The sequence below is a fragment of the Pelobates fuscus genome, chromosome 13 (genome assembly GCF_036172605.1).
Source record: "Pelobates fuscus isolate aPelFus1 chromosome 13, aPelFus1.pri, whole genome shotgun sequence".
Taxonomy (NCBI): Eukaryota; Metazoa; Chordata; class Amphibia; order Anura; family Pelobatidae; genus Pelobates; species Pelobates fuscus.
In genome coordinates this window covers 16,104,805-16,176,893 of record NC_086329.1, presented here as the reverse complement: position 1 = coordinate 16,176,893, position 72,089 = coordinate 16,104,805, and positions in this window count along the sequence as shown.

Sequence of the window (72,089 nt, the reverse complement as noted above, 5' to 3'; positions counted from 1 at the left end):
AACCAAATAAAATAAAAATAAATACTTAAAAACCATGATGTAGTAGATGCACTCAAAAAGAAGACATACAAGCACTTAATTGTGCATTTTCCATTGTGGAATATCTAAAAAAAATAGCTTGCAATAGCTTCAAATCACATCCTTCTAACACAGGGGTGCCCAAAAGGTAGATCCCCAGATATTTTAAAACTACAGTGTCCATGATAAATGAACAAGAAATAGTTGGCCAGATAATGGTTTGTCCAAGAGGACATACAAGGGGGTAACCCTAATAAAGTGAGTAGAAAAAAAGAGAGAGGAGAGTCTGTCACTCAAGATAGTAGATATAACTGTGCGTAGTAGAGTAGGTAAGGCAGTTAAAAATAGTACTTTATTAATACGAAGATAGATAAGAAGTGAGCACAAACATATAAATAATCATATAACCCTAACCATAGCTAACAGTCTAATGCCGTATATGAGACCGTAGTCAATGGAAGGGAAAGAAAAATGAGGGTGAGGGAGAAGGGAGTAATACAACTAGGCTATACAAAGTTCTAAATGCCTAGAAAGGTGGGTAGGAAAACTGTATCCTAGATGGAGAGACAGTAGTAACCTGAAAGTATCCGCGCAAAGAATGTATCCAAAGAGATATATGTATCAATCTAGAGCTACTAATGAAGCACTGGCAGTGTTCAATAGGCTCACGAGATTGAGAATATAACAATGTATGGCAGGTGCAATAGTAAACATGCAACAGATTCTGTAAAGCGGCAGACAGGTTAATATGATCCTAAGATCAGTCACTCTAGTTAGGGATAGTCAGTTTAAACGTAGCTTGCAGGAATTTACAATCTGCAAGAGAAAGTCACAGTTGTATGCAAATATACAGACAAGAGAATCCCACCAGCAATTCTGCTCATGTAATACTGGGGACGGGGGCTAAAATCTTCAGTACCCGTAGCCCCTAATTAGACACAATAACCTAACAGTAGTAAAAGGTTAAGAATGAGTAATAGGTGGAATAGTGCCTTAATGGGCTCTAGGTATAGAGGAAAGAGTGTGGAAAGGAGATAATAGAGTAAGGTAGCTCTAAATCAACAAATGGTTGTAAAGGGATTCTACACGTCAAAAACTGACGATCTTAATCAATACCATGGTAAGTATCCGGCTTATCGCTCAGGCTGAGAACGGCTGTCAGCCGTCAGCAACGAAACAGGTCCCAGGGAGGCTGTATGATAGCGCCAGTAATACCCAAGGGACAGTAGTAGAGAAAGATATAATTTCTCAATTCTGAATAGTTCTACGTGGAGAGAGAAGCCGGGAACGTATCACTACCATGTAAGTAATACCCTATGTAACGCCCGACGCGCGTTTCGCCTGGATTAAAGGCTCATCGTGCCAGTGCTTCATTAAAGGCTCATCCAAACTCTTAATTATCTCATATTATGTTACTATTCATTGTTCCATGTGCCTCTTTATCTTAAAATAAAAATCTTAACGGCCAGTATAGTTATCTTAACAAAGTGGTATGGGAGCAGTGGTCCTGCAGTTTTAACCCTTCAATGTAAAACATTTTCATTATCCTAAAATGTCAATGTCCTGGCTTATCATGGCAGCATCACTTATGGGTAGCTTCGCCCCTAACCAAATCAGGACAGGATCAACCAATAAAAAAAGAGAGGAAATAGACTGGAGGCATAAAAGGTCCCTCCTCCTTCCATACCTCAGTCTTTTTTCCTGTCCTTAAACAGACAGACAGGTTAAATTCAAAACAACAATTTTCTTTTTTTGGCAACCTTCCCAAGTATACCATGAGTCTCCCAGGCACAATTCAGCCTGTCTGTGCCTGAAGGACCCAGTTAAACAGCATGCATGAGCAGGAATAACTGGGTCAGATTCAAACTAGTGATTTGAATCTACTTTAAGAATTGAGGTACAACATGCTGAGGACTAGGCTCCATTGTACTTCAGAAGCCTCAAATTATTCCCCTTAAAAAATATATGGTATAAAATATACACCCAACTGGTGGAGCGCTATACAAATGTAAAATAGTAGAAGGGTCCACTTACCCCATTAATTTAGTGTAATAATACACTTGGGAATATGCACTTGGAGACACATATAAAGAGAAAAAAAACTAAGAAATATATAGTGCATATGGTCTTTAGCAGTAATGGGTGATAAGAGTGAATAACTAGAACCACTCACATGGTCTGGAGCCTATGTGGTATTGGCTCTGTAAAATAAACCTTGTTGCTTTTTGGGCAGCAACACACCACTTCTTCAATAATGTTCCTCTGTTTTGGAACCTTTTCCTTTAGAGTCTTAGGGTCTCAGGCTTAACTGCCTCCTCTCTCCCAGCTGTTATACTCCAGGAGAGTCAAGAACAACCCAATTGAACTTCCTGAATCAGTTCAACCACTATCGCAACAACTGGCTACAAGTGATCAAAATTATCACCACAGATGCGAGCAGGATGGGGTGATCAAACAGAATAAATTTGGATTCAAGGCACTTGGAATCTCTCAGAACGGTGCCTTCACTCAAACCTGCGGGAATTGAGGACCATATACATTGCTTTACGGAAACTCCACAGAGCCCTCCAGAGTCCTTGGCTTTCTTTACAGACAGACAACAGAGCAGTGGCTGCATATATTGATCACAAAGGAGGTACAAGAAGCAAACTTCTCTTACAAGAAATAACTCTGCTGATGTCCTGGGCGCAAGTTCATATCAAGGGAATGAAAGCAATCTACCTCCTGGGGAAAGAAAATATTCTGGCAGATTTCCTCAGCAGAACTCGCATATTACCAGGCGAATGAAGTTTGAACCCCAGAGTTTTTCGGGTTCTGACGAAGAGGTGTGGCATACCCCAGGTGGACCTGATGGCCAACAGATGGAATGCTCAGGTGACAAGCTACTTTTCCCTATCCAAGGACCCTTTAGCATTGGGTCAAGATGCCCTTTCTCATCCTTGGGACATCGACCTGGGGTATGTATTCCCTCCCCTGCCTCTGATTCCCCAGATATTAGGAAAAATCGGGAAAGAAGGTGATTGCCATTATTCCAATCTGGCCTATGAGACCCTGTTTTTTCCTTCTTCTGAAAATGTCCCTAACCAATCCTTGGTTGCTTCCAATCTCCCCGGACCTTCTAATCCAAGGTCCAGCAACTCACCCCAACCCATCCAGCTGGAACCTGGGGGCCTGGCTGTTGAAAGGAGATCCCTCCTTAACCAGGGCCTGTCCAAAGCAGTTATTGAAATGCTCCTGAAGGCAAGGAAACAGTCTACGTCTTCCTGCTACTACAGAATTTGGGAAACCTTTCAAAAATAGGCACTGGCGAAGTCCATTCTCAACACCCTACTCATCTCCATATTCTGGAATTTCTACAGACAGGCCTGGACAGAGGTCTCAGTCTAAGCACATTGAAGGTGCAGTCCTCCGCTCTGTCTGCCCTTTGTAATACCTCATGGGCATCTCACCCTCTCATCTCAAGGTTCTATAAGGCGACAAAAACTTACGCCCTCCAACCAGGTACTAAGCTCCTCCATGGGATTACTATTGGTCCTGAATGCTCTAACTGAATGTCCCTGTGCACCACTGCAGGACATCTCTATTCAACGCCTCACCCATAAAACGGTGTTCCTTGTGGCGATCTCCACAGCCAAGAGAATTTTGGAACTCCAGGCATTCTCTAGTGATGAGTCACACACTCTTGTATTTTATGATCGAGTGGTCCTGAGACCTAGTGAACACTTCCTTCCTAAAGTTGTATCTAAAATTTTAACTACTCCTAGAGGTGGTTCTCCCTTCCTTCTGTAATTCCCCGTCTTCTCTCGAGGAAGAGCGATACCATGAACTCGATATAAGAGAGCTTATAATCAAGTACATATTGGTTACTTCTGTCTTCAGAAAAACCAACAAATTGTTTGTCCTTCCTTCTGGCCTTTGTAAGGGTGAAGCGGCCTCTTCTTCTACCTTACAGAGATGGATAGCTTCTGTCATAACAGACTCCTACCTGGGGTACATGCTGACTCCTCCAGCCAGAATCAGCACTCACTCCACCAGGTCCCTGGCTACGTCTTGGGCTAATTGGGCAGAGGTTTCTCTGGATGACATCTGCAGGGCAGCTACTTGGTCCACTCCTACAACCTTCATTAAGCACTACAAACTGGACCTTCATTATATGACTACTTCCTTTGGCAGAGGAGTCTTGTCGGCTGTTAATGCTCATAATAAAACTTAAGTTTCCTTTGCAGCAGAGTCAATTCTATTTAATTTCCACTCCCTTCCAAGGTTTTTTTGCTTGGGTATTACCCATAAGTGATGCTGCCATGATTAGCCAGGAATATTGAAAATTAAATTACATACTTACCTAGTAATTTTCTTTTCCTGGCTATTTATCATGGCAGCATCAGTCACCCACCCTTCTTTCTTTTGAACTGGACTGAGGTATAGGAGGAGGAGGGAACTTTTATGCCTCCAGTCTATTTCCTCTCTTTTTTATTGGTTGATCCTGTCCTGATCTGGTTAGGGGCAGAGCTACCCATAAGTGATGCTGCCATGATAAATAGCCTGGAAAAGAAAATTACTAGGTAAGTATGTAATTTAATTTTCCATAATTTACCTTCACACTTCTTCTAGTGCTGTCATACTGATAGTGACTAGAGGCGCTTCTGCTTTAAAAATTGAATAAAATTCAATGTCATCTAATGCAATTAATTCAATCAATGATGTAACGGCAGCCCCAGGCATAAAAGAGGTTAACAGCCATTTAGTAGATCTTCCCCTTCCAGAGACACAGGCTCAGCTACTGTAGACACCAATCCACCGAACCGGAGAAGCATATGAATGCTCTCAAACATACAAATGTTGTAAACAGCTGAATAGGAAAAACCATACGAATAGGTTTACACTCCTAGCAGTCAAACTGGAACAGCATACAATAAATCCCCCCCAAGAACAAGACAAGGCTCCATTTTGGGGGTCAAGCAGGAACAGACAGAGCTGTGGGTTTATTGTTCTGATATACACATTAGTACCACCCACAGGGTTTTGGAAAACAACCAATAAACACGTACAATACATTCAGACACTCCCACACAAAATCCTCCCCTCTGCCTGTGATACAATTACCTTACACAATGGGTAATGTAATTATCACAATTATTCATAACTTTAAAAGTATGCATCACATTCACATAAAACTTACATTTTCAGAATCCGCATACTCGAAATACAAACATATGTCAAAATCATCCAACTTGGTCCATTGGTTCAAAAGATAGATCGAAGTCCTTTGTGACCAAATGAAGCATGGCTTTTCTGCCCAAAACCAGTTCCACAGAGTCTTCTATCCTGGAGATAATTGAGAAGTATCCAATTATCCCCAAGGACAGAGGCAAAACTCCATTAGCCACATGGTAGCAAAATACAGTAAAATACACAAGGTTACATTTATTACATAAAATACAGACATGCAACATATCCCCAGATGGCTTAGGACTGAGCGCACATTATTACTGAATGGCGCTCAGACAACACACATACAGTTCAATTGCCATGGAGCCAAAGTCTTTTATTACTCGAATAGGCTCCATGGCATAGCTATCTGGGTTAAATGAGTTCATTCAGTAAATCCGAGAATCTACCGAACACCAGGGCAGAAATACAGGAATAGACCTTTCTGCATAGGAAAATAAAGTATTTAAATGCCGGTTCATAGTCAAAAGGCAGCAGGCAACCAGGCTCCTCCAATGCACAGTGGCGAGATTGGTCTTGTCACATCTCTCCCCTTTACCAAACAGACTAACAGGGTATCTGACCTCCTGCCGGTCAGTGCCCTGGTTAGTCCAGCAGCCCACCCACAAAACAGAAACAGCAGTACAGCCCACCCACAATAAATGGTTACTACACCTGAGTAAGGGAGAACCTTGTCCATGTCCAGGTGCCTCACCACGGCTGTGTGGGGGACTGGTAGGCTGCCTTGGTGGGTTGCTGAGTGGGCAGTAGTGCCAGCACTACCACAGAAGTAGCCTGGTGGGAGCCTGTTTGCTGGAGGGGGTGACCGACTGTCTCCTTGGATACACAGCTGTGCTGCTAGAGGGGGAGACCGATCGTCTCCTCTTTGGACAAAGCATCATGCTGCTGTGGGGGGAGACCGACTGTCCCCCCTTTGGACAAATCACCAGGCTGCTGTGGGGGGAGACAGACTATCTCCCCTTTGGCTAAACAGCCCTGTTGCTGGGGGACAGGACCGACTGTCCCTACACCCTGTGCTGTAAGTGCAGATACCACGGTCCCATCTGCGTGGTTGTGGGGCTTACTGTCTCCCCCTGGTGCGTTAAGCTGCCGCTGGGGAGAGGGGGTAACAAGCTCCTCTCCCATACATACTTCCAGCCACGGGGGACGGGAGCCTGACTGTCTCCGCTCCCAATACAGAGTCCTGCTGCTGGGGAAAGGAGACTATTCCCTGTACCACACACTGCTGTTGGGGAGCAGGACCGACCGTCTCTGCCCCCAGTAGCTCAGTCAGCCACATATCCAGAACAGGTGTGCAGAGTCCAGGCATAGAGACAAGGAGAACAGGACACCAGGAACATCCAAAAGTAACAAAAGAAGTGTGGAGCCAGAGGTACGGCTACTGACTGGGAAGTAGGAGACACAGGTTCAAACCCAGCCAGACCCAAGAACATAATATTAGCTTATGGCACGATTACAATCGTGACAATATCCCAGAATAGAACAATTAATATAATGAGTTTCAAAAATTATAAGAAAAAAATAACATGCCACACAAAATGGATATAGATAGATTTAAACAAGGAGGTCATTTCATGAGTGGAATGTCTTATAGGAAATCATTAAACAAGATGCATGCATGTGATAAAGTATAATTTTATTATTTTTAGAAATCAATATTGTGATCCCCACCTTTATAATGTAGTGCAATTTTAAGCTCTAGTTTATACCTACTTAAAAATCATTTATTGTTTGTTCTGTCCGAATAATCTGATTGTTTTGAGCGATTATATTCCAAAATAGAATGGCTTACACATTTAGTGACCGCATGGCAACAGAACGCTGGTGATCAAACTGAACAGGAGGTTCTATGCTGGCATAATCAACTTGTGCCCTAATTGCAAAAATGTCATTGGTCATTATGAAGGTAAGAAGCTCATTAGAGATTGGAGGTTATCTAGAGATACTCTAGAGGAAATTAGATTTTACCAAGAGCAGTAAATAGATACATTAAGGTTAAAGAGATAACTTTATTTTTAATTAATTTGGGCATTATTAATAAAAGTTAGTTGCTCAAGTTATTATTGTTATTATTAATATTATTGCCATTTGCATAGCGCCAACAGATGCCGTAGCGCTTTACAATATTATGAGAGGGGGGGATTTAACTATAAATAGGACAATTACAAATAAACTTACCGGGAACAATAGGTTGAAGAGGACCCTGCTCAATCGAGCTTACAGTCTATAGGAGGTGGGGTGTAAAACACATTAGGACAGGAATTTGCAGTCAAATAAGGTGGGCTGCCCTTTAAGAGAGGGCAAGAGACAGGTATGTGAGGTAGAGGTTACTCTGGGAGGCCATAAGCTTTCCTAGAGAGATGAGTTTTAAGGCACTTCTTAAAAGATGCACGACTAGAGGAGAGTCTGATGACGGTAGGCAGGCTATTCCATAGGAAGGGAGCCGCCCGCGAGAAGTTAAACATGTGATTTCTATTTTTTTTGGAGGTAAGGTATAAAACGTGGGGGCTTTCAAGTTGTTGAAATAAAGGTGAATAAAAATGTAACTTGATGGGTTTAAACCTTCTCGAAGTGTAAATCACTCTGATCCTATGATAGAAGTATTACAATTTCTAGATCTTCCTTCATGTGGATTCATTCTATTAACACTGAAGTACATACAAACCAAAATTACAAGTATAAATGGCGCTGACAAAAAAAAAACTAAAACCTACTTAGCAGCACCTTTTCAGTGTATTTAGCTCTAAAAACAAATATTGCAGATGAAAATTGTGCCAAAAAATATTCTAAATACTGTGCAAATATTTCATAAAAACAGTGCTTCAATTCAAAGTGCAATAGCTCATCACATAAATGTGTAAGCAGCCAATTAAAGTGCATATGGTGCCAAATACACTGAGAAAGTATTAAAATATTATACTTGCAATATGCAGAGTTCATCATGAAAGATAAAACAAGAGATGTATAATGTAATATTGTTAAACACCAAATATTTATAGAGAGAACCAGATATGTACATAGCACTCACAAACGTGGAGCAGGAAAAAGACTGCTCACGCTATTTGCACCTTGAATATATATCCCAGCCTTATGCAGGAAAACGATGGACAACCGAACTCCAATGCGAACAAACTGTATTCTTAAAATCAATAACACTCGTCACAGGATACTCCGTCTCACCCTTCCCACAGATGTACTTGCTCAAAGCCCTCAATACTACCAGTAGCCGGCACTTCTGGCTTCCCGGGTTGTAGCTTTGTACCGGTGGGCGGAGTTTGATGATGTCCTCAGTGTAGCGTAATGACATACTCCTGCAATTACGCATGGCATGATGAGGTGTTTCGGCACTATTGGCTTCCTGTGTTCTGATTTATTGATTTTCTGTTATTTATTTTAAGAATAAATACATTTTTAGTGATGCTGGATGTCCTCATGCAGAGCGCGAAGACATCCAGCAACATTTAGTTGACTATAGGTCTGCTAAGGACCTGGAAGTCTCTCTAGTGGCTGTCTAGAAGACAGCCGCTAGAGGTGGAGTTAACCCTGAAAGGTAATTATTGCAGTTTAGAAAAAACTGCAAGCAATATTTACAATTTTAGGATCAAGGGGCCTGGGGAACTGCACCCAGACCACTTCAATAAACTGAACTGGTCTATGTGCCTATAAAGTCCATTTAATGCTGTTTTAGGGTTAGGTATAGTGTGGGGTTAAGGTTAGCTAGGGTAGGTGTACAGTTAGCATTAGTGTAAGCATAAGGTTAGGGGTAGGTAGCTGATAGAGGGTTAGCATTAACTACTAATAATGAATTTAAATCCTAGACAGTGAAGCATTTAACAATCATGGCTGATGCATGAATCTATTTTTAGATTCTATTTATTACCATTGCACTGAACAGAAAATTATTATCAGTAAAAATGTGTCTCCAATTTTTGTATTTTATTAATACCTAATATTATATTAGTTATACATATGATATTAGTAGAAAGTCTTATCGGTCTATAAAAAAAAAAAAAAAGATATACGGTACTATGTATGGGGGCATTTAATGGGTGTCAGGGTACCTGAAGTCTCTACCCTTGAGAAAGGTAGAGACTTAGTCGTTTATCCGTCTAGACGAGCCGTTTCTCCCGTTCCTCGCGGTCCATCCGGTCACTTAAACGCTGGCCGCGAGGGATCCGCTTCCTTTTCTAACATGACGCTCGGTACGTGACGTCTTGACGCATCCCGAGCGACCTGTCACTCTATTGGCTTTATCGAATCAGTACTCATCGGAGGCGTGTCTACTCCCCGGAGTCAGGGTATTTAAGCTTGCTTCTCTCTTCAGCTCATTGCCCTGTCGTGGTTCTAGCTTGTCTAGTCACTCAGTGCTCTTGTATTCTAGTATTCTCTTTGCTTCTGACCCGGCTTGTTGTACTATTCTGCTTATCTCTGTTATCCCTCTGACCCGGCTTGTCTCTCGCTTACCTGTCTTCTCGTTCCCTCGACCTCGGCTTGTCTCTGACCATTCTCTATTATTCTCTGTATGTTAGTCCGGCCATTCTAAGGTCCGGTATACGTACCTTTCTACTGTTTGTACTCTGCGTGTTGGATCCCTGTCCCGATCCTGACATTACGACAGGGCCAATGGATCCTGCAGGTACAAACAGTCAGCTTGGTTCTCCCGACCCCAGGTTTGATGCCATGGAACACAGGATGGATCAGATGGCTCTAGCACTACAGGCGCTATTGTCTCGTGCTAGTAACCCACCAGAGGAGACACGTACTCCTTCGATTTCTCCTGTAAGTTCAGGTCTAGAAGTAGCCACTGTAGGTGCTTCTTCTCGTATTACCCCACCAGTACGTTATGGCGGTTCTCCTGAGAAGTGTCGTGGCTTTTTGAACCAGATCAGCATTCATTTCGAATTACAACCCCGCTCCTATCCTACAGATAGAGCGAAGGTTGGATTTATTGTTACGTTACTCATTGAGAAGGCTCTGAGATGGGCTAATCCTTTATGGGAGAATGATAATCCGTTAGTCTATAATTATAATGCCTTTGTAGCTGCTTTTAAAAGAACTTTTGACCCCCCTGGTAGAAAGGTCAATGCAGCTAGATTACTGTTGCGCCTTAGACAGGAAAATCGAACACTTGTGGATTATGCACTAGAGTTCAGGTCCTTGGCGGCAGAAGTTAAGTGGAACGAACAGGCTTATATAGATGTATTTTTGAATGGGTTATCAGATGTAATCCTTGACGAGGTCGCTACTAGAGAGCTCCCTGAGAATTTGGAGGATTTAATTTCTTTTATCTCTCGCATTGATGAACGCTTAAGAGAGAGGCAGAACACTCGAGATAGGACTCGTAGACCCTCCTTTAAACTAGCTCCTGCATTTCAAAATTCTGAGATCGAAACCTTACGTTTCCCAGAGCCTATGCAGATAGGTAATACTCACCTCACAGAGGAGGAGAGACAGTACAGGAGAAGGGAGGGTTTATGTATGTACTGTGGAGTCAGAGGTCACTTGTGCCTAAATTGTCCCAATCGTTCGGGAAACGCTCGCACCTAAGTTTCTCTAGAGGACAGGCCTTGGGTGTATCTATTTTGTCCTCTGTTCACAATTATAAAGATCACAGGCTTCTGTTACCCGTTTCTTTGACTTGGGAGAAGGGAGTAGTAAAAACCATGGCTTTGATCGATTCTGGAGCTGCTGAGAGCTTTATCGACCAAGTTTTTGTTACCAAGCATGCTATCCCATCCCAGTTAAGGGAGACACCTCTGGCCGTTGAGGCCATAGATGGTAGACCTTTACTTGAGCCTGTTATTTTCCGTGAGACCATACCTGTTAATTTAACTGTTGGTATCTTGCATGAGGAAGACCTACCCCTATTGATTATTTCCTCTCCTTCTATTCCCATAGTCCTGGGGTACTCCTGGTTAAAGAGACATAACCCTATCATTGATTGGGAGTTAGGGGAGATAGCTTCATGGGGTCAGAATTGTCAAGAGAGATGTTTGCGGAGGGTCTCGCCTCTTTGCCTAGCTAACATGTCGGCTAACTCCTCCAATCCTACAGAGACACAAATACCGCCTCAGTACCTGGATTTAAAGGCAGTATTTGATAAAAAGAGAGCCGATACCTTACCTCCACACAGGTCCTTTGATTGCAAGATTAACCTACTCCCTGGTACTATGCCTCCCAGGGGACATGTATACCCGTTATCTACTAAAGAGAATTAAGTTCTAGAGGAGTATATTCACGAGAATTTAGACAAGGGATTCATTAGGAGATCCTCCTCTCCTGCCGGGGCTGGATTTTTTTTTGTTAAAAAGAAGGATGGTACACTTAGACCTTGTATTGATTATCGAGGTTTGAACAAGATAACCATTAGGAATGCTTATCCCATTCCTTTGATTACCGAACTCTTTGATCGTTTAAAGGGTTCTAACATTTTCACCAAGTTAGATCTCAGAGGGGCATATAACTTGGTGAGAGTCCAGCAGGGACACGAGTGGATGACGGCGTTCAATACTCGATATGGTCACTATGAATATACAGTAATGCCTTTTGGGTTATGTAATGCACCGGCTGTATTCCAGGATCTGATAAATGAGGTTCTTAGGGAATTTCAGCATGAGTGTGTTATTGTATACCTGGATGATATACTCATACATTCTAGAGAGATTGAGACTCACCACGAACAAGTCAGAAGGGTTTTGCACAAACTTCTTCAACATGGCCTGTACTGCAAATTGGAGAAATGTAGCTTCGATCAATCCCAAGTAAACTTCCTTGGTTATGTGATCTCTGGGGAAGGATTTAAGATGGACCCGGATAAACTCCAGTCCATTCTAGATTGGCCTTTACCAAAGGGTCTCAAGGCCGTTCAGAGATTTATTGGATTCTCCAATTATTATAGGCGCTTTATTAAGGGATATTCTTCTATTATTGCGCCTATCACCAATATGACCAAACAGGGGGCTGATACTAAGAATTGGTCTACGGAAGCTCTCCTTGCTTTCAAAACTCTCAAAGAGCTTTTTGCTTCCGCTCCAATTTTAGTTCACCCTAATACTACTCTTCCTTTCCTACTTGAGGTAGACGCCTCAGAGACTGGTATAGGTGCTATCCTATCCCAAAGGTTAGGTGTGGATAAACCGTTACATCCATGTGGATTTTTTTCTAAAAAATTATCTGGTGCTGAGAGCAGATATGACATTGGTGACAGAGAACTACTAGCTGTTATCAAGGCTTTAAAAGAATGGAGACATTTATTGGAAGGGACATTACATCCTGTTACTATTTTTTCAATTTGACAATTTTTATTTTGTTAGGGGTACAGAAAGGAAAAGGGGATAGGGAAAATTGCAGATAAGCCAGTGTACATCACCTCTGTACATCGCATTGTTCTAGCATACGTTTTCCTTTTTAAAAAAGTATATTGATTTTCGTCTTGTCAATGCCCTGAACATACAAACATGAAACGGGAAGCGGGGGGGGGGGGGGGGGGGGTGTACAGAAAGAAGATAGGGAGGGGAGGAGGGGGGTCCACACCAAGCTTTTTACATCAAGTTCCACATTCACAGATATTGAGATCTCTAGTTGTGCCATATACCTACATACATTTTCCTATATTCATAAGTCTACCTATTCCATCTGTTGTCTCTAACGTGTTGTTTTGGTACCCATTTGTCTATCGTTATCTGGTGATTAACCCTGGGAGCTTAGCAAGTCTAGTGGCTTGGTCATGGGGGGTCTCCCGTACTTCTCGCTTTCCAGAGCCTCCAAGCTTCAGCTGCTGTGTCTGTCAAGGGGAGGATCCCTCTATAGCAGGTTTCATACAGGTGTTGTGTATCAATGTCTTTGCAGACCTCTGCCACTTGTGGCAGACTCTGAGATTTCCAAAGCCTAGCTATTGCCCTCTGGGCTGTTAAAAGAATGTGGAAGGTTAGTTTCTGTACCTCTTTAGGTGTATTGGTTGGCATGTGTAGTAGAAGGCTCGTCCTGGGTTGGAAGGGAAGCTTGGTGCGCGTAGTGTCTCGGATCAGGCGGTTTATGTCTCGCCAGAAGCTGGTAACTCGTTCGCATTGCCACCAGATGTGAAGTACCGTACCCTCTCCCTTTCCACACCTCCAGCACTCCGGAGATGAACCTGGGTACAGCTGATGTAAGCGAACGGGTACCATGTACCACCTATATAGGGTCTTCCTATATTGCTCCAGTAAGGTTTCTGACTTAATTAGTTTTTTGGTCGTCACTATAGCACGCTCCCAATGGTCTTTACTTATGTGACACTGTAGGTCTTTTGCCCAGTGCTTGGCTGGGTTGGAATCTGCAAAGTGTTGTGTGGGTTGGATAAGTTGATAACACCAAGATAGTGGCTTAAATGTTGGTGCCCATGACCCACTAGTGGTCGTCTGTTCCCATTTTGTCATACCGAGAGGGTGTTCGCCCTGGATGGGAGTTTTCTCTGCGTGTTTATGCATGAATGAGCTTAATTGCATGTGAGAGAATTGGGAGGCCACTGGTATATGGAATTCGTCCTGTAGATCTGGAAAAGTTTTTAGTTTATTATGCGCGAGTAGTTGGTGTAGGTGTGTGACCCCGTTAGCTATCCATGGCTTGGCATTAAAGGTTGGGATGCAGTATGTGATAGTATTGAGCGGGGTGGCTGGTGACAGGGGGGTATGGGTTACTAGCTTATGTCTAAGTTTGTCCCAGGCCTTGACTGCTATTTTCAGCTGCGATGGCATCTGTGGAATCGCCGGTCTAAATTTTTTAGGAAGCCACAGTATGGTGGGTACATCAAAGGGCATTATGGCTTGTTTTTCCATTTGCACCCATTGCGGTAACACCGTTTTTGTAAAGTGGGGAAGGACTGCCGCCAATAGTGCTGCTTGGTAGTATGACTTGATGTCCGGTAAGGCAAGGCCGCCCTGTCTCACCGGTGTTCGTAGCAATGTTCCCTGCACTCGGGCTTTTTGGCCCCCCCATACAAATCTGTTGACGTCTTTTTGCGTGTCTCTTAGGTAGGACATGGGTACCTGAATTGGTAAGTTTCGAAACAAGTATTGAAGCCTAGGGAGTATAGACATCTTGACGGTTGCTACTCTCTCGGTCCAGGTCAGAAACAGGGTGCTCCATTTTTTCATTAGTTGGCGGCAGTCCCCCCACACCCTGACATAGTTAGCCGGAAATGTTTCTGTAGGGTTTTTTGTGAAGGTCAGTCCTAAATATTTTATTGTATCTGTTCTCCATTCAAAATTATGGTCTTTTTTGAGTGTGGTGAGTGTTTGGTGGCTGAGCCGCACTCCCAGTGCCTGTGTTTTACTGGCATTAAGGGAGTAGTAGGACAACGTCCCGTATTCCCTTATGAGGTCTAAGATAAGTGGGAGCGACTGCTCTGGTTTGGTAACACAGAGTAGGATGTCATCTGCAAATGCACTGATTTTAATTTCCCTGCCATGTAGCTCAATTCCCTGGATACCCTCTCTTTGTCTGATCTGGGCCAGTAGTGGTTCCAGGGCCAGGACATACAATAGCGGCGATAAAGGGCATCCCTGTCTCGTACCATTTGTTAGGGGGAACGGGTCTGAGAGAAAGCCTGCCTGTAGTACCCGGGCGGTGGGGCCAGCATATAAGGCAAAGATCTGTTTGATAAATACTGCGGGGATGTCATATTTTAGGAGCGTATGTTCAAGAAATGCCCAGTTCAGTCTGTCAAACGCCTTTTCGGCGTCAAGGGCTAGTAAGAGCCCGCCCTGACCCGATCCCCTCATCCTCTCTAGCACCAAGGAGAGTTTTCTGGTATTGTCTCTGCCCTGCCTACTTTTAACAAAGCCCGTTTGGTCGTCTCCTATGATAGTTGGAAGGATGCGTGCCAGTCTGTTGGCCAGTACCTTAGCATATATCTTTGCATCGGTATTAAGGAGGGAGATGGGTCGGAAATTTTTACAATTGTCCGTAGGCTTGTCAGGCTTCGGGAGTGTCACTACCGTGGCTACCAGCATTTCAGGGGGAAGGGATCCTGTCTCTGTCGCTTTGTGGTATACTTTTAGCAGGTGTGGGGTTAGTAAGTCCACAAATGTCTTATAATAGATGTTTGAGAGTCCGTCTGCGCCCGGGGATTTTCCCGGGGGTAGGCTCTTAATTACTTCTCGGATCTCCTGCATAGTAATCGGTTCGAGCAAGGCTCTCTTGGAGTTTTGGTCAAGCTTGGGGAGGTCTATACCACATAAGTAGTCGCAGAGAGCTTGTGTGTCTGGGGCTTTAGCGGCGCCGCTTGAGTCTAGATTGTATAGTTGTTTGTAGAAGTGCGCAAATTCCTGTACTATGTCCATGGGGTTCATGAGTTTATCTCCTGCGTGCCCTATAAGGTATGGAATTCTATTAGCGGCCTGCTTGGTCCTGAGTCTGGTGGCTAAGTATTTGGATGCTTTACCACTGTGGTGGTATGTGGTAGCCTTTAGTCTGTGTAGAAAGTATTTAGTCTTTTGGGCATTAAGCTTGGTAAGGTCCTGGTATAGGTCTCTTAATTTGTCCGCTAGGGCTGACGTGGGTGTCTTTTTGTTCTGGGCCGTGACTATCGCTATTTGTTTGTGGCAGTCTAGGAGGGTGGTCTGGTGGTTTCTTTTTATATACGCAGATTGTTTAATGAACTGTCCTCTCATCACCGCTTTATGTGCGGACCACACAGTGAAGTCCGAGACTTCGCCCGTTGTGTTAGTGAGGAAGTATTCTCTGAGTTCCGTTTTCATACGCTCAACGAATGGTGTATCTAGGAGGAGAGACTCGTTTAGTCTCCATGTGCCCCTGCCACGGGTTTGGTGTGTGTCTTCCAAGTCAAGATATATTGGGCTATGGTCGGACCATGTTATCTCCCCTATTTTACAGTCGGTCAGTTGTGGTAGGGTCTTGTTATCTATGAAAAATGTATCTATACGTGTGTAAGTGTTGTGGACCCTAGAGTGGAAAGAGTAATCCCGGTCAGTGGGGTGTAGTATTCTCCAGCTATCGTATATGTTATACAAGGCCAAGGTGTTGGTGATAGTTTTGCAAAGGGCTTGGGTCCCTTTTTTGTGTTTTCCCCGCGGGGAGGCTGTAGTGTCGAGGGTTGGGGACTGAATGAAATTGAAGTCTCCACCTAGTATGAGTCCCCCTTGTTTGTATGTATCTAGTTTGGACAGAAAAGATTTGAGGTACGAGGCTTGGTTATCATTCGGGAAGTACGTTGTCCCTATGGTGTATTGTGTATTGTTGAGAAGCCCTACCACTATAATATACCTTCCCTTAGGGTCTATGTAACTTATCTGTGGGGTAAAGACAACGTCTTTGTGTATTAAAATGGAAACCCCTTTCGTTTTTGCTTCCGACAGGGCATGATACTGTATAGGGTATAGTTTTGTGAAGAGTGAAGGTACAGTGGGATGCCTAAAGTGCGTTTCTTGAAGGCATGCTATGTCGACTGAGTTTTTCTTAAGATCCTGTAGAAGTAGTCTACGTTTTCCAGGGGAATTAAGTCCCCTAACATTATAAGAGACTATTCTCATTCTGGTGTAGTTTCGTTTACTGGTATTGGTACCCGTGTATGTAGGCTTTCAAATACTTTCTTATAGTGAACTGATTGGCGTGTGGTCTTTCCTGGTGGTTCAGCGCGGATACTTATTTTAGAAAGAAGTGGTGTGGAGGCAAGAGGGGGATGAGGGAGGGTCAACCTTTGGCAATTATCTTGGGATCGGTTTCCATCTGTAGGAGGGAAAGGGGTAGGAGAGGGCATAGCCCTGACAGGCTCCTTTGGGTCGAGCCTTGTTGCGGCGCCCGGGGGTCGCCCGCATTCTAGGGGGATCGTGGTGTTGGGACTCTCCATTTAGGAGGATGTCACTCGAACAAGCACGCATCGGGGCACCATAAGTGCTGGTACCATTAACAGTTGATGTATATATATTTTTTTTTTTTTTTCATTTTGTTTTATTCATTTATTTATTTATTTATTTTTATTATTATTTTATTTTTTATTTTTTTGTCTGTGTTGGGTTTTAGAGTCTCCAGTGCCCCGACTCCCCAACCTATTGTAATTGGGCAGTGTCAGAATCTAACCGAGAGTACATCTCGTTGGTTACTGTTAGAGTTGGCGTGGGAGGAGGTCGGGGGGCCTCGGCAGTCTTTCCTACATGCGTTAAGTGTATGACAGTAAAATAACAAAACACAAAATACCAAATAACATATTAACCTGTACAACAAAATAGTTGGTAACTTGGATATACGTCTTACTTATACCGCTTCGGTATGAAGTCTCTTTATCTGGACGCCCAGTCCTGAGCAAGGCGAGGGACTTTCGCTGGACCCGTTTTCGTTATCTCTGCCAGCTGGATACCCCAGTCTTCCAGCAGCTGTACGCCTTGTGTCGCTGACGTGATGGAGTGGAGGGAATCTTGGTGATGCACCAGCAGCTTAGCCGGGTAACCCCATCTGTAGCTCAGTCCCTGTGTGCGTAGCGACAGCGTAATTTGTGACACAGATTTGCGGAACTGCAGAGTTTCTGCGGAGAGGTCAGAGAATATTTTTACGTTGTTGAATTTTTCAGGCATCCCTTTGTTTCTGCTTGCCTTGATTATCCGTTCCTTGGCATGGAAGAAATGCACTCTTGCGATGACGTCCCTCGCTACGGTGGTAGGTAAGTGGCTAGGCCTTCGGAGACGGTGTGCCCTGTCTAGTAGTAGTTGATCTGGATGCATTTCAGGGGTCATCAGCTGGAACATATCTTGCAGATAATTATCTAGATCAGTATTCGTTACTGACTCCGGTATTCCCCTAAATCGGAGGTTATTCCTTCTGGATCTGTCCTCTAGGTCTGCCAGCTTGAGTTTCTGGGCTGTGATAGTGTCTTCTAGTTCTTGCATTTTGTCAGCCACGCTGTTGTGGGCCACGGAGAAGTCGTCCATTTTGGACTCTAGATGTGCAGTACGGTTCCCTATGTCCTGCAGGTCTTTCCTGAGCTCAGCTGTCAGTGTGAGCATTTGAGCCCTGAGGCTCCTCTGGACTGAATCTGTAAGTTCAGCCATCATGCTCCTCATGGTTGCCACTGTGAGGGGCTGGTCGTCAGTATTTCCTCCTGGGGAGGCTGGGGAAACGGGTGAGCCCTCCCGCGATCGCGGCGGGCCGCCATCTTGCTCATGGCTTTCCCGCGCTTTTACCGGTGCGGTTTTTGACAGGAAAAAGGACGCTTTGTCCGCTTTCGCGGGTTTGCTTTTCAGCCTCTGGGACATGGTGAGTACTTGCGGTTGTGCTTGCGGTGAAGAATGCTCGGTAGTCCGGTTTTTTATTGCCCCGTGCAGCTCGATCGGCGGGAGCTACTCCGACATGCGACTGTGCAGCTCGCGCGCCAAACCACGCCCCTCATCCTGTTACTATTTTAACGGATCACAAGAACTTGTCCTATATTGGAGAGGCCAAGCGATTGTCTTCCAGGCAAGCTCGTTGGTCGTTATTCCTCACCCATTTCAATTACGTTCTTACTTATAGGCCTGGTTCAAAGAATTCTAAAGCCGATGCTCTATCTCGCCAATATGAACCTTCGGCTTCATCTGAACCGGTTCTGTCCTCTATAGTACCCCAATGCAATATTATTGCTAACACAAGTCTCAAAATCCATTCTCCGTTGCTTGCCCAGATCTTGAAGTTACAACATCTGGCACCTGGACAGACTCCTGAGGGAAGAAACTTTGTCCCTCCTGAACTCCAACTGGAGCTCTTACAGTGTTTCCACGAAAGTAAGGTGGCTGGTCATCCTGGCATTCGCAAGACATATTCCCTGATCTCCAAGGATTTCTGGTGGCCTTCCTTACGAAAGGATATTAAGGAGTTCATCGGAGCATGTGAGACTTGTACCAGGACTAAACAGCCTCATACATTTCCTTGTGGTTTGTTGCACCCCTTGGACATTCCTGAGAAACCATGGTCCTGTTTGGCCATGGACTTTATTGTGGATTTACCTGCTTCCAAGAGACAGACTGTTATTCTCACGGTGGTTGATAGATTCACTAAGATGGCTCATTTCGTGCCGTTACCTAAACTCCCAACTTCTCCTGAATTGGCGGAGATTTTCGCGAGAGAGGTTTTTCGCTTACATGGGATACCTTCTGAAATTGTTTCTGATAGAGGCTCTCAATTTGTCTCACGATTCTGGAGATCCTTCTGTTCTCAATTAGGTATCAAATTGAACTTTTCCTCTGCATATCACCCTCAGTCTAACGGAGCCGCTGAACGTACTAATCAAAAGATTGAACAATATCTGCGCTGCTTTGTTTCCGAACACCAGGATGATTGGGTCGGTTTGATTCCTTGGGCAGAGTTCGCACACAATAATCTCGTTTGTGATTCTACTCGTTCTAGCCCCTTCTTCATGAACTATGGCTTTCATCCTTCCATTTTTCCTTCGGTCTCTTCTTCCCAAGGAGTACCGTCGGTTGATGATCATGTCGCCAATCTGAAGAAGTTGTGGGATCAGACTCGTCAAATTCTCCTGCATAATTCTATGTTGTTCAAAAAACACGCTGATAAGCACAGAAGGGCGGCTCCAGTTTTTATCCCTGGGGATAGAGTATGGCTGAGTACTAAGAACATTCGTTTAAAAGTTCCCTCTATGAAATTTGCGCCTCGTTACATAGGTCCTTACAGGGTTTTGACTCGTATCAACCCGGTTGCGTATCGCCTAGCTCTGCCATCGGCCTTACGTATCCCCAACTCCTTTCATGTGTCTTTGCTGAAACCACTAATTTGCAACAGATTTTCCTCTACGGTTTCCTCACCTCGTTCGGTTCAGGTGGACGGTCAGGAGGAATACGAGGTCAACTCCATTATCAATTCCCGATTCTCCCGGGGGAGGTTACAATATCTGGTCAACTGGAAGGGATATGGTCCTGAGGAGAGGAGTTGGGTACCTCAGGAGGACGTTCATGCTCCTCGCCTCCGCAGGGCGTTTCACTCCCGCTTCCCATCTCGTCCCGGTTCCTTCCGCCCGGTGGGCGTATCTGAGAGGGGGGGTACTGTCAGGGTACCTGAAGTCTCTACCCTTGAGAAAGGTAGAGACTTAGTCGTTTATCCGTCTAGACGAGCCGTTTCTCCTGTTCCTCGCGGTCCATCCGGTCACTTAAACGCTGGCCGCGAGGGATCCGCTTCCTTTTCTAACATGACGCTCGGTACGTGACGTCTTGACGCATCCCGAGCGACCTGTCACTCTATTGGCTTTATCGAATCAGTACTCATCGGAGGCGTGTCTACTCCCCGGAGTCAGGGTATTTAAGCTTGCTTCTCTCTTCAGCTCATTGCCCTGTCGTGGTTCTAGCTTGTCTAGTCACTCAGTGCTCTTGTATTCTAGTATTCTCTTTGCTTCTGACCCGGCTTGTTGTACTATTCTGCTTATCTCTGTTATCCCTCTGACCCGGCTTGTCTCTCGCTTACCTGTCTTCTCGTTCCCTCGACCTCGGCTTGTCTCTGACCATTCTCTATTATTCTCTGTACGTTAGTCCGGCCATTCTAAGGTCCGGTATACGTACCTTTCTACTGTTTGTACTCTGCGTGTTGGATCCCTGTCCCGATCCTGACAATGGGAAACCCTTTGTTTTGGGTTAGAAGCTGTACAATTGCCTCCGTTCTTGAAGGGTTGACATATCTCAGTAAAAAAAAAAAAATATGAACAAAAGTATACACTATAATTATATAATAAAATATAGGGCTATAAACAGGATTAGTAAGATGGGAAATCAATATGATTTTACATAAGTCCATCTTAATTCACACACAAAGATAGGATTATTTTTTATTATCGACAGATTGATCTCTGATTATATTAAGAAGTGTGACTACTGTGAATGTAATTATCACTGTACAAACACAAAAAAACTTAATTGTATATATATATATATATATAATAACTCTCACACAGCAGAATGTATAGTAGGTATGTTGTTCTATTTCTGGTGATCATCAAGCCTCTTGTATGTTATTTTTGTCCATGTAGTTTCTTTTTCTACAATGTTTCCAAAAATATTAGGATAATAAATTACATTTTTGGTTAAAAGGGTCTCCTAAAAGGGCTATTATGCTGACAATTCTCTCTATAAATTGTGATTTGCTCTCATTCATGCAAGCGATGCCCCCTAGTGTCCCAGTACGAACTGGCTGCTTCCAGCCTCCAATGTCTACTTACCTAAATAAGAATTCCTGCTGACCATGAACCTACGGAAAAAAATCTTTCTCCAATCATTCAGTTTCCCTTCCCTTTGGATGGCAGCAGAAACGGACAGGCAGCTTTTGTGAAACTACAAATCCCACAACGTCTTGCCAAGCATAATGGAAGTAGTAGGAACGCAATAGTAATTGTAACAAAAACGTTTTAAAACCTGCCCATTGGCACCCCCAATGTGTGCAAGAAGAAAACCAACTCGTTTCTTTGTTCAACATCAAACTGTACGCATTTTTACAATATGTTCTGCTCGACATTTCCTTTGTTGCGATTAAGCATATGTTTTATTATAAGTATTCAACGTCTTTATGTTATAGGCCCAGGCAGCGAGGCAATGTATAATTACCTCTAGATTGCTCAAGCACCCTGGTAGGTACTTTTACACTTCCAGTTCACCCATACAATTATATTATTTTATTCCTCGGTATAAAATAACCCTGCTGTCCTGTTTATCATAATGATTTGGGGACCTTGTAGGCAGGGGAAATTGAATGAGGCTGTACGATATTTCAGCGTGGCACAATCCCACTAACCTTCGCTGTGCTATACAAATTTTGCTGTGTGACATTTTTTATTTTCCAAGACTAGAAATAAAAACACATTTTATCTGGAGTCTAGTCAAATCTATCCCAGTGTGTGCTTTGATTTAACACCACTCAGAATACACAAGCCTTTATTTTATATTAGTATATGTGGCATATATGCCCAACAATGTAAATTCTATTTTTGAAGACATAGGGTTAAATTCTTTTAGAAGAGTCAAGCATATCTCTATCGAATATATCTCGATTGAATAGCGAATTTCCTATAAATGTCTAAGACAGAGCAGCTACTCAGTTTCCAGAGTTAAAGGAACACTACAAGAACCATGAACACTACAGTCCACTGTAGTGGTTATAGTGCCAAGAGTGCAGTGGTGCCTTCTTAATGTAAGTAGTCATCTTACCTGGGGTTCAACAGGCACGATTGACCTTTGGAGCATGGAATCTCCCGCACTGAGCTAGCCAGGTGGTGCCCGGTTTACTTTATTAATTGAGAGTACTCAGCCGATGCTCTCAGTCAATAAGCTAGCACTGTGCAGAGGAGCTAAAGGAAGGCTCCTTGCAGGAGTTTTTTAGTGTCCAGAGGACACCAGGTAAGTAGACACATTTTTTTTAAATGGTTTGACTACTTACAATGGGAGAAAACCAGGGCTCCTCACCCATAACTAGTGGGCTGTAGTGGTTTTGACACTTGGAGTGTTCCTTTAAAGGGACACTCCACCACACAAATAAAAAATAAATAAAAATCGATGTTCAATACAGGGGGTGCCAATAAGGAATACCCCTAGATGTTTCCATGATGCTTTGTCATTGTAAAGGCATGCAAAGCATCAAGGGAGTTGTAGTCCTACAACATGTGGGGATTTACCTTTGGGGCACCCCTAGTTTAGTAGATATACCTCAATGAAATGAATTATGCATTTAATTAATTATGCATTTTGTAAAACAATTTAATTTGAGTTGTATCTAAAAAATGCTTGAAAAAAACGGTTCTTCTCTTGTCTGCAGCCTTTGCGCGATTAAAAATGCTTAGGAAAGTCACATTTCAACAATCGATTTAAAGTTCCCCAGGTAGTCTGGATTTAGTTGCTCTTGACTAAAGGAGTTCAGGATTTGATGTTCAATTACATTTTCTACAAGTGATTTGGTGCCAGTTTCCCACAATTTAGTGAAAAGGGGGACCCTTTTTTTTTTTTATAGCACTCGGCACTAAATCCCCAAGTTTCTAATAAATAAGAGATCCGTGATCTCTTATATACTGTAATTAAATTCCTAGAACTTGGTCATTTGTGGCACAGATAGCAGGATTGGTGTTCGTTTTTAAGACAAATGTTTCTTCACTCACTTATTCAATTGTTGGACTATATCACCGAAATTTTAATTCTAAAAATATAGAATATTTTATTACCCTGTATTATAAAAGTATAAAAGTCGTTTTTTGTTTTTTGGTTTTCTTTTTAAATAGCACTGCGTAGGTTTTTCATACTTTGTGGGTTTTATTGTATTTATTCGAGTGCATTTTTCTGCAGCTCATTAAAAAATGAAAAGGAGCTAATAAAAGCCATCTCTTTTATAGCTATACGATACTTCCCACCCCTATTTCACACTGTCAGGTAGTGTGAGCCATTTAATCCGTTAAAAGGTTTTCCTTCTACAATTGAGCAATGTTTTATTTATTAATGCACGTTAAGCTACTTAGCAGTCATGATGTGTATTACAAGATGGATAACCTTTTCGTGGCTTTAATTTTTTTATTTTTTTTTGCGCTGTCCATTTGAAATACAAGACACTTAAAATGCTGCCCTATACGTGTTTCTCATATTATACAAAATCATGATTAATATGGGATTACATTAGTTCCCAGATATGATTAGATGCAGGTTGAATAAAAAAATTGCTAGTATGGGACACTTTTTCAATGTTTTATAAGAGAACTTACATTAGACTTGACTTAAAGCGACTGTCACAGGGATTTTTTTTCCCTTTTATTTACCTTCAGAACCTATTTGCCCTCCTATGCGCTCAACACATTTCTTTTGGCACAGTTTCACATTTTTACCTCTCAAAAAGCCCTTTGGTTTTGTGCTATATTCAAAAGCCTGGTAGAGACTTGTCACTGCCTTCTTCTTACCTCCCTTCTTCTGATGTTCACCGCGCATGCCCAGGAAACAAAATGCAAAGGCAATTGTAATGGGTATGCTTGAGACTCAAGGAAGGACGGAGTACAGAAGATAGATTGCAAGGTTATAGACAAGGGATGTGACCGGCAGGTAAATATTGTGGGTAAATGGAAATTGACAAAGGAAGCGGAGCTCGTCTTAAGTGCCACACTTTGTCAAATGTAGGAAAAATACAAAGACAAAGTAGGTCCTACTTTCTCTTATGCATTTTACAACAAAAAAATCAGAAATGAAAAATGAATAACCTATGCAGAGATAGAAAGGAAAGTTTGATGTGACAGAGCCACTTTAAATAAAGTATGATTTGAGATTCAAAACCACGTATTAATATAGAAGTGAATGCAGAGTGGGATTATTGTAAAGTGACCATAGGCAGTTGCCTAGGCCGCGTTGGTCAGATAGTGACCCAGAATTAAGGATTTGCTTGGCCCCATTCACCATCCTTATGTTAAGAATAAAGGGAGGGCCCTATGCTAGGGCTCTGTGGGATCTTTATCTCTCTCTGGGTTAATGAGTCATGTCACCTGGACTGGTAAAGCCTATATTGAAGCTTGCACATAGTTATTTTCTCGTAAACACATTTAGAGTTATAACAAACAATACAGCAGATCTGAATCCTAATGGGAGCTACACCCACAAACTAGACCACTATGGATTCCAAAAATATAACAAAGCTGGAATGTACTCTTGGAGAATTTTTTTAAATTAAGCTCAATGGTTTTTAGAGTGACCACTCAAGACTCCAAGAAATAGACAGATAAAAATAGCACAAAAATCCTGCAGAAATATAATCCTAATGGCTTAACTGTTCAAACCAGAGCTATTTAGCAAAATGTAAGTAAATGTCCACAAAAAGTTCAAAAGTAATTTTATAAGCACGTTCCACTTTGTAGTAATTGAAACAAATGCTACATGATCTATGAAAACAGAATCAAAAGAACATAGTGCTTACAATAAAAACAAATACTTTATTAGACACGAACTTAAACACTTTCCACCAAGGCTAGGATGCGTGCCACAGGATACACTGTGCGACAGCGCCCAACGCATTCCATAGATCCTTCTACTTCATCAGACATACCAGTATTAAGGATTGACATGCAATAAGGGCAGAATGTAGCGATGTCTCTAATCTGTAGTTTTAATCCTATGCAGTGTTCTTTTTTATTTTAAATAAATTTGCTGTATGTTTAAACTACTTGTAAGTGGCGAGAATTTTAGTTTTTTTTTTTTTCGAAGAATTGTTTTGCGAAGATAAAATAATTTTCAGAACCCCCAGAATTTTGTCTGGTGTCCGATCAGCTCGGTCTATTGTCAGATCAGGAACCGAATCCAAAGAACAAACCAAAAAGGTGCGAAAACGAGAAAGTCGGTGTTGTCACGACAGTGACCCCTTCTCGCAGAGTGTAACCTAACTATAGAACGTATACCGGACCTTGGCCGGACTCACGTTAGAGTAGTCAAATGGGATAGCCAGAGGTCAAGGGATTACAGAAGACGGGATAACGATAAGCAAGCCAAAGTACAGGGAACCAGAGAGTAGAGTAGTCGAATAGAGAAGCCAAAAGTCAAATACCAGGGTAGAATACAAATATCACAGAAAGTAGCACTAGGGGAACCAGCAAGAACCACACTAGGGCGTCTTACTGCTGTCAGGGCAGCCCTTTTATAGTGTGGTGTGTGTAGCCTTAAAACCACGCCCCCAAAAGGTCCGGGGGCGTGGCCGCGTCAGGACCTTGTCGGCTTCAAGCCGACGGCAGTGGCGCGCATGCGCCGAACCTAGAAATTCCGAGCTGAGTGAGCGGCCGGCGTCAGAAGTGCCGTGCCGCTCAGTGAAGGAGGAAGCTGTGCTGCGTGGATCCGAGGAGGTCAGGTAAGGTATCGTGACAGGTGTGCTATAAAATTTGTACATAATATAATATAATGTATTTGTTTTGCAGTACACCGATAAGCACATTTCCTCGTCATTTGGTTCACAGAATAAGTTTGAATAAGTAACCAATAGAGGACAAAACATGAGGAGCAGGAATAATAATAATAAAAAAAAAATCTATATTTATATATTATACATTTATCACATACATCATATAATGTATATATACACACACACACACACACACACACTTTTTAATTTTTTTTACATTGCTCCTCCTGGTTTTGGTTCTATTGCTCACTTCTCACTTTATCTGTGAATAAGATCAGCATTCTGTCCCCCAGCCATCAATCAGCAGTTTTTTAGCAGTCCAGTCTGAAACAAATCTCCAAGTCTTCAGTATTCTGATTACGGAATCATCTACGGGAAACCAAATAAGATCAAGAAAGACATCCAAGGCGAAGATGGATTTGATGGTATGCCATTTTATGTACAATTATGTGCAATAAGTCTGTAACAGACTATTCATACACTATAATCTATGCTATAATCCGATTTTTTGTTTGTTTGTTTTTTTACCTATTTCATTTTGTGGGTTTAATAACTCCATAGCACTATAGACGGTCATGGCATTTTATTTAATGCAATGCGGCATATGCTGGAACAGACTCTATAGGTCTAGCACCCAGGTCACATATTCTTGTAATAAAGAAATGTATATTAAACAATTCACTTAAAAAATATTAACATGAAAATAGGATTTACAGAGGGGGCGGAGCTAGCGATTGAATGGAGCGAACGTGTTTCACAAGAGCTCCGTAGCAGAAATTAGGGAATTGTGCACAAACCTCAGAAATCCAAGCAATTTTGGGATTCCAAACGCTACCCAGGCAGACTGTGAAGAATGGGTCGAAAATCAAGGCAATTGAGAGTCGATACACACTATAAAAACCATCACACAGGTGATTTACTCAGACAGCCGCCTAGGCCTCGAGCCTCCAAAATGGCGGCAGCACGGGAGCCTTCCCCAGAATACTCGTGAAGTAGTTCCATAGAAGACCCTGATGAAGTGCATACCTTGGACGAGTTCAGGGATGACATGTTCGGAGCTGGGTCTAGTGGCCCAGTCTCGAGGTGCGGCAGTCCCGTGATGTCACTGAAGAGATTGGAGCAGGAGACACCCGTGAGGGTTCTGCAGACAGCGCAGAGGGCCCTGACCAAGCAGGCCACAGCTAAGCACGCCACTCACCTCCGCATTGATGACCACCACATACCAGTGATCAAAGCAGAGTTTAAGTCCCTCCTTGTTGAGATGAAGGTCATGCTTGACTTTGATCTTTCCATTGTCCGTGAAGAGGTCCACGCAATAGAGGGATGAATATGGGTAGTGGAAGAGGACTCCGACGCAAACAAGGGCCAATATCAAGGCCTAGCTGAAGAGATGGCTCGTATGAGATGGCTGGTACATCCCACATTGTAGGCCTGCAAATAACCCGCCCGTCATCTATCTGTCACTGATAGGCCCTATGACAGAATAGATTCTAGCGTAGGACTAAGTCGTGAACCTGCAGACCATTTAGATTTGCTCATTAATGTTCTCACAACAAGTATAAGGCTGAAAATAATGCAAAGCTATTTTTTTCTTTATTTCTCTACAATTGCCTCCTTTCACGTGTGGTGTATTTTCTTTTATACCTCCTGATATCTCGTTGTATTGTGATGACTCATAATATTGTTGCTTATCCACATGTGGGTGGAGATATCAATAAAGAATTACCAAAAAATAAATAAAAAGTATTTACATTTCATAACACTAAAAAGTATTCCTTAACTCCATGTTTCCCTTATCCCTAAAACCCTTTAATCCTAAATACAGTAACCCTAAATCATCCGTAATAACACTAATGCTACTCCAAACCTAAACCTCAGAGACTATCCTAATCCTAAACATGTTCCAACTCTAATCCTACCATAGTGCAAAATGTATCTACGTAAGAAAAAAATAGGGCAATATAGCAAGTACACCCAATCTATAGCGCAGAGACTCTTCTGAATGCTAACAGATGCATTCCATGGAGTATGTTATGTCCGGAATCCATCTGTGTCTCGCTCGAAGGGAGTTCCGGAGCAGGAGGATGAAGTGAAAGCGGTGGAGCACATATGCATTCCAATCGGTACAGAGATCTCTAAATTTTGGCGCGATTTTTGATTAGGACCTAATCTGACAATTAACTCCAGATGTATAGGAGGCAAAGGGATTGGCTCACAATCTGGGGATGAACCTTTCAGTGTATATAAGTGGTTAGTAATTAGTATGTCTGTTGTACATTATGCTGTAGTTCCAGTGGACACAGATTCTTGATTTCCCTGAGGAAATGTTATAAATAAGACGAAACGCGCAGGGCTTATCCATTGAGTTTTGACAGTTGTTTTTATACTATTTGTTATTGATTTTCTTTACACATCCCTCATACATATTTATGCTGAGGTGCAGATTTGCACATTATTCATCGAACTGGATCCCCCAGGCATGTTGATGGGCCATTTATCATCTTGTACTCTGCAAGTGTGGTATAATAAAGCTCACTGTGGCAAAACCAACCTCACCATTATGTTCTGGAGAAGCCTGGTTGCCCGCCTGCTACCTCTGGACTGTGGCCCCGTGTTTAAAACCTTTATTTCTCCCCGCAGAAAGTCTTGTTCGTGCCTGTCAGGGTGTTCGGTAAATTCTATTTACCGAACAAATGCACGAATGACCGGACCACCTGGGTATGGAGTGTGCAGGCAATTGATCTAATTGACGAACGCTGGGTGGCCATTGTTCATATCGCTGAACATGTGGCAGTGGCCATCTTAAACTGCACAACGGCCATTGGTGTTCAGCTACAAAACTGTGGAACTAAAAACGGACACTTATATTCACGAACACCGCTGAGTCGCCGACCTCCCACCTCCTGCATTTATCCGAACGCCGGTCTATTCGGTACTTTCTCTGTGTCAACAGTGCTACCCCAGATAGCTATGCTATGGAGCCCATTCGTATAACAAAAGACTATGTGAAGGTCTTTGGCACCATGGCGATTAAACTGTATGCATGTGATCTGAGCGCCATGCGGTAATAATGTGCGCTCAGATCTAAGCTATCTGGGAATATGTTGAACGTATATGTTTTATGCAGTATTTGTAACATTGCGTATTTTTAGGTCTTTTTGCTAACGTGTGTAATGGAGTTTTGCCTCTATCCTTGGAGATAATTGGATTACTTCTCAATTATCTCCAGGATAGAGAGGAGGGATTATACTGTACTAGTGGGAGTGTTTCACTATGTATGTCTGTGATTGGTCACTGTGCAATTTGTATCCCAGTCTTCCACCAGGTCCCTAGGGGAGTGTCCACCTGGTGGAAGACCTGCATAAATACCGGGCAGGTAGCCCCATTAAACCAGACCACTGCCTGACCCTCAACACGGAGCCTTGTCTCGTTCTTGGGGGGATTTGATTGTATGCTGTTCCAGTTCGACTGCTAGGAGTGTAAACCTTTCGTATGGTTTTTCCTGTTCGGCTGTTTACAGCATTCGTATGGTTCCGACTCGGGAGTTGGAGTATTCATATGGTTTCCAGTTGGTGAGATTGATGTCCTCAGTAGCTGCCTGTGTATTTGGAAGGGAATATCTCCTAAACGGCGTTTAACCCCTTTTATGCCTGGGGGTGCCGTTACACTCACCAATTCATGTAAATGTATATTTTTATTCTACAGTGTTTCACTATGCTTTTTTATTTCTTTTACATGAATTTGTGAGCATCCAGAAGAGTCTCTGCACCAAAGATGATTATTATTTATGACGATCCTACATTTTCATCCATACTATGAGTTTAACCTTGAATTCTACACATTGGATGCACTTGCAATATTACCCTATTTGTTTTTTGTTTGTTTTTCGTAGATACGTTTTGCGTAATTGTTCTACATTTGAGGAACCCTTGTATCTATTGTACATACTGTGAAAGTGGCAGTTATCATTTCATTAAATCTGTTGCACTGCACTATCAAGGAGATGGTTGGTTATATCCAATCCTACCTTGGAAGCATAGTTTATAACAGCACCTTTTTTAACGGTGAGTTAATGATGGCGTACTAATCCACCATCATTAACTTAACCATTACAATACAAATAGTGATTACACCCCAAATTGGGAAAAATAATTTTCAAATGCTACTTTATTATCCTCAATTTTCTTCTTCCAATATCATCCTGAGCCGTATCAATAAATCATTCTTCGTATACCACTCAGGTTTCTTAAATCGAGATCTATTAATCCAACAAACATTTCTACTACTCTCGTGCCAGTCATTTATACACTTTATTGTCCCAAGCCTACAACTATTTCCTTTATATGAGCGTGCTTTAATTAGAGAATTTAGCAGTTGGCATAACCCTTCTGTTAAATCCATCGCATCACAGGTGCTGTGTGTGAAGCACCAACTTATTTTCAAAGACGCGTATGAAGAATGTGGGGAAACATTAAGAAATCTCTGTTAGTTTAATGTTACATCACAGAGAGCCACAGTTCCGTCTCCCACTAGCCGATTCTAGCCTCGGGAAATACAGAAGTCTTTAGTAGTTTCAGTACGCATCAGACGGATACAATAAAACTCTACAGGATAAAAACAGAATTTCCAAATATATGAAGTCTTTGCACATAAGTGATGCACTGACTGGCAGACATCACAAAGAAATCTTGCCGGGTTTTTAATGCATTCACTGCGAATGTAGAAATGGCAAGAATGTAGAAACTCGAAGTCTAGGAGTTCTTTTCTTTAACAGAATACATTTAAATCGATGATTTACATTTTATATAATATATATATATATATTGGAGTATAGTGTTAGTAAAATAGTTATTCTGTAGGAAGAGATAAGAACCTTAAAATGTAAAACTGTTTTTTTTAATTGTTCATTTTTCATTAGCCACTTGTATTCGGTATCGGGGATTTTGCCATGGTTATGAGGTTCCTAAGTTTGACATGAGATGCTTTTTTCCTAAATTCACAAAGGGTAGAGTCTCAGGGTTCTTCAGATGATCTTCACAAGTGGTGGTGACATAATGATAAGTACTTATTTGTTCACATACAATTGTGCATTCATTATTACACTATCAATGTGCTACAATTAACATTATTTTATCTTGTTGCTTCCCCATCCTATAAAGCACCATCTGCTTCATATCCAAGTGCTCATACCATCACCTATATTGCCAACATTTCTGGTGCTGGGAAATGTCCCTCACCGTCCTTATTCTTGGCACAAGGATGAGAGACACACAGTTTGATTACCCTACACATTGTACAGCTATTTCTCTGTAGAAGGATGTCTCAATATGGTGCAATCGGTGATACATGCCTCGTTAGTCAACAATTGTTGTCCACTGTGATTGGACTTGTATTTTGATCAGCGCACACAGGTCTTTGGTGTCTTATTAGTTACTGTTGGTAGCGTATATTTATTCTTCTTCTTGTATCCTGTATTTTGCTTGTACTCTAATTTAGTCTGTGTGTTTGTTTTCAGATAGTTATACTATCTGTCTTGTTTTAATTAAAACAGTCACTCTTAGGTTTCTTATATTTATTTGTAAGCTTCACAGTCGTTTTAGCAAAAGATACCATGCCCTGGTGCTACAGTGGACAAGATCAGATTGGACACAAGTTCAGTGCCCATGCTCTTTCACAACGTAACAGAACTCCGTGTTCTGAGTATAGATATTGGCTCTTTCCCTTGTCCTTCATATCAGTGATCCTGTTTTAATTCTTCCAAAACAACATGCTTACTTTCAGATCTAGAACACCTGTCTCTGATCCTGTGTTACAACCAGCTCCAAGTCTTCTTTGAGATGTGAGCCTTTGTCTGATCAAGGTCTTCTGCTTTAGTAATAGTATACCATTTAATTTGTCATTGTCTTCTTCCAACAATTGCCTTTATAGAATATCTTTTAGATATTTTCAAGCTAGGCCCCTTAGTACCTATTCCATCTCCAAGTCATAGTATATGGCAAGTGGCAAGTTAATCTCAGTGGAGTAAGCCCCGAGAAAGGTTGGCTACAATTTGGTCTGTTTCGATATTTCTTATGCAAGTAGACTCCTTCTACTACTTGTAGTTAACGTATTATTGTAAAATATTACTCAATATTTAATGAGTATATTGACAAAATTATTCCTTAACACAACAAAGAACAACAAACAAAGAGCTAAAATAAAAAAAAAAACATTGCTATTTTATTAATTGTAACTTTTGTAGCTTACTTGTAAGATAATATAAGCTCATAATTGCTGCTGTGTTTGTATTTTGATTAGATATGGAACAGTAAATGTATAACGAAAATATGTTGCGTAGGAAGTTAAGATGACATCGACAAGCTTACTAAACAAGAGCTTCTATAAATGATTTTGGTTTGGCAAACTCGATGGCAGGTGTAACATGTAACTGCTGTAATCAAGCTCTGTGATTCACACATTGAAAATTAATGAGGCACAAACAAAAAAATAAAATAGTCTCTCGGGTCTTTAAAAAAAGTTTTTGCGTGAGTTTGTTTCATCTAAAGCAAGAAGTAGAGTGATCCTATGAAAGACTATCCATTTTGATTTGCCAGAATGTCCCGTATACTATTTTTCTGTCTATAGACGCTTCTGCAGATTGTTAAGAGCAAACTGGCTCTATTTAATTACAGAAATAATGAGTGTTACGTCAGGCTTCTGCTCAGGTAAACTGGAGTCATATTTTTAGTAATTTATGATATTGAGTAGATCCGTTTATTGGGAATTAATTAGTGAGCCTAGTGTCCTTTCCTTAGAGTAAATTCATTTTCGGAGCAACAGTGAGTTAAATATGCAATTTAAAGATTACATTTGATACTAAAATACTTTAGTATGGGGTGAAGCGTGAACAAATGGCCTTTTTTGTGCATGAAACCTGCAGATCTCAGGGTGGATTGTCCTACTCATGTAAGGCATGTGATATCTAAACCTAGAGAGATGCATACCTCCCAACTTTTCAAAAGGACAAAGAAGGACACTTAAATTGAAGCCAGGTGTGGGGCTGCTCTGGGAAATTTTAGGCGACTTATAATAAATTATGCAACTAAAATTTAGAGCAATAAAAATGAATCTTATTCACACAGGCTGATTTCTTAACACATTTATTGTAGGTTAAAGACACATTACTGGGAGTATTATTGCTCTCGAGTTCTGTAGTACACTCAGACACAAAAAACAAGCTCCTAGAAAAGAGGGACATTAGGATAGAAAATAGGAACAGGTGGATGTGGGCCCTAAATGGACCATGCCCCTCTTAAATAGGGACAGCTCGGATGTATGGTAGACTAATAGAAGAGAAGACCTGATTTCCACTGACTCCACTGCTTCCGATGACGACAGGCATGTGTTGCCAATAGAATAATCACAGTTTCATCTCACCTTGCGGTCACTGCCAAACACTTTCAGGGACATCATACACTGTCATTGCAGTCTAGCAGCCAGATCATCATCATATTCAGCAGTGTACTGGTAAATATCCCAGTGGGTCAGTCCAGACCTAGAGATCACCAAGAGCAATGGCCACCAGTTCGTGCACAAACCAACAGAGTGCCAGGCTAGCAAAGGCCTTGACTAATTCATACCTGCTGTCTCACTCCTACAGAACTATGCTGACAAACATACCAACAGACCTCGTAATTTTTAATTTCAGAACAATGACCCGAGGCTGCTGCCAACAACCCCATTACCAGCCCTTCCATGCAAGTGGCATGTGTGGGCAACAGCCCACCTACCCTCCCTTGCCAGTTTCACAAGATTTGCAAAACAAAATAAATAAATGAGAAAACGAGCTACAAATCGAATAAAATCTGGATTAAAAACAATTATCTTAGCACATAATTAATGCTTTGGCCTCTCAGCAAGAGTTTCTGCAAAGTGCATCAGTTTAAGTAAATCCGTTCCTAATATCTTAATCACACAACAATGCAATATGTTGCTATTCAATTCTTATAATGGGAATTGAGTAAATCTGAAAAAAGAATTTCAAATGTTATACCAAAAAATCCAAACTGGATGAATGCCTTTACTCTGTAATATTTCCGACCCACCGACCGCCAGTCTACCGTTTGCATTTCTCTGTCCATTCTCCGCATGTTTTGCTTTTAGTGAATAAAGTCCAGCCATTTTCCGACACCACGAATATCACATGGAGAATACAGTGTAATTATTGCAGAATACAAACGTGAACATATTTGGTCTCATAGCATGTCAAGAGTGGCAGCCGGTAACACTTTACATTTTTATCGACATTCTAAAAGAATTGCGTAGGATACAATAGCAAGTTCAATAATTAATCTCTATTCTTCAAAAACTCCCAAATTTTCAGCAGACTTCCTATACTTTTGCATGCTTGTTAAAGCCAGCAGTGGTAGATCATTATTAACCCATTTTATATAAGACAGTGGAGATTGGGAAGTGTTTCATTACTGGAAATTTATGGGCAGTATTTTCCCCTCTATTGAATCTTTTCCGATGTGGTCCATATAACATTTTTCTCTGCTGTTTAACAGTCGAGAAACGGCTCATAAGTGTGTTAAATTATACTGCTCTGACGTTTGCATTAGTTTTCTAATAAATGAAGCTTCTGGTTTAATAAGTTCATAGCAGTCATCTGTGTCACATTGCATTTTATTATGGTTTTATACCAAGTCGGAATATTCTTTTTGCAGAAGTAACTGGCAGGGAAATATTATATTTACCGTAACAGTTCTAAAACGATAATTTACTAAGTGTCTTTTTTCAGGTGTAAAACCATTAAAATTGTTAACTAAATATAAAGAGTAATTTAAAGAAACTACAGTGGGTTTGTCATTAATTTTTAGAGGAATCATAAACCATTTAGTTGCCTAGAATCATGGGCCATCTTTCAGTTTCTGTTTGTTGGTTATAAATATTGGGAAAGAGAATATTCCCAATGCTTCCATTTATAAAGTGCTACAGTTTGAGAAATTTGGTCAGATGTTATAATATATATATATATATTGTGACAGAGTGCAAGGCATTGTTATGGATGGAGTGTATATTTCTCCAAAAGTATTGGAATATGTGAATTAATAGCCCCAGGAAGAAGGTCTGTCTGGTTTAGTCAGAGCAATTTTGGATGTAATATGGGTTCCTGGGGTGGAGCATTTGAAGTGAAGGGAGGGCCAGTGTTCCATTCCACAGTTCACATACAACACAGCGGGTGAGCAATCCAGTCCAGGGGTTCTGGATCACACAGGTAGTTGCTCACCTGTTGACAATGATTAGCACAAGACTGCTATCAAATTTCCCTGTCAGGGATTCAAAGAGAGAAGGACAACCAGTCATCATGTTCTAAAGGAGAAAGAAAACATTTGGGAAAAAAAGGTCTGTGCTCAAATTTACAAAACAAGATACATACATCCCAGCTAATATAGAGCGTCACAAGGGAGGAGAAGGAGAAGAGGGAGTCAGAGTGGGAGTCACCCTTCTTCACCTAAAATAAAGGAAACAGGAGGGTGACTAAAACATTTTGCATGTGTGCATGTTTGTGTATCTGCGTCTGTATGTATGTGTGTGTCTGTATGTATGTGTATCTGTTTGTCTGCATATGTGTCTGTATGTGTATTGGTATGTCTGTGTATCTGTATGTGTGTCACTGTATCTGTATGAGTGTCATTCTGTGTATCTGAATGTTTGTCATTAAGTGCCTGTGTATCTGCAGGTGTCTATAAGTGTATCTGTCTGTTTGTGTCTCTGTGTATCTGCATGTGTGTCAGTGTGTCTGTGTATTTGAATGTGTGTCATTCTGTGTGTCTTTGTATCTGCATGTGTATCTGTGTGTTAGTTTGTGTGTCGGTGTATTTGCATGTGTGTCAGTGTGTGTATCTGTGCATCTGTATATGTGTCTGTGTATCAGCATGTGTGTCCGTGAATGTATCTGGATGTGCTATATGGTGTGTATCTGCATGTATGTCAGTGTGTGTTTGTCTGTTTATCTGCATGTGTGTCAGTGTATGCACCTGCGTGTCTGTGTAACTGTCACGCCCCTTCACCCTGCCACACTCACAATAACTCCCCAAATCCTGTCACTCACCCTTACCATACTCACCTCCCATCGCTCTGCCATACTCACCCTATCACACTCACCTTCTCTAGCACGGTCACTCACCCCCCCAACCCTGTCACACTCATTGTCCCTCTTTTGTCCCTGTCACTCTTTCCCACTCACCCTATCACATTAACCCCTCCAATTCTGTCATACTCACCCTCCCCCCCTCCCCAACCATGCCACACTCACCTGGGGAAGTATAGGGGGGAACCCCAGGGCAATTTTCGCACCGGGCCCCCGTGGTTTCTAGTTACACCTTTGGATAGGCAGATATATATTGTTAGGTGTCTGGAGAGATGGTTGGACTACGATTCAAGTCTGGGTTTCTAAGACAATGCTGTTACTGCTGCTTTAACCAGCCAGTATATAATATATATTCATTATTTGGTAATACACCACAAAAAATGTCAATGTAAAACCTCAATCGAGCAATACTTATTATTATTAATAATAATAATAATAATAATAATAATAATAATAATAATAATAATAATAATAATAATAATAAGAAGAAGAAGAAGAAGAAGAAGAATAAACTGTCAAATACAACATATGTTGTATTTCTAGGATTGTGCTGGTCAGAATGCTCATAACTTCTGTTGGTTTTGACTGTTACGAGAACACCTTTTTTTTTTTTCTTCTGGGATTTTGTTTATGAATTATAATGCATGATCTCTTTGATTTACGGATTGTGTATTCCCCCTCCTAGCCCAGACACACCACATTTAAGATTCATTCTCTTTCTTTTTTTTTTTCCTTCCAGATCTGGGATTTGCAGATTATCTTTGAGCTCTTTCTGTGCAATATCATGTTTAATACATCTTGCATTTTATCTATCAGTTCTTTTATCTATGGCTTCTCTGTGCCATTAATAAGAAAGTAGAGGCACTTGTTATCTTAAGAACACAACTGCAAGACCCAACTGATAAACGAATCAGACACTAACGAAGACCACACCAACGCCAGCATATATTTTACGAAATGTGCAACATTTATTTAAAAACAAGGATATAGCCAGAACACATATATAAGGAAGCCTGGTGGATTGTGTATGCATATTACCCCAGAACCAGACATGAATCTGCTTTCCAGCTTTTGTGTCTACTGTTCGTCATCTCCTGTTCGAGCTCTTAAACGAGTTTCTCTTGTTTCTCTCCCTGTATCTTTTTATCCCTCCCCATCTTCTATACCTCTGGCCTAGTATTTTTTTTTGGAGCCTCTTCGATTATTCTGACCAGTTCTTTTGGGTGTCTTTCATCCACTTCACAGCTGATAGAAGTCTCTGGTCTTTATCTTTTCTGTGTCTTAATACTTTCCTTTGTACGCACTCCACATGTATTGCATACTTCACAGCAAAGGGAAGAGAGTGGGGAAAAAATGGAGAGATTAAAGAAGAAAGCAATACAAAGAAAGACTGAAAAAGAAAGAGGATGAAATACAAAAGGAGAGAAATAAGGAGGGATTGCATAATAGGCACGTTAGATCCCTACATACAATGAAATGTTTCTGCAGCAACTTGGTATAATGATTGTGTCACCAGCGCAGTCACAATGTTCCAGCCTAGGTAAGGCTTCTTGTTTGATATCCACTGGAGATATCAAAAGATGGTCTTAAAGTGATTAGTGGGTTTCAACTCATTAAAGAGACACAGCAGGCACTGTAACTGCATCAGCTCATTGAAGCAGTAATACATAGGTTCAAGGTTCCTTTTATGCATAGCCTACAGATTGTGTGTAACAGTAGATACAATGTATCTCACTACTCCTTAAATACTCACCATAACCTCCAACCTCAGAGTTCTGATTTTCTGGATGTCTACCACTGTTGTTTCTACCCATTTATAACGTCTTTTGCTCTTATCCTACTTTTTAACCTGATTTTGGTAATATTCCTTTTATTCTATACAATATTAATGTAACCTACTTCAGGTCTACCTTGCATGATTTTCAGGTCACCTGGCAGGATGTTTGTGGATAGACAGACTACGATCGACAGAGAACCAATAGGCACAGATCCAGAAGTGTATTTTGGATACTTGGCACCCTGGGCAAAACTGTATGTTGCACTCCCACCTCAGAACTGTGATTTATTTTGTGTATCTCTTTATCCTTCTTGTGTGTGCGCGCTATAATCCTCTCTTATGCATCGTTTAATCCCCTTGTTTGTCCCTTAGCCTCCCTTTACCACCTTGTGTCTTTTAACCACCCTTACCTTTGTGTATCTTTCCCCCTTTTTTGTCATGTTTCTTTGCCTTGCGTCTTACGTCTCTTTACATCGCTAATCCCCCTATTATGTCTTCTACCCCTACTTGTGCCTCTGAACTTCTCCTATTGTCAGTTGCATCCTAACAAGGGGGCAGGGGTAAGGTTCGCCCCGGTGCCACTCATTAAGGGGGTGCATTCAGGGGTGGACTGAGCTTTCACCTGGCTGAGGTAGGGGGCCTGCTTCACAGCCACTCTATCTTGGTACTCCTTTGCTTCTAGTGGTGAGGCTGGTCTCCCTTCCCTCTCGAGTAGGCATCTACCTACATGCATCTTGCTTGGCATCGTATGTGCCTGCTTCTGGGATCTGCTGAAGATTCTCGCAGAGCAGTGCACCAAGGGGGCTGCTGAGAACTCTACACTGATTTCCCAGCTCCCTCTGGCACCCTGTACTGATACTAGAGCCAGGATATGACATCATCAAAGACCCGTCAGCAGTACAGAGATGCAGGGAGCTAGGCACTGAGTAAGAAAGAGATCCCTTCAGGTCCCCATTAGACACCAAGGATGAGGTTCCACTCCAGCTTTCCCTGTCAAGGCAAGAACAGGGAGGCTGGTTAGACCCCAGTGTTTAAAAAAATATATTATTTAATAAAATCAAAAATAATAGTGTATGAATATAATTATTAGTGTTTATATGAATATTTATGTGTGTATAAATAAAGGGTTAATGTATTGCAAGTTATACACCTGCAAGACATTGTAGATAAGAGGGAGAGTATATAAGTGAGATCGGCACCAGCACCACTAGACTTTGAGAAAGCCCACCCAGGGAGAAACTAGTAAGTCACGTGGTGCCGACATTCCTGGCGCTCGGGGGAGAGGATCAAACAGCGGTATCGGTGGACGATCAACTGATCACAATCTTTGCAATTCCCCTATGAAATGTAAGCCAGAGCCAGCTACAAAGATTTTTTTGTAATTTTTTTTTATGCAATCAATAAAGTGTGGAAATCCTTTTTACCACTGAAGGCTCATTACTTGCATATACCATTACACTGAGTACACTGTGGGACCAGTTAAAGTCCCTGGACCAGGTGAGCACAACATATAGGGGGAGTGGTGTTAACCCCTGTATATAAAGTGCTACACCATTGGGAGTTCTGTATGTTTTATCCCTTATATGTGGACCATAAAGATATCCACCAGGATTGAATATATTGGATATCTAACTAGGTGAGAGCTCCACTTAGGGTGTGTCAGGTGGAGGTGTCTCACCTGACGTTATTATACCATTCCAGTTTCTATTTGTTCTAGGTTATCCCTACAGGGTGTAACCCTTTGAGTGTTGGAGTATCAATAAGAAGCTTATTCCAATGCAATTTGCAAGAACTTTGAACATATAAGAAAGTATATTTATACTGGGACATTGTTTTGATTTAATAAGTTCCAAACATGTATTTTTTATTCAATTTTATTTTAATTTCTATTTTCTACATCTGTGTTCTCTCTAATTGGAGAGCTATTACTATTATGTGCGCTAACTCGTTGTTGTAAGATCAGAGAGGAAGTCAGTTCAGGTCACTTACTCCTAGCATTCAGAGAGAGCTGTGCAGGCCAGTAGGAGTAAAAGAGAACAGGGGGAGAGAGGAAGAAGAGAGACTGGACCAGACTCCTATCAACCTCAGTCAGCAGACAGATCCAGCTGGACTCCAGGAAAGCCACCCTTCTTCTCCCAAAAGGTATGGAAACAGGAAGATGGGTAAAAATATGGACTTGTTTGTATATGTCAGTGGGTGTGCATGTGTGTGTGTATGTGTGTATATATGTGATTGGGTTTGTTGTATGACAGATGGGGATTTATCTTTTGGCCACCCTTGGACATGAGGAGGGCACAAACAAAAATTCTGGCTATGTCCTGCCACTGGTAGAGGATAACGAATATCCTCTACCACATTTTGCGAGGCCATAACATGCCCTTATAGTTTATCTGATTGGTTTCCAAATTGGGGTTTCAGTACCAAAATGTTGACGTGCCTAACCGACATACGGCTGAAATTAGTTTTTTCTACAAAAAATTCTATTGCCAGGAAAAATCATTTGGCCCAAACTAAACTTTTTCACTTTGCACAAGTCTAATGTCAAATGTATAGCTTACAGAGTATTATCCACCGCCTTTCATATTTCACTATTACATATACAATATTTATTTAACCCCTTAAGGACACATGGCGTGTGTGACATGTCATGATTCCCTTTTATTCCAGAAGTTTGGTCCTTAAGGGGTTAAATAAAGAGAAAAAAACGGGTCGCAAGAGTATTCTGAGAACGGACAGCAGCTGAAATAGCCTTTCCTTCGGTGTGTCCCCGCTCAGAACTCAAGCTGGTTTTAGCTCATCTTGTGCCATTACAGAGAGAACATATCTGAAGCATATCAGACTGGTCCCACCCATACGGGCAGTCCAGATCCGAAATGCCAGCAAGTTCTCTCTGCACGAGAGATACAGCAACCCCAGACGATCGTTTCAGCCTTGTTAGGCATCATCAGTGAGGCATAGCTGATATCTCTCTAGGCACCGTGAGCAAGGGGTCCACGTCTGGATTACCCTTTAAACTTATAGAGAGAAAAAAACGGGTCGCAAGAGTATTCTGAGAACGGACAGCAGCTGAAATAGCCTGCCCTTCGGTGGGTCCCCGCTCAGAACTCAAGCTGGTTTTAGCTCATCTTGTGCCATTACAGAGAGAACATATCTGAAGCATATCAGACTGGTCCCACCCATACGGGCAGTCCAGATCCGAAATGCCAGCAAGTTCTCTCTGCACGAGAGATACAGCAACCCCAGACAATCGTTTCAGCCTTGTTAGGCATCATCAGTGAGGCATAGCTGATATCTCTCTAGGCTCACGGTGCCTAGGCTCACGTGCAGAGAGAACTTGCTGGCATTTCGTATCTGGATTGCCCGTATGGGTGGGACCAGTCTGATATGCTTCAGATATGTTCTCTCTGTAATGGTACAAGATGAGCTAAAACCAGCTTGAGTTCTGAGCGGGGACCCACCGAAGGACAGGCTATTTCAGCTGCTGTCCGTTCTCAGAATACTCTTGCGACCCGTTTTTTACTCTATTTATTTAAATAAGCACACAAAAAATAATTTTAATATTAGCATAACATCCTCACAAAAAAAAAATAAAGTTGATATTGTCTAAGATGTCTGGAGAAATATGCTTTCAACTTATTTTAGCTTTAACCAAGACAAAAATAAGCTGACAATGTATAATGCAATGTAAAGAAAAAAGAAAATCTGTCTAAGCAGGAAACCCTGCATTCTGTATGCTCTGAAAAGCAGATGTAGCACAATTTGTCTTTGTTACCATTCCTATGTCATGTTTGTTTTTTCTCCGAGAACAGTCTGAAGATGAAAGCAGAACATTTTGCAGGCACCCAGATATCTTCATTCAGACAGCTGGAAAATGTATGAGATGTTTAGCTGCTGGTGAGAGACAATGGCTTTTCCCCAGAACAGCTCAACTCATTGCTACATTTTGTTGCTCTCTTGAAACATCCTCATTAGAAATAGCCTGACATCGGCAGTACAAAATTACAAAACAAAACCACATAATACCTGCCATCAGCAAAGTTCTAAGACATATAAAAGCAACAAGCAAGGGTCATCCCATTGCGTAGTCTGTAATGTAGAGTATCCCAAGAAAATGTGTCATACATTATCAAGGACTATGGACAAGGGTAAACAAGAGGCCTGTAAGGGAATTTATCAGAGTGTTCTGAGAAGTGTCATTTATTTTTGGTATTTAATTTGTTTGTAATTAAAGATTGTTCTAAAAAGGGTCTAAAATGTGTCAGCTTTACCCTGTCTAAATCCCCTTAATAATCCGTTTAAGAAGAAAAAAAATAGATTTTTGAGTAGTGGAGTTAAACAGAACACTTTTCTAAAAAGGAACATATTTTTGGGGGTGAGAAATAGTGTGCATTCACTGTTAGAGTGTAATAAAACAAAAGGATGAAAAAAAAAAACATGTACTACATTGTGCTAAAAAAATATTTTAAAAAGCACAAAACTGTATGAAACTGTAAAAAAAAAATCTTCCTCTGTCTTCTTTGTTAACAGATTAAAGAAAAAGGTTATTGGGTCATGGAAATAGAAGAATTTTAGCTTGAACTCTTGGTTGAAATTGGATACAGCTTCAGGTGCAAGGCCTTGCCATATGTTATCAACACACAATACGCACAATTGGTGGGTGGCCTGACCATAAAGCCAAGAGGACGCAGCCTGCACATCATATTCTGACAAAAATGACTACTAGCCTGCCTTGGGAGTCTTCTGGGCATCTCCTCACTTGAGTGCCAACACTCATCCTCTCGGCTAATTCTGTCGACCAGCGTGCACAGCCTGCGATCTAGATCATGGCCTGGGCAAGAGAAGTGGATGATCTCCCAGACCTAGCCTGGATGGGCCTATTCTGCAAATAACCAGAGCCCTATACTCCCTCCTGTGGGGGTTATCATGGTCCCCACCAAGGGTTGCTTGCCTAGCAGATCCACCTGGGAGCTACAGTGACTACGGCTTGGATCGCAGTGGAGGTTACAAAATGACTGCGGCTAAGGATGCCTGATAGCAAATAGCGACAGAGCAACATACGCAACAGCAGCTATCCTTTATAGAAGCATTTGATGCTCTTTGCTTCCAGTTCTGGGACAGACTTGAGGAACAGCTGCACAGCTGTGCGGCACCTGCTGCCCAGCTGATCTTCTGGCGGAGGCTTGGGTTGACAACTGCACATGACACTTATCTGTTTTTTAATTGCTAACCTTTAGATTGCTATAGGCTGTTTGTATGACCAGGCTGGTCCTGGATCCTAGATGGCCATACACCCTTGTCACTTGCCCAGCTATACATGTGTATCCTTGGCGGTTATATGCACACTAACTTCACAAGCTTGCCTTAGTATCAGTGTTATTCTCCTTATGCTAAGTTTTTATAGGGCAGGCTAGTTTCACTTTTAGTTTTCTTTATTATTTTAAAATGAGGCTGCATTTTCTACTAGTTTCTACACACGTGTTTATCACAGAGGAAATACTCATGTTTTTGGTTTTTATTTTTACACACTTGTTATAGCTCCTTCTGCTTGCATTGTATTCGTAATCTGCCTCAATAAAAACAAAAATTTAGAACAAAGAAAAAACAAGTTAAAATGTTTATCTTTCAGAGAAAGCCAATCATTGGTGATGGACAATGATTTCGAAGTGCATGTTTACTACTTTACCAAATAAGATATTCATGGGAACCTGCAAAGTAGTGTAACTGCTTTAAAATGAAACAAATTGAAAAAATATTACCATATATGAGCAAATTATCTACATCGCCTGAACATATGATCCTGTCCATTCTGACATTCATAAAATGTCCTGACTGGGTGGGAAAATGGTGAAATGAAAATCAAAATACCTCAATAGGAAATTGGTTTACAGATGGATATTTCGACCTAAAAACTTTAAGCCAAATATCAGATTAGCTAACCCCAATTTTGTTATAAAATATACACATAAAAACTATGGATGTTATTAATTTCAGAGATAAAACAACCAATTACAATGTTTTTATTTTCATCATACTGCGTTAGTCTAGGCCAGGGGTCAGCAACCTATGGCATGTGTGCCATTTATAGCTCGAGGTGTTTTTGCACGGCACTCAAAGCTGCCAGAGACAAATCGTCTTTGGTCTAGCAGCAATCCCAGTGGGGGTTCAGATATCTGCTAGTGCAAACCGAGCGATGGTTGCAACTGGTGAGGAACAATTCGCAGTTTACACACTGCAGCACTTAGAGGAAGTGACCTCAGATTACTGCATCCCAACACTTGTGAATGGGAACCTGCACTGGAGTAGAACAGCCCGCAGCAGCTTGGTCCCCTCTGGACCCCAAGGAAGCCACCAACACTGCTAGATCTACACAGAGCTGCAGAAGAAGCCTAGACCTCATACAAGTAATACAAACAGCCACACACAAACACACAGTGCCCACAAACATAACACCACTGACAATCCATGCACACAACCCCACAAGCAGATTCACATGCAATACCACAAATAGCCCCCACATACACACCACCAAACACACAATGTGACATATCATCCACACACACAATTCCACAAGAGGATCCTATAAACAGCCCACATTCCTAGGTAACATACACAACACCACAAACTGCACATGAACATATACAATATAACAGCACACATGGGCACAAATACAAAACTACCAAGTATCTGCAGCACCCATAAATAACACAAACAGAATACGACAACATACACACCTCAATTAAAAAAAAAAGAGGACCAGCATGCAAAGGACTTCAAGATCTTGTTCTGGCCCAGTACTGTTAATAGGTTGCCTACCCCTGGTCTAGGCACTCAAATCATGCAACCAGATCATGCTTCCGCAATAAACCCAATGCATGATATCTCTTCACCTCGTACATCTAAATTCTACTAAGGAGTGTTGAGGAAGCCATAGAGTTGTCTTTACATGATTGTTTGTTTAAGAAAAGTCCCACTGGAAGTCAATGGAGTAGCTCAGTTAGGTATTGCAAAGGTTATCATATTCAGCCACGATTATACGGTACGGAAGATGCAAGCTACATTGACTCGAATGGGAAAATATCAAGTATATGCATTAATTCCATTCAATATGGTAATTAAGGAATTGCCAAAGATAGTTAAGCCACATTCTGGTTGAAACAGACATCAGTGAAGGAGGACCAAAGCCCTGGGACTTAAAGCAAAGAGACATTCACAGAGGAATATATTTCAATACATTATTTAGAAGATGAATTAAAAAGAAGGGTGGATGGAAATTTAGCTCCAAAGTGTCCCTTTAATGATTCAGATTTTCATTTCTCTTACAAAACTAATATTTCTTCTGCAATATATTGACACAGAAAAGTGAAATGTTTAACAGTCTTCTCTCCGCTGCCCTTTTTATTTTTTACACTATAAAGAAATATTTTGTTAGAAAAGTATAAAAAAAGCAGATCATAAAGTTCCCCAGGGTCTCAAGTTTCCTCTTCAACTCTCTAATTGTATATTAGCATAGGAATAATCATAAAATCTTTCATCATTCTTTCTCCCAAAGGAAAATGTGTACCAACCTTTAGGACATGACCTTCATTGCCTTTTGTAAAGCGAAGGGACTAAATTAAATTATCCTGTCACCAGTATCAAGCTCATCTGTCACTTGAACCTCCCCCCCCCCTTACCTATAATAAAATTCATCACATTATTTCCTAATAGAAATCAGTACATTGACATTAATTTCGCCTTGTTCGATGTATACATGTGTACCCACATTCTCCCCAGAGTTCTGAGCAAGTTAACCCTTTGAGTGGTGAGAGAAAACAAGAAAATAGGACCCTTTATTTCAGCTTTTGTGGTGTAAAATATGAATAAAATGCAATATGTGTAGACAGGAAGCTCAAGTTAAATTAGATCAATTTTAGCCAACCAGACGGATGCAGTAAAATTGCCCACTCTGCGTTTCCCGAAGCCCATGTGAAATGTCCGATAAATATCTGAACATTTCCTGGGTGAGGAGGATACTTATAGGACCTACCAGATCGTAGCATTACAACATTTGATTTGATAATATGTGTAATCGTATTATGGAACTCGTGTCTTCCAGATAACACCCCACTCTAGTCTATATTTTCCAATATTCCTTTAAATGTTTTGTGACTTATATTTATTACTCTTTTTTTCCCCTCCCACAGATTTCTATGGGTGTACTCTTTCACTAGGTATTTTTATACTGACTGTAATACTGGTAACAATAAATATCAAATCACCTAGAACATGTGGGGGGGGGGGGGGGGGAATCTAAATAGTTATAACAAAACTCTAGCATTAGGAATACATGTTTGTATTCCTAATAATACAGAATTCCTTTAAAAAAAAAAATCGATTGCAGTATATGAATGCTACATACTGAAGTGCAACACTTTTAATGTATAAATAAATGTTGTATGGCCAGGAGGACAAGCAACCATAATCAGTATGCTGCATCAGTTTGATAGTAAATCTCCATAAAATGCATGCTATTCTCAGATACGCACTATAAGCAGGGCAGGTCTTACTTAACCCCTTAAGGACTGAGCCGATTGTACAAGTTGTGATTAAATCAAAACGTAAACAAAACCTTGAATTTGCGCTATATATCTGTTCAGGCCAGTGGCGGCGCTAGATTTTGTGAGGCCTTAGGCGAAACACAAGCACGAGGCCCCCACTAATAACCAAAGTAAAAATAAATCGGGGTTCATTGTGTGTATAAGGTGCTGTAGTTGTATTGAAACATCGGCTTGCAGCGCTGGACACAGAGAGCTAGTCTCTGTATTCACTGTCCAGAGGCTTGCAGTGCCACTGCGTTGTGAGCTCTCTGACTGAAGTTATAGCATAATCAGCAAACTAAATCAATTTGCAATAAACAAATTTAATTAGCAATTATGCTAATCGTTTATACACGATTGCAGGGTATGGTTACATAGCCTTGGAGTCTGGTATACATAAGTGCAGGTGTGTGTATTTCTGAGTGTGTCTGAAATTGTCTACCTGTCTATGTGCATAAAAGTGTGTCTGACAGTCAGAGACTATCCTTGTGTGTGAATGTATGTATTTGTGAGCATGTGTCTGGGACCTATGTGTGTGGGGTAGCTGCTTGCGGTGTGCTGTGTTTATGGGGGCTGCCTGTAGCCTTTGTACATTGTGCTATGACTAAGTGTGTGTGTGTGCGCGTGTGTGTGTGTGTGTGAACTATGAATGTCTTCAGTTGGTGAGTGTGACAGGGTGAGTTTGACATAGTGAGGGGGTAAATGAAAGAGTTGGGAAGGCGTGTGTGACAGGATGAAGGAGGGTGAGAATGATAGGGTCGTTGTGACATGGATGGAGGAGGGAGTGTGACAGAATTGGAGGAGGTTAATGTGACAGGATGCGGGTGTGGGGGGAGTGACAGGGTGTGTGGGGGGCCGTGGGGTGACAGGTTGGGTGGCTCTAATAGTATGTGGGAAAGACTGTGACAGGGTGGGGTGGTGTGACGAAGTGCCCTTCGCCACTTGGGCCTGGAGAGGACTGCTTGCCAGCCTCTTGCCATGTGATTATGGTCCCTGGGAGATTGGGCCCTTTTAAAAAACGTATTCGGCCCTAACAGAGTGCATGTCACTCATTCTGGCCCTTTAAACACAGTGGGGCCATTCGGTACTTGCCCTGTGTGAGTGGTGATACCCCCAGATAGCTATGCCATGGAGCCTATTCATATAATGAAAGACTATGGGAAAGACTTTAGCTCCATGGCAATTGAACTGTGTGAATAGGATCTGCGCGCTATTCGGTAGTTTTGTGCGTTCAGATCCCAGCTATCTGGGGATATGTTACATGTCTCTGTGTTATGTATAAAAAGTAACTTTATGTATTTTAAAGTGTTTTACTGTCTTTGTGTAACCATGTGCTCAATGGAGTCTGCCTCTATCCCTGGATAATTGGATTACTTCCCCCCATTGTCTCCAGGATAGAGGCCTCTGTAAAACCTGTGTGAGACAGATTTTGCCATGCTGCCAGCCAGGGTCCAAAAGATACTTATACTAACTTTTGAACTCCTGGTCTGATTCATGCCAATTTTTAATATGCTGTTCCCCTGAATGGATTGATTGTGGATATGTATTTTTATGTGAATGTGATGTATGGTTTTAAAGTTACAGAGTATGTGCGGAAACTGTATTTTTACTGTATGTAATAATTATGTTAACTGTTTATCTGAGGGGAGGGGATGTGTAGGTTGTACTGATACTTGATTGGTTATTTTATGCCTCCCCCTGGGTGTGTCCTGTATGTGCACAACCGTAATAAAAACCAGGCTGGGTGTGCCAACACCTCAGACCACTGCTTGACCCTCAATACGGAGCCTTGTCTCGTTCTTGGGGGGATTCACTGTATGCTGTTGGAGATTGATTGTTAGGAGTGTAAGCTGATGTCTGCTTTTCCTGTTCGTCTGCTAGCAGCTATTCGTGAGGTTCCAGTTTGGAGTGCTATTTTGTATCCAGTTCGGGAGTTTGGTGTTCTGCAGTAGCTGTGCCTGTCTCTCAGAAAGGGGCATATCGCCTAAACGGATTTTAACCCCTTGTCTGATGAAACGGTCCATTACAGGTGGCTTTGACAAGTTGCGTGGGGGCTGTAATAGGGTGTTAGTGGGGTGACAGAGTGGAGGTGACTGTGAGGGTGTGTGTGATGACAGGGTGTGTGGGGCTGTGACAGGGTGTATGTGGGGTGTGGGGTGACAGGGTGTGTGGGAGTGGCTGTGACAGTGTGTGTGGGGAGACAGGGTGGGGGTGGCTGTGTCAAGGTGTGTGTGGGGTGACAGGGTGGAGGTGGCTGTGAGGGTGTGTGAGGACAGGGTATGGGGGGCTGTGACAGTGTGTGTGGGGAGACAGGGTGGGGGTGGCTATGACAAGGTGTATGTGTGCGGTGACAGGGTGGATGGCTGTGATGGTGTGTGGGAAGGGCTGTGACAGAGTGGGGTGGCTTTGACAAGTTGCATGGGGTTTGTGACAGGGTGTTAGTGGGGTTACAGGGTGGAGGTGGCTGAGGGTGTGTGTGGAGACAGGGTGTGGGGGGGCTGTGACAGGGTGTATGTGGGGTGACAGGGTGTTTGGGAGTTGCTGTGATGGTGTGTGTGGGGAGATATGGTGGGGTGGCTGGGTCAAGGTGTGTGGGGAGACAGGGTGGGGTGGCTGGGTCAAGGTGTATGTGGGGTGACAGAGTGGAGGTGGCTAGGTCAAGGTGTGTGTGGGGAGACAGGGTGGGGGTTGCTGGGCCAAGGTGGGGGTGGGGTGACAGGGTGGGGGTGGCTGTGATGGTGTGTGGGAAGGACTGTGACAGGGTGGGGTGGCTTTGACAAGTTGTGTGGTGGGTTGAGGACAGGGTGTGGGGGGGTATGACAGGGTGCTAGTGGGGTGACAGGGTTGGGGTGGCTGTGAGAGGGTGGGGGGCTGTGACAGGGTGGAGAGCTGTGACAAAGTAGGGGGCTGTGACAGGGTAGGGTGGATGTGAGAGGGCAGGGGGACTGAGAGTGGTACAATACAGTATAAACACTACTATAGATAGTAACCGTAGTGAAATATATACGGATACTTAACTTAAATGTTATAATACAGCCTCCCAAGATCGTTACCCAAAGAAGACGACCTTTTCATATATAGATATAGATATGGGGGACTGAGAGTGGGTAGGGGGCTGAGAGAGGGTAGGAGGGCTGAGGGAGGGTAGTGGGGCTAAGAGAGGGTAGTGGGGTCTTAGAGTGGGTGGGGGGCTGAGAGAGGGTGGGGGAGCTGAGAGAGGCTAGTGGGTCTGAGAGAGGGTGGATGTGGGGGTGACAGGTTTGGGGGGGCTTATAAATACCCTTTTTTTCCTCTGTTTAATTATTCCCTGGTGGTCCAGTGTCTCTGTCCCTGGTGGGCAGGATCCCTGGTCTACAGCTCAGCCAGGCGCAGAGCTGCAGACCACGTGGTAAGTCTCTTGTGATCTCCAGTCAGAGTGTTACCTGGCGGAGCTGCAGACCGACTGTGGTGCTGGGCAGCTCTCGATCAGCGCAGACTGACTGGAGGGGCCTCGCACCGGTGGCATAAAGATCAAGTCGCCTGGCCCCCTCCTGTGTCGGGTCTTCGGTCAGAGAGACCCAACATGTCACTCTGCCCTGTGGCAATTTAGGCAGCAGCGAGGCCCCAATCAGCGCGAGGCCTAAATCGCCTAATTAGTGAGCCGTCTCTGGCTCAGACGTAATTCACCTCTTTCATATTATGTGTACCCACATTTATCATATATCATTTTTGTTCAGGAGAAACAGGGCTTTTATGTCACATCAAATATTTGTATATTAAATTGCATAATTTAATTTAAATAAAATATAACAAATGAGAGAAAATAAGAAATTGTGTTATTTTCTTAGTTCTGCATGACATATTAACTGCGAATGTCACAATACTGTTAGCTGTTAATGCAATGAAGTACACATATTTGTATTCAGCAATGTCTCACGGGTAAAATAGTACCCCCAATGTACAGGTTTTACGGTATTTTGGAATGTTACAGGGTCAAATATAGCACATTACATTTTTCAGTTTTTACAGATAGAAATTTGCCAGACTGGTTATGTTGCCTTTGAGACCAAATGGTAGCCCAGGAATGAAAATGACCTCCATGATGGCATATCATTTGCAAAAGTAGACAACCCGAGGTATTGGGTTGTTGGAATGTTGTGCCCATTCACAATAAATGTAGTAGGGAGGAGTCGGGCAACTATAGGCCAGTAAGCCTTACTTTAGTAGTGGAGAAAGTAATAAAAACCATGTTAAAGGATAGGATTGTTAAACATCTTTAAATCACATGGATTTAAAGATCAGAGACTTTGATCTCCCCACCGGCCCGTCATGAAAAACAGAGGGGCCGACGCTTGGATAGTGCCGGCTCTGCATAGACTGGCAGGGGAGATCCTGTGATCTCCCTTGCCAGCCTCGGCCCATGGATAGATAGATAGATGTATTTGTAATGTCATTTTCAAAGTATTTTGAATTTAATATACATGTATATTAATATAAAAATACAGTTAGAACAAATTAAAACTGATATATTATTTTGTTTTTTTATGTATTTGATTATTTTTATTTTATATATATATATATATATATATATATATATATATATATATATATATATATATATATATATATATATATATATATATATATATATATATATATATATAGTATCCAATTGTACCCAGCACACACACTCACAGATTGTCAAAAAATAAAGAGTGCATTCCAGCCATAGCCAAAACATATGTAAAAATATCAAGAAATAAAGGCTTGCACTCACGGTCTGTTGTTAGAATTAAAACTCTTCTTCTTTATTCAAAATTGCTTAAAACATAGTTGCTGTCATCTTATCGACGTTTCAGCCACATCAGTGGCTTTCATCAGGATCAACTCAGCTTACCAAAAAAAAATATATATATATGATCCAATTACTTTTATTTATTTTATTAACTTTTGTTAACTTTATAAACTTTTTTGCAGGCATTAGGAACCCTGCAGGCACTGTATAAGCTGGCTATTCCGGCAATGTGATCGCAAGGACCCCGCGATCACATGGCCGGGGAGGCCGGATCGGGCAGTGGGGGTCTGCCTGAGCTCCCAGGCAGACCCCAGGATCACGACTGCCGTCTGGGGGAATGGCAGGGACCCAGTAAGTACAAAGGACGACGGGGATATTCTATGCCGCCCTCCGGCATTTAGGACCGCCCCAAAAAGGACGGCATAAAATGAAATCCTTAAGGGGTTTACACAGTTATTTATATACAAACCTCCAATAGTTTTTTTAGCCAAATCCCATGAAGCTTTGTAAGTAGTGATGTCCCGAACTATTCCAGGGGTGGGGGCCGGGGGGGGAGGACAGTAGGTCCCCCCCCTCATTATCATTATGGCCCCCACCTGCCGCACAGGGGTGGGGGCCTGGGGGGGAGTACAGTAGGTCACCCCTCATTATATTTATGGCCCCCACCCGCCGCCCAGGGGTGGGGGCCTGGGGGGGGAAGGAGAGTAGGTCTCCCCCCCCCCCCCCCTTCAATCACTATTGTGGCCAGAAAGGATCCCTGTTGGTTTTAAAATTCGCCTGCCAACTGAAGTCTATGGCGGTTCGCCCGGTTCGCGAACATTTGCGGAAATTAATGTTCGCGGTTCGCGAACCGAAAATTTTATGTTCGCGACATCACTATTTGCAAGACATTCACAGTTTTTTTTTTTGGGCTTCCAAGGAGTTCTAACCAAAAAAGTAGTTAGAGGTGTGTTTCTTAATTGAAAAGTAAAGCATGACTTACTTGGAACCACTGGTTTCCTTCTTGGGGGCTCATTTTGCAAACGTTTCTTCTTCTGCAGTAAAACAGAATGTGCATTAATTAAAGAAGGCCAACGGAAATGACTTTAATTACTCTGGAGGAACTCAAAAGTTGACAGACAGACTTGAAGTTCTACCTTAAATAATTCACAGGTACTATATACAAAAAGGGGATATTACACAATTAATTAAATAATGCTTTCTCTAAAAATATACTTAAAGTAAATTGTTAACAAATCAACTATAATTTTAGCAGATAACCCAGATATAGGGGTCTTTGTCTCTCAAGATGTGTCTCCCTCAGTCATGATATTATATCAGTTGAGTATCAGTTGATATAAATAATGGTGCTCATTAACACAGAGATGTGTTATGTCAAATATCAAGTCCAACAATTAAAGACAGATGATCCTGGACTATATTGCCTCAAGATATACTCTTTAGCTGTGTTGGTAGCACAGTGTCCATCACTCTGCTTATGTTCTTCTGCAGTACATTAATTGATAAGGGGATTAACTAATATAACGTAGCTTTAAGTCAATGTGCACCGACTGCTACTTTCTTATTCATTCTCAAACTTGCCCCTAAGGTAAGACCTTCGGATCACAGTGTGAGTTAGGGATACCTGCCCTAAAATTTTATGCTGATACATTCAGGCTTCGAACTAAACACTAGTTATGAAACGTTGTGTGCAGTGAACCTGGTTACACCAATAATTTAAATAAACTGTGCTAAATAAATAAAAAAGCAGGGCAAAAGCTAGTAAATCAAATAATTCCAAGAACATATATTTGAATCATGCAGAACAAATAACGGAATTTAGTATGAGATTTGAAAATGTTTAAAGTCTGTTCTAATATCCTTATATGTTTATTTATTTATTTTTTACTTTTGAAGGATACAACATTTGGTGGACATTTAATAAACTGCTTCATAACTCTTAATCCTCTCAGCTGCGTAAAGTATATTCGTAAAAGTGTGTTTTTTTATTTTTTATTTTTTCCCAACACAAAAATGTCACAACTATAATAGTTCCTTAAAGATAATAATAATAACAATAATTAAAAAAAAAACTAACTATAAAACAGTCTCAGGGATTTTTTGCTTTATCCCAGCCTTCTTATTTACGGATACACCTGATGCAAAATAGACCCAACCAACTGACTTGTGTTCCACATTTTTACGAGTGTATATTTTCTACGAATAGATGTCAGAAGCAGCATTTCGATGTTGACCCAACATAGCACCCTAGACAACATTAGTTTGAAATTATTACCGCAGTTATGTTGTTTGTTCTCTGTTATTTGTGCTTAAATTTAAAGATACATGAAATCATAAGTTTTTATTTCTTTTCCTGTGGAGAATATGTTTAGAGAATGGTTCCTCGGGGGATATAACTCGTAGGAAAAAGAAACATAAAAATGCAATTCCCCGAACTCCTGTAAAGATGTAAATCTTTCATTTTCGTAGCTTGAGAGAGGAAAGCGAGTAATGAAAGCACGCCAAGTAGAGGTGATATTAAGTAACTGATTTCAACTGTTCATTTATCATGTTGATTAAATCTTTGCAGCCTGTATATAATCTAACATATCACCCCCAGATTGGATCTTAAAAGCCAAGACAGAGACTGTAATTTGCAATTAATTATCAGGTATATGATATATATTTTTTTATTTTTTTTTTAAAGTCTTCACCAATGCATATTGTCTAGTTGAGCTAACTTGACAGATTCGCAGCAAAGTGTATCACACTGTTAACCTGTTTCCCTCTATAGGACAAGATGAATCTGTTTATTTTGTGACATAACATATTAATGTATCAAGACTTGATATCACGGTAGGCAGAGTAGACACATGCCTACGGGTGCCTTGTTTAAGTGCATCTATGGCACTTTAAATGTACCTTTTTATGAATATCATCCATTTATTAAGGTGACAATCTTAATTAAATGTATGCAGCATTGGGAGAAGAGGTAGCAATGAGGAATTGCTAACAGGACTAGAAAACTAGCTCCTTTGCCTAGTCCTTAATTTAAAGTGGGTGCCAGTAAAGTGAACCTATAGTCCCATAAATTATGTATATATATTCCAGGACTATAAGGAAGGGAGGGGTGGGCAGAAGGTCTGCCCTGAGTGACAGGCAGTGGGGGAGACACAGCGTGCCCCCCTCCAGCTAGAGAAGGCACCTACCTACTGGCACATTGCTCGTAGGGGTGTCTTATGGCAGGTGTCTTCTATGGCGCTGACCTGGAGTTGCATGTGGTGCTGGTGCACAGTGAGCTGCTGGGGTAACACTGGGATCATTCAGTACTGTTAATGTCATCTCAGCCCCAGTAACAGTGCAGAGCAGCAGGGATTTAGTACAGAGAGACTGACCCCAGCAGCTTCTCCCTGGATACTAGGGATAAGGTTCCACTCCAGTATCCCCTGTCAAGGTAAATAGAGGGAGGCTGGATGTGTATATGTCTGTGTATGTTTTAGTGCGTATTTATATGTTCATGCATGTGCCTATCAATTCCAGTATATGCATGTGATTTCCTTAACAAACGTGGGGGTGGTGCAGATGAACACTATACATTTTTTTCTTTTTACATTTGGTGGGGGTTGGGGGGGGGGCAGTGAGGCCAAATACATTTCTGCCCTTGATGCCATGTAACCTGGGTATGCCTCTGTCCACTGTTTGTTTTGTGTAAAAATACAAGTTTAGTATATTTTACTCACCTTGTTTCCAGATCCGATACGCTGTCATTGCAGCTGCCCCCTTTGCCTTCTTCTTTGTCAGATTAAAAACTTCTCATGAGAGAAGCACTGTGGACGAGAAGAGCACGTGCAGCAAGTGCCATGCTCCTCCAATTAAATGCTCTCTGAGAAGCATTAATTGAAGAACCAAGTCTGACTCGGTTATAGCAGCAGAAGCACCCTCTAGTGGCTGCCAGTAAGACGAAACAGTGATATTTCACATTGCAACAACTACAGGGCCTTTGCACCAACACCACTTCATTATGATAGTGGTCTTTTAATGTCATCAAAACAGGACTCTGTCTTTACAAACTGGAGTCACTTAAAAGCCAGAGGTCGCATTGATTTGTTGCTCTGTTGCCGGGGCAGTGAAGTAGTATAATATACTATAACATGTTATATATATATATTTTTTTTTTTAAAATAGGTTTTTATTGTGAAAAGGATTTTGTTTTGTTTTTTAAAGAGTAAATAGAAAAGACAAAAAGATAAGCGTGTAGTCTCGCAGGACTAATTATTCATATACGTAATTTGCCAAAGCTTATACAATATTGCAATTATACAACTATGTTGTGAAATCTAACCCATATCGAAAAGCATGCATGAACAGATTAAGAATGTGCATTCCCCTCTTTTAAGCTATATACGTAACCCTGGTATCATGGAGTATTAGACATTTTGGCTATTGGGCAACTTCGTATAACTTAGTTTAAGGGGGGCTGCAATTTAATAAAAATAAAGGGCACTTTTCACCTTAACTCAATGGCCGGTATTCCTTTAACCCCTTAAGGACACATGACATGTGTGACATGTCATGATTCCCTTTTATTCCAGAAGTTTGGTCCTTAAGGGGTTAAAATAGTTTGTTTGACAGCGTAGGCCATAGGTACTAGATCCCGTAACCTTACATTCAGTCGCAATTGTTTGGTACATGCAAGCCACATGTTTGTAATGATAGGTATCTTCAGAGAACGTGTTTTTGCAGAGTTGAGTTCCATGTTATAACAGTGTCATCTCTGTTATAACTGACCGCAGTCGGGACATGACTTCTTCAGACCAGTGCATGAAAAACTAACCATTGCACGGTGCCATCGCATCTCCCATCCCACCTGGGTAACACGTGAGCCATTAACATGTGCCAGTACCAGGAACATGTGCCAGGAACCCAAGGAGCTAGTTTTGGTGCTGTTGGATCTTGAGAAAGACCCGAATGGGTCGAAACATCGATCAAACTACATGTAAATACCTATATGGATTAAATAACAATTTATTCATTGAAGACCGCAGAGTGCATCTCTTATTGTTAGAGATATAGATATATATATAACTGAATGAGCACTCTCTGACCATTTGCCCAGGCATCATCACACAGTTTAGATGCCTGTCCCGCTAAAGTTTTGAAATTGGCACGTTTTCCATAGAGAGTGGCCAGGCTAACTGACTGCCTGTTCGGTGAATCAGACTATACACAGAATGTAATTAAATTGTGCAATCATGATTTTGCTTTTTTACATTCAAACCGCAGTGAAAAAAAACGATTTCAACAATTTCAACGTGTATTAAATCATTTGACAAGGATTGCATTGTAGGTAAAAATGTTTCAAATAGGGTTAAAAAGAACAACAACAAAAAACAGTGTTGTAATATTGTGTAAAAGATGACCTACATGTGCACCTAGAATCAGATTATTGCCTCTGGAAATATTGTTATTGTATGGAGCAATATTTCAGAAAGCCTATTTTCACTATTTGATGGTTTGTATCCTTTATCTCTCCTATTAAATGAGCAGTTAGAAAATCTGTCAAGTACATAAGAATTTGGAATTTTGTTTCTACCTTTTGTAAGTCTGGTTTCATGTCACAACAAATCGCTGTTTGAAACATTGGTACTTGGCCTATGTGTATGCATGTAGACTAGAAGTGCAGGTATGGAGTCTCTGGAGAGGTTTGAAATAACCTTTTATGGCTTATGAAAACATTGCTTCTGCTACTGTGCGTTAGCTGTCAAGTGTTCCATTTAGCTTCTAATACATAGAGGGAAAAATTGCTTGCAAGACCAGCACTTTGTTGATAACTTGCCTATATCGTCCTGCAAAGCAAAAACACAGAAAGTCGAGATTGCTTTTTTTTTTTTAAAGTTAAATAACAAAAACGTGATTCTCTGATCTGCAACATAGTTCTTTTTTTTCCCCTTTCGGTTAGAGATTATAATAACCTCTCAGAACTAGTTGGGTGAATTATCAGCACAGTATAAAAGTAAACCAAATGTTAATTGAAATCCTTGTTTACTTTGCTACAACTTACCGTTTAGTGAACAGACCCCGTTAAATGACATTAGTGAGAGATTGTGTTTGGAATAAATCTCAAGCTATTACGGGACATGTTTTACAGTACAATGATTTGCCCATAGTAATAGTTATAATTTATTGGATGCATCGATCCGGTTTACATTGATTTCAGCTGACCTTTTGGAAAAAAACATTGAAATTAGTAGATCCAATTTAAATCCTATCATTTCCCCTGTAATAATACTTCCTGAGAGTACGTCAATTAAAATGGAATGCATTACTACAACAATATCTCAAATGTTCCTCGATACGCATAAAAAGAAATAGAACCTTGAAGTATCTTTCTAATTGTTCTGTATTAAAAATCAGATCATACTTTGTTCCTTCCGATTCGGTGTCCAGTGATGAATCCGAGCACAGGCTGGGAATCCTAGCAGTTGTGCTCTGACTCACTGAGTGCTGGAACTACAAGGGAGCATTTAACATGATCTACACCTGCTGGAGGCGCATACTACAAGCTGCTTTACTGGACCACGATTAGGTGTCATCATTAGTGACCCCCGCAGGACCACTGGGGATATTTAACCCTCCTGCTGGATGACCAGGATTCATTTTTATTTATACTGTTAAATAGCAATAAAATAAATCATGTTTACAGTTTTGCAAGGGGAAGAGGGGGGCATGCAGATGATACCACTTTGTAACCCGCTCCCATCTCTCACCCAAGGCAGACCCTCCCTTTAACCAATACACTACCGTTAGTGGCATCTAGACATTGGTGGCCCTGGGAGTGCCTGGTACTTGTTTTCCTGGGCACATATCAATCCTTCACACGCATGAGTAACACATTGAAAGCTTGGTAGTATGTAGAACTGATTCCCAACCTGTACAGTCTGCACAATATAATATCCCATTTTAGCACTTTTCATGTGTTGCCCAGCAATGTGTATCATAAATGTGTGTCCAAGAATCATGATGAATCAGGTGGCAGTTAAGGTAAAAAGCGTGTGTCTAGTTACACCTGCTGGCCCTGTAGTGATCAGCTGTCCACCAAAGCAAGGTTCCTCTTTGCTGGAACGCCTGCCATTCAATATAAAACACCACAAGCACTTCAACTAAAAGCTGAACTAATAAACATAGAGCTTACCAGATTCAGGGTGTAGCCAGACTGGACACACAGAGGAACCGGGTGGGACATGGTAATCATGGAAGAGAACAATCAGACACAGGCAGAATGGAAAACCAGATGTGGATTCTAATAAGAGGAAGCAAAGACATACTTTATAATCACTTCTTATTATATCATGGACAGCATCATGGACATATACAGGTTTATTCACTAAGTAAAGAATTCAAAGTGAAATTCACATTTAAGGTCAAAATAGCCAAAATGGAAAAATTCAGCTATGTTTTCATTTTTGGCTACTCTGGCCTTAAACATGACACTCACTTTGGATTCTCACTATAGTAAATAAGTCTGATGGAGTTGAAAGATACTTTTGAAATAAAATCAGTACGACCTCCTGTCTATGGACCATTTTTTGCCAAGACAGGTGCCCAAAAAGTGTTGCTGTCCCTGGATACTATGCATCTGGATGACACCACTGCTATAGTTATTGTATTGTTTGTGGGTTTATGACTACTAACAAATTACTTGAGCGGCCAATAAATAGTTAACTGAAGCAGTAACGCAAATTTTATGGCTTAGTTATTGCATTTTTAAAGTTTAAAATGTTTCCAGTTTGTCTATTATGACCTTAAAGGAACACTATAGTCACCAAAACAACTTTAGCTTAATTAAATAGTTTTGGGGTTTAGATCATGTTCCAGCAGTATCATTGCTCAATTCTCTGCTATTTAGGAATTAAGTCAATTTATTTATCTAGCCTTAGCCACACCTCCCTGCATGTGACTTGCACAGCCTTCCTAAACACTACCTGTAAAGAGTCATCTAATGTTTATCCTTCTTTTATTGCAAATTCTGTTCAATTTAGAATTGCATATCTCCTGCTCTGTTAATAGCTTGCTAGACCCTGTATGTAATTAAAGTTCAATTTACAGAGCAGGGGATAAACTCTAAGTGACATCTGATTGAAAATAAAACTATTTTGTTTTCATGCAGTCATGATCTATACACAAAAACTGCATTGTTAAGCTAAAGTTGTTTTGGTGACTATAGTGTCCCTTTAAATTTGAAATACTCTGTACTCTCACTTTAGTGAATAGTCCACTCATTTTGGACTGGCTGATGACACTGTCAGAGTTATATTTACACCTCCAGCAAAAACATAAAACATCACAGTACAGCATTTATTACTGAAGTGCTGCACATACAGACTCCAAGCACCATAACCACTTCAATATACTGAAGTGGTCATGGTGCTTGGACTCAGCCTTCAGTTGTAATGCCTGTGTATGTGAGATATATAGGTGGAGGGGAAGTTAACCTACAACACTCCATATGTTGTATACTACATCTCCCTTGATGCTTTGCCATCACAATGGCTGTAAGAGCTTCATGGGAGTTGTAGTCCACACCATCTTGAATGCCGAAGGTTGCCTATCCCTGTACTAGTGCCATTGTTGGCATGTGTCGCTTAAGTCTGGATGCATCCATTAATGGATATCACATTTGTATCACCAATATAAGCAATCCAAGACAGTCAGGGTTAACTACTACAGTGAGATTTGTCAGGAAAATTACATTTAAGGCCAAAGTAGCCAAACTGGAAGCATAGCTGACTAGGGGTGATTTTCCAGTTTGGCTGCTTTGGCCTTAAAGGAACACTATAGAGTCCAGAATACAAACATGTATTTCCTGACACTGTACAGGGAGTGCAGAATTATTAGGCAAATGAGTATTTTGACCACATCATCCTCTTTATGCATGTTGTCTTACTCCAAGCTGTATAGGCTCGAAAGCCTACTACCAATTAAGCATATTAGGTGATGTGCATCTCTGTAATGAGAAGGGGTGTGGTCTAATGACATCAACACCCTATATCAGGTGTGCATAATTATTAGGCAACTTCCTTTCCTTTGGCAAAATGGGTCAAAAGAAGGACTTGACAGGCTCAGAAAAGTCAAAAATAGTGAGATATCTTGCAGAGGGATGCAGCACTCTTAAAATTGCAAAGCTTCTGAAGCGTGATCATCGAACAATCAAGCGTTTCATTCAAAATAGTCAACAGGGTCGCAAGAAGCGTGTGGAGAAACCAAGGCGCAAAATAACTGCCCATGAACTGAGAAAAGTCAAGCGTGCAGCTGCCAAGATGCCACTTGCCATCAGTTTGGCCATATTTAGAGCTGCAACATCACTGGAGTGTCCAAAAGCACAAGGTGTGCAATACTCAGAGACATGGCCAAGGTAAGAAAGGCTGAAAGACGTCCACCACTAAACGAGACACACAAGCTGAAACGTCAAGACTGGGCCAAGAAATATCTCAAGACTGATTTTTGTAAGGTTTTATGGACTGATGAAATGAGAGTGAGTCTTGATGGGCCAGATGGATGGATTGGTAAAGGGCAGAGAGCTCCAGTCTGACTCAGACGCCAGCAAGGTGGAGGTGGAGTACTGGTTTGGGCTAGTATCATCAAAGATGAGCTTGTGGGGCCTTTTCGGGTTGAGGATGGAGTCAAGCTCAACTCCCAGTCCTACTGCCAGTTTCTGGAAGACACCTTCTTCAAGCAGTGGTACAGGAAGAAGTGTGCATCCTTCAAGAAAAACATGATTTTCATGCAGGACAATGCTCCATCACACGCGTCCAAGTACTCCACAGCGTGGCTGGCAAGAAAGGGCATAAAAGAAGAACATCTAATGACATGGCCTCCTTGTTCACCTGATCTGAACCCCATTGAGAACCTGTGGTCCATCATCAAATGTGAGATTTACAAGGAGGGTAAACAGTACACCTCTCTGAACAGCGTCAGGGAGGCTGTGGTTGCTGCTGCACGCAATGTTGATGGTGAACAGATCAAAACACTGACAGAATCCATGGATGGCAGGCTTTTGAGTGTCCTTGCAAAGAAAGGTGGCTATATTGGTCACTGATTTGTTTTTGTTATGTTTTTGAATGTCAGAAATGTATATTTGTGAATGTTGAGATGTTATATTGGTTTCACTGGTAAAAATAAATAATTGAAATGGGTATATATTTGTTTTTTGTTAAGTTGCCTAATAATTATGCACAGTAATAGTAACCTGCACACACAGATATCCCCCTAAAATATCTATAACTAAAAACAAACTAAAAACTACTTCCAAAAATATTCAGCTTTGATATTAATGAGTTTTTTGGGTTCATTGAGAACATGGTTGTTGTTCAATAATAAAATTAATCCTCAAAAATACAACTTGCCTAATAATTCTGCACTCCCTGTAGGTCTAAATGTGCCGCTTGTATGTCCCCGTTCCACCTTACTCCCGTTAAAAAGGTGATCTGCTTACCTTTTTTTTCAGCACCGCATGGGTCTCCTTGGCTGAGATCATCAAATTTGATCATCTCAGCCAATCCATTGCTTTACCATAAGAAAGCCATGGGAGGCCATTACGCATGCACTTCACGACGCTGAACTGCGCCACTTAACACCTTCTCATAAAGAAAGATTACATTATTTCATCTATATGAGCAGCATTCAGCTCCTTCATGCATCACATAGAGATGCTCATTGAGCAGCACTAACCTAGGACACACCTCTAGAGGCCATCTGAGTGACTGCACCTAGAGGTGTTACTAAGTAGTATTGTAAATACAAAAATAAGTCCTGCCCTCAAACTCCCACTACTGCTGGGCAGCAGCAACGACCATAGCACATCAGCCCCAATACATACAATAAAAACATCTAATGTCCATTAGAGCTACTATATAACCTTCTTTTTTTTAAATATACATAGGGATTTGGGCCAGTGCTCAAGTAATGTAAACACAACCTTTTTCCTGAAATGTCAGTGTTTACATTAAAAAGCCTGCATGGGCATGCTATAGATACCAGAACCACTAAATTAAGCTGTAGTTATTTTGGTGACTATAGTGTCCCTTTAAATTTGAAATTTACTTTGAATTCCTGACAGTCCTCCCTTTAGTGAATAACTGATTAATCTAGTTCCAATCCATTTAGCAAATGGGGTACTCAATGTCACAGTTCAGTTTATGGAGCTACAACAATCATGATTTATTGTAGCCACTAGGGATGTGCATGGGCAAAAAATTTGGTTCAGTTCGGAAATTCGGGTAAGTAAAAAAATGTGTCTGCTTCAGCAATTCGGACCAATGGCATTCGGTTCGGCACTTCAGAACTCGATTGTCGTCACTTCATCACTTCGGAAAATCGTAAGCATCTGAATGTCCAAATGGCATTCAAATTTGTACATTCTGAACGAAACTGTCAGGATCGGGACAGGGATCCAACACGCAGGGTACAAACAGTAGCCAGATACGTATACCGGACCTTAGAATGGCCGGACTAACGTAAGTAGTACAGTATAGAATGGTCAAAGACAAGCCGAGGTCGAGGGTAACAGAAGACAGGTAAGCGAGAGACAAGCCGAATCAAGGGTAACAGAGATAAGCAGAGTAAGGTAAACAAGCCCGGTCAAAACCAAAAGGGATAATAGAATACACAAGCACTGAGTGACTAGAACAAGCTAGAACCACGACAGGGCAATGAGCTAATGAAAGAAGCTCTGTTAAATACCCTGTTCAGAGCAGTAACCACGCCTCCGAGGCGTCTTGATTGGTCCTGCAGCAATTGACTGACAGGTCGTTCCGGGGGAGTGTCCTGATGACTACTTCCTGCCTAGATGCTGTAAAAGGCAGTCACTCCCTCGCGGCCGGCCTAGCATGACCGGATAGACCGCGGGGAAGGGAGCCATCAGACCGTCTGGATGGAGGAAGAGCTAAGTCTCTACCTCTTTCGGAGGTAGAGACCACAGGTACCCTGACAGTACCCCCCTCTCAGATACGCCCACCGGGCGGAATGAACCGGGAAGAGATGGGAAGCGAGAGTGATACGCCCTGCGGAGACGGGGAGCATGAACATCCTCCTGAGGTACCCAACTCCTCTCCTCAGGACCATATCCCTTCCAATCAACCAGATATTGTACTCTCCCCCGGGAGATTCGAGAATCAATAATAGAGTTAACCGCATACTCCTCCTGACCCTCCACCTGAACGGAGCGAGGAGGGGCTATTGTGGAGGAAAATCTGTTACATATGAGTGGTTTCAGCAATGAAACGTGAAACGAGTTCGGGATGCGTAAGGTATTAGGAAGAGCTAAACGATACGCAACTGGATTGATACGGGTCAGCACCCTGTAGGGTCCAATATAACGAGGAGCGAACTTCATGGATGGCACTTTTAAACGGATGTTCCTCGTGCTCAGCCATACCCTATCACCTGGAACAAAGACCGGAGCCGCCCTTCTACGTTTATCAGCGTGTTTCTTAACCAACATAGAGTTGTGCACAAGGATTTGTCGAGTTTGATCCCACAACTTCCTCAAATTGGCAACATGAACATCAACCGACGGCACCCCCTGGGAAGGAGAATCCGAAGGAAGAATAGACGGATGAAACCCATAATTCATGAAGAAGGGGCTTGAATGAGTAGAATCGCAAACAAGATTGTTGTGTGCAAACTCCGCCCAAGGAATCAAACCGACCCAATCGTCCTGGTGTTCTGAAACGAAACAACGTAGATATTGTTCCACTTTTTGGTTAGTGCGTTCAGCAGCTCCATTGGACTGAGGATGATAGGCAGAGGAGAAATTCAATTTGATGCCTAGTTGGGAGCAGAATGATCTCCAAAAACGGGAAACAAATTGGGAGCCTCTGTCAGAGACAATTTGGGAAGGTATCCCATGCAACCGGAAAATCTCCCTGGCGAATATCTCCGCTAATTCAGGCGAAGATGGGAGTTTAGGTAAGGGAATGAAGTGAGCCATTTTAGTAAATCTGTCTACCACAGTGAGGATGACAGTCTGCTTTTTAGAGATAGGCAAATCAACAATGAAGTCCAAAAAACGGGTCGCAAGTGTATTCTGAGAACGGACAGCGGCTGAAATAGCCTGCCCTTCGGTGGGTCCCCGCTCAGAACTCAAGCTGGTTTTAGCTCATCTTGTGCCATTACAGAGAGAACATATCTGAAGCATATCAGACTGGTCCCACCCATACGGGCAGTCCAGATCCGAAATGCCAGCAAGTTCTCTCTGCACGAGAGATACAGCAACCCCAGACGATCGTTTCAACCTTGTTAGGCATCATCAGTGAGGCATAGCTGATATCTCTCTAGGCACCGTGAGCAAGGGGTCCACGTCTGGATTACCCTTTAAACTTATGGAGAGAAAAAACGGGTCGCAAGAGTATTCTGAGAACGGACAGCGGCTGAAATAGCCTGCCCTTCGGTGGGTCCCCGCTCAGAACTCAAGCTGGTTTTAGCTCATCTTGTGCCATTACAGAGAGAACATATCTGAAGCATATCAGACTGGTCCCACCCATACGGGCAGTCCAGATCCGAAATGCCAGCAAGTTCTCTCTGCACGAGAGATACAGCAACCCCAGACGATCGTTTCAACCTTGTTAGGCATCATCAGTGAGGCATAGCTGATATCTCTCTAGGCACCGTGAGCAAGTGGTCCACGTCTGGATTACCCTTTAAACTTATGGAGAGAAAAAACGGGTCGCAAGAGTATTCTGAGAACGGACAGCGGCTGAAATAGCCTGCCCTTCGGTGGGTCCCCGCTCAGAACTCAAGCTGGTTTTAGCTCATCTTGTGCCATTACAGAGAGAACATATCTGAAGCATATCAGACTGGTCCCACCCATACGGGCAGTCCAGATCCGAAATGCCAGCAAGTTCTCTCTGCACGAGAGATACAGCAACCCCAGACGATCGTTTCAACCTTGTTAGGCATCATCAGTGAGGCATAGCTGATATCTATCTAGGCACCGTGAGCAAGGGGTTCACGTCTGGATTACCCTTTAAACTTATGGAGAGAAAAAACGGGTCGCAAGAGTATTCTGAGAACGGACAGCGGCTGAAATAGCCTGCCCTTCGGTGGGTCCCCGCTCAGAACTCAAGCTGGTTTTAGCTCATCTTGTGCCATTACAGAGAGAACATATCTGAAGCATATCAGACTGGTCCCACCCATACGGGCAGTCCAGATCCGAAATGCCAGCAAGTTCTCTCTGCACGAGAGATACAGCAACCCCAGACGATCGTTTCAACCTTGTTAGGCATCATCAGTGAGGCATAGCTGATATCTCTCTAGGCACCGTGAGCAAGGGGTCCACGTCTGGATTACCCTTTAAACTTATGGAGAGAAAAAACGGGTCGCAAGAGTATTCTGAGAACGGACAGCGGCTGAAATAGCCTGCCCTTCGGTGGGTCCCCGCTCAGAACTCAAGCTGGTTTTAGCTCATCTTGTGCCATTACAGAGAGAACATATCTGAAGCATATCAGACTGGTCCCACCCATACGGGCAGTCCAGATCCGAAATGCCAGCAAGTTCTCTCTGCACGAGAGATACAGCAACCCCAGACGATCGTTTCAACCTTGTTAGGCATCATCAGTGAGGCATAGCTGATATCTCTCTAGGCACCGTGAGCAAGGGGTCCACGTCTGGATTACCCTTTAAACTTATGGAGAGAAAAAACGGGTCGCAAGAGTATTCTGAGAACGGACAGCGGCTGAAATAGCCTGCCCTTCGGTGGGTCCCCGCTCAGAACTCAAGCTGGTTTTAGCTCATCTTGTGCCATTACAGAGAGAACATATCTGAAGCATATCAGACTGGTCCCACCCATACGGGCAGTCCAGATCCGAAATGCCAGCAAGTTCTCTCTGCACGAGAGATACAGCAACCCCAGACGATCGTTTCAACCTTGTTAGGCATCATCAGTGAGGCATAGCTGATATCTCTCTAGGCACTGTGAGCAAGGGGTCCACGTCTGGATTACCCTTTAAACTTATGGAGAGAAAAAACAGGTCGCAAGAGTATTCTGAGAACGGACAGCGGCTGAAATAGCCTGCCCTTCGGTGGGTCCCCGCTCAGAACTCAAGCTGGTTTTAGCTCATCTTGTGCCATTACAGAGAGAACATATCTGAAGCATATCAGACTGGTCCCACCCATACGGGCAGTCCAGATCCGAAATGCCAGCAAGTTCTCTCTGCACGAGAGATACAGTACCCCAGACGATCGTTTCAACCTTGTTAGGCATCATCAGTGAGGCATAGCTGATATCTCTCTAGGCACCGTGAGCAAGGGGTCCACGTCTGGATTACCCTTTAAACTTATGGAGAGAAAAAACGGGTCGCAAGAGTATTCTGAGAACGGACAGCGGCTGAAATAGCCTGCCCTTCGGTGGGTCCCCGCTCAGAACTCAAGCTGGTTTTAGCTCATCTTGTGCCATTACAGAGAGAACATATCTGAAGCATATCAGACTGGTCCCACCCATACGGGCAGTCCAGATCCGAAATGCCAGCAAGTTCTCTCTGCACGAGAGATACAGCAACCCCAGACGATCGTTTCAACCTTGTTAGGCATCATCAGTGAGGCATAGCTGATATCTCTCTAGGCACCGTGAGCAAGTGGTCCACGTCTGGATTACCCTTTAAACTTATGGAGAGAAAAAACGGGTCGCAAGAGTATTCTGAGAACGGACAGCGGCTGAAATAGCCTGCCCTTCGGTGGGTCCCCGCTCAGAACTCAAGCTGGTTTTAGCTCATCTTGTGCCATTACAGAGAGAACATATCTGAAGCATATCAGACTGGTCCCACCCATACGGGCAGTCCAGATCCGAAATGCCAGCAAGTTCTCTCTGCACGAGAGATACAGCAACCCCAGACGATCGTTTCAACCTTGTTAGGCATCATCAGTGAGGCATAGCTGATATCTCTCTAGGCACCGTGAGCAAGGGGTCCACGTCTGGATTACCCTTTAAACTTATGGAGAGAAAAAACGGGTCGCAAGAGTATTCTGAGAACGGACAGCGGCTGAAATAGCCTGCCCTTCGGTGGGTCCCCGCTCAGAACTCAAGCTGGTTTTAGCTCATCTTGTGCCATTACAGAGAGAACATATCTGAAGCATATCAGACTGGTCCCACCCATACGGGCAGTCCAGATCCGAAATGCCAGCAAGTTCTCTCTACACGAGAGATACAGCAACCCCAGACGATCGTTTCAACCTTGTTAGGCATCATCAGTGAGGCATAGCTGATATCTCTCTAGGCACCGTGAGCAAGGGGTCCACGTCTGGATTACCCTTTAAACTTATGGAGAGAAAAAACGGGTCGCAAGAGTATTCTGAGAACGGACAGCGGCTGAAATAGCCTGCCCTTCGGTGGGTCCCCGCTCAGAACTCAAGCTGGTTTTAGCTCATCTTGTGCCATTACAGAGAGAACATATCTGAAGCATATCAGACTGGTCCCACCCATACGGGCAGTCCAGATCCGAAATGCCAGCAAGTTCTCTCTGCACGAGAGATACAGCAACCCCAGACGATCGTTTCAACCTTGTTAGGCATCATCAGTGAGGCATAGCTGATATCTCTCTAGGCACCGTGAGCAAGGGGTCCACGTCTGGATTACCCTTTAAACTTATGGAGAGAAAAAAACGGGTCGCAAGAGTATTCTGAGAACGGACAGCGGCTGAAATAGCCTGCCCTTCGGTGGGTCCCCGCTCAGAACTCAAGCTGGTTTTAGCTCATCTTGTGCCATTACAGAGAGAACATATCTGAAGCATATCAGACTGGTCCCACCCATACGGGCAGTCCAGATCCGAAATGCCAGCAAGTTCTCTCTGCACGAGAGATACAGCAACCCCAGACGATCGTTTCAACCTTGTTAGGCATCATCAGTGAGGCATAGCTGATATCTATCTAGGCACCGTGAGCAAGGGGTTCACGTCTGGATTACCCTGTAAACTTATGGAGAGAAAAAACGGGTCGCAAGAGTATTCTGAGAACGGACAGCGGCTGAAATAGCCTGCCCTTCGGTGGGTCCCCGCTCAGAACTCAAGCTGGTTTTAGCTCATCTTGTGCCATTACAGAGAGAACATATCTGAAGCATATCAGACTGGTCCCACCCATACGGGCAGTCCAGATCCGAAATGCCAGCAAGTTCTCTCTGCACGAGAGATACAGCAACCCCAGACGATCGTTTCAACCTTGTTAGGCATCATCAGTGAGGCATAGCTGATATCTCTCTAGGCACCGTGAGCAAGACAGGACCAAGGCTTTTCAGGAACCTCTAAAGGGTGCAGAAATCCGCATGGAAGCGAATGGGGTATCTTGGTCTTGGTACAAACTTCACATGCCCCGATGAATTCTTTAATATCCTTGCGTAAGTCAGGCCACCAAAAATCTTTAGAGACCAGCGCATAAGTCTTGCGGATACCAGGATGCCCAGCCACCTTGCTGTTATGGAGACAGCGTAGCACCTCCAGTTGGAGAGCGGCAGGAACGAAGTGTCGATCCCCAGGAGTCTGTTTGGGTGCCAAATGCTGAAACTTCATGATCTCAGAAAGCAATGGAGAGTGAATCCTGAGATTCGTGTTCGCGATGATATTCCCCTTAGGAACTATGGAGGACAGAAGTGGTTCAGTTATAGTGGATGGTTCATATTGACGAGACAAAGCATCGGCTTTAGAGTTCTTAGAACCAGGTCTATACGTAAGTACATAATTAAAGTGAGTGAGGAACAAAGCCCAGCGAGCCTGTCTGGCGGACAAGCGCTTAGCCTCCCCAATATAAGACAAGTTCTTATGATCCGTTAGGATAGTAACAGGGTGTAGTGTCCCTTCCAGTAAATGTCTCCACTCCTTTAAAGCCTTAATGACCGCTAACAGTTCCCTCTCCCCGATGTCATATCTGCTCTCAGGCCCAGAAATTTTTTTAGAGAAGAAACCACAAGGGTGTAACGGTTTATCTACCCCTAACCTTTGAGACAGAACAGCCCCAACTCCTGTCTCAGAAGCATCGACCTCGAGCAGGAAAGGCAGAGTCGTATCAGGATGAACTAGAATGGGAGCTGAGGCAAAAAGTTCCTTGAGAGTCTTAAAAGCACCAAGAGCTTCCTCGGACCAGAACTTAGTATCAGCCCCTTGTTTCGTCATATTAGTAATAGGCGCAATGATAGAGGAGTAACCCTTAATGAAGCGCCTATAGTAGTTGGAAAAACCAATAAACCTTTGGATAGCCTTGAGTCCTTTGGGCAAAGGCCAGTCTAAAATAGATTGGAGTTTACCAGGATCCATTTTAAAACCTTCCCCAGAAATCACGTACCCAAGAAAGTCTACCTGAGACTGATCAAAACTGCACTTCTCCAATTTGCAGTATAGACCATGTTGCAGAAGTTTGTGTAACACCTTTCTGACCTGTCTATGGTGAGTCTCAATCTCCTTAGAGTGTATTAGTATGTCGTCCAGGTAAACAATAACACAATCATGCTGAAACTCCCTAAGTACCTCATTAATCAACTCTTGAAATACTGCAGGAGCATTGCATAGTCCAAATGGCATAACAGTGTACTCGTAATGGCCATACCGGGTATTGAATGCCGTCATCCACTCGTGACCTTGCTGGATTCTCACCAAATTGTAAGCCCCTCTGAGATCTAACTTGGTGAAGATTTTGGAGCCCTTAAGACGATCAAATAACTCGGTAATCAGTGGGATGGGATAGGCATTTCTGACAGTTATTTTATTTAAGCCTCGGTAATCGATACAAGGTCTCAGCGTGCCATCTTTCTTTTTAATGAAAAAGAACCCCGCCCCGGACGGAGAAGACGACCTCCTGATGAATCCCTTTTCTAAATTCTCCTGAATATACTCCTCTAGAACCGAGTTCTCCTGAACAGACAAAGGATATACATGACCCCTCGGAGGCATAGTCCCGGGTAGAAGCTTAATTTTACAGTCAAATGACCTGTGTGGCGGCAAAGAATCGGCATTCTTCTTGTCAAACACTGCCCTTAAGTCTAGGTAAAGGTCTGGTATTTGTCTTTCTGTGGACTGAGTAGGATTCTCCTGTATGTTAATATTAGCTAATGGAGAAACCTTGCACAAACACCGATCCTGGCAGCCCTGGCCCCACGAGAGTATCTCCCCTAACTCCCAATCAATAATAGGGTTATGTTCTTTCAACCATGGGTACCCCAGAACTATGGAAACGGAAGGAGACGAAATGAGCAGAAGAGATAAATTCTCCACGTGTAGGATGCCAACATTTAACTCAATGGGTATGGTTTCACGAAAGATAACAGGGTCTAGTAGTGGTCTACCATCTATGGCCTCAACGGCCAAAGGTGTCTCCCTTAGCTGGGATGGGAAATTGTTTTTACTGGCAAAGGCTTGGTCGATAAAATTCTCAGCAGCACCGGAATCTATCAAAGCCATAGCCCTTACCACTTCCCTCCCGCAAGTTAAGGAAACTGGTAGCAGAAGCCTGTGATCTTTATAATAAGGAGTAGAGGACAAAATAGAAACACCCAAGGCCTGTCCTCTAGAGAGACTTAGGTGCGAGCGTTTCCCGGGCGGTTAGAACAGTTTGAGAGTAAATGACCCTTAGCTCCACAATACATACACAAACCCTCTCTTCTCCTGTACTGTCTTTCCTCCTCAGAGAGGCGGGTATACCCTATCTGCATAGGTTCAGGAAGCAAAGATACCGTGCAGTCAGGATTTGGAAAAGCGGGGGCTAACCTGAAAGAAGGTCTCCGGTTCTTCTCTCGAGTGTTCTGTCTCTCTCTTAAACGTTCATCTATACGAGAGATGAACAAAATTAAATCCTCTAAATTCTCAGGGAGTTCTCTGGTAGCAACCTCATCAAGGATTACTTCAGATAAGCCATTCAAAAATACATCCATATACGCCTGCTCATTCCACTTGACCTCTGACGCCAGAGACCTGAACTCTAGTGCATAATCCACCAGTGTTCGGTTCTCCTGTTTCAGACGCAACAGTAATCTGGCTGCATTAACCTTTCTACCTGGAGGGTCAAATGTTCTTCTAAAAGCAACTACAAAGGCGTTATAGTTATAAACTAATGGGTTATCGTTCTCCCATAATGGGTTGGCCCATCTCAGAGCTTTCTCAATAAGTAGGGTGATAATAAATCCTACCTTTGCCCTATCTGTAGTGTACGAGCGAGGTTGCAATTCAAAATGGATACTAATTTGGTTTAAGAAACCACGACACTTCTCAGGAGCCCCACCATAGCGTACTGGGGGGGTAATGCGAGAAGAAGCACCCACTGTGGCTACCTCTAGACCTGATCCGACAGGAGAAACAGGGGTATTATGTATCTCCTCTGGTGGGTTATTGGCACGAGATAATAGAGCCTGTAGCGCAAGCGCCATCTGATCCATTCTGTGATCCATGGCTTCAAACCTAGGATCAGGAGAGGCAAGCTGACTGTTTGTACTCGCAGGATCCATTGGCCCTGTCGTAATGTCAGGATCGGGACAGGGATCCAACACGCAGGGTACAAACAGTAGCCAGATACGTATACCGGACCTTAGAATGGCCGGACTAACGTAAGTAGTACAGTATAGAATGGTCAAAGACAAGCCAAGGTCGAGGGTAACAGAAGACAGGTAAGCGAGAGACAAGCCGAATCAAGGGTAACAGAGATAAGCAGAGTAAGGTAAACAAGCCGGGTCAAAACCAAAAGGGATAATAGAATACACAAGCACTGAGT